Genomic DNA, 72,089 nt, shown 5'->3' on the forward strand with positions numbered 1-72,089 from the left:
CACCACTCTTACCCCCTGGCTACTACCACTCCATGGACACAACCTCCATGACTTGATCTCACTTCCCTTTAAACTCTGTTCTAGTTCTAGTCTTCACAGCCTCCTGCAGCAAGGAGTTCCACAGGTTGACTCTTTGCTTTGTGAAGAACAACTTTCTGTTACTAGTTTGAAGCCTGCTACCCATTCCTTTTCTTTGGTGTCCTCTAGTCCTTCTTTATGGGACCTAATGAAGAACTTTTCTGTATGCACCCTCTCCACTCAACTCCTGCTTTTAGAGACGTCTATCCTGTCCCCCCTCCGTCTCCTCTTTTCTAAGCTGAGAAGTCCCAGTCTCTTTAGCCTCTCTTCATATGGGACCTGTTCCCAACCCCTGATCATTTTAGTTGCCCTCCCCTCTCCCAGCCTCTCTCTTACCCTCTCCCACCTCCTTTTTCCAGTCTTCCCCAGTTTTGTTCAAAAAAGACAGATTCCATTTTTTAACACAATTGTCCTTTATTTTGTACATCAAGAAGAGGGGCTAGGGAAGGGTAAGTGGAAGGAGGTGAGGGAGGAATGGGGCACGAGCCCCTGATGGGGAGGGCTGGGCTGGCTCTGCGGGCTTCTGGGGGTGGAAGCTCTCCTGCAGCCCCCCAATTGCCCCCTCTCCCCAGATGGCAGCCTGCGGCAAGTGCAGCCGGGCTGATGGCCGAGTGGTGTGATGTGCCCAGTGTGGGCACTCCGGGCACTCCAAGCCAGGACTGGTTTTCAAGCGGGGCACCCCTGAGAACTGTCTGTCCGGGGTGGGGGTCGGGTCCCTTTAAGCACAGCCCTCGGCTAGCCTGAAACAGCATCTCCACGCTCTAAGTCCTCCTCTGATGCCCTGCCGGCACTGCTTCCGGCCATCCTTAAGCCCTGTTCAGGGTCCACTTAATGTGGACATGCTAGTTCGAATTAGCAAAATGCTAATTCGAACCAGTTTTTAGTTCTAGACGCGTTAGTTCGAATTAGCTTAGTTCGAATGAACTAAGTTAGTTCGAATTAGCTGTAGTGTAGACGTACCCTTGGAGTCTCCAGCAACAGCTGTGCAGGACCCCTCATCACAGGTTCTTCTCCTCCAGCTATCCCCACAGACTGAGTCTTTTCCCAAGCTTTTATAGTGGAGCTACAGCCCGGGCATGCTCAGTAGGGCTGCAGGGGAGGGGCCTCAGTGGGCCCTGCAGGTTCAGTGTGGGGCTGCCTCGCCCTGTCACACCGAGGCATGACTGTGTCTCCATTTTTGCTGACTCTATCCCTTGTTATTGCCCCCACTTGTGGTAGCCTTTTCCTTTATAAGTTTCTTCTCTCCAGACAGAACAAGGATTTCAGGTATATCTGCTTAGATCTGGCTGAGCCCATGAAAGCTTACTAATATTCTCTCTGCATGATCAGGGGGTGCCCCTTCACATGCCCCATTCCTCAGGTTGGAAGGTGGTTTTGTGGCATCTTACTTCCATTTCCAGTTTGCCAGGGAAAAATTGTCATTGCATTGCACCTTATAATGTGAGGTTGTCACAGAGTGTGGGGGACTGCACCTCCATCCGCAGTCAGATGTGACTCTCTGCCAGCAAGTAGAAGAAAAGGTTTATTCATTGACAGGGACATAGCATAGCACGGACTTGTTGTTACAGGGACCAGGAGCATTCAGTTCAAACCCATGCCTGCCCCCCAAGCCAGTTGAAAAACTAAAATTACACCCTCAGCAACTGGTCCTAGTGATCTAGGCAACCCCGCTTCCTCCATTGTCCTGCTTCCTGGACCCCAGCTGTTATCGACTATCACTGGTTGCATCTTCCCTGTAGGGTCAGATGACAGACTGGTCTGAGCCATTCCCTACGTGCCTTCCCTCAGGAGTTCTGTCCCAAAGATCTCATCCCTTGCTGGGCACCACAGACACACACTCAGGTTATATCTAGACTACATCCCTCTGATGGCAAAGGGATGTAAATGAAGCACTTTGAAAGTGCAAATGAAGCTGGGATTTAAATATCCCATGCTTCGTTTGCATAATCATGTAATGGCGCTCTTTTGAAAAAGTAATGTTTCAAAATTGAAACCACAGTCAAGATGTGGTTCTTTCAAAAACGGGGTGCTTTTTTGAAAGATCCTGTAAACCTCATTTTTTGAGGCTGACAGGATCTTTCGAAAAACTGCCCTGTTTTCAAAAGAACCACGTCTAGACTGTGGTTTCAATTTCGAAATAGCACTTTTTTGAAAGAGTGCCATTACATGATTATGCAAATAAAGCACGGGACATTTAAATCCCAGCTTCATTTGCACTTTCAAAGTGCTTCATTTCCATTTCTCTGCAGACAGAGGGATGTAGTCTAGACACGCCCTCAGAGTCACTACAGAGCAGTACAGGACAGTAGGAATCACATATAGCATAACATAGCAAACAGAGAACACAATCCTCACTACATCACAGAGGTACAACCACATTATTCATATGTTCTGACTTTTCAGAGTTTGGAGCTAGAGCAGGGGACTGCCTAACACCTGAGGGACTCCCTGGCTTACTCAATCACTAGTGCCTCCTTTTTTTAAATAATCAAGTAGGCTTTTTTTACTAGGGAATAACTTCCTTCTCAGTTATAGTATTAGGTGTTCTCTTTCAATGTCCTGTGAGATCATAGCACTGAGGCTGGCATCTGTGGATGTGCAGTATGAATTCACAGGAAAATTTTATCTAAAAAGCATGGATGCCTGGCACAGTCCTGCTTTCAGGTCATTCAAAGCTTCCATGTCTTTCCCATTCCATCTGTTACTGGCATAGAAAATGCTTCATTTGTCTTTTCATCCAGGAAATTGTTCATTCTATTAATACTTGTACCTTATCAACCACCAGTTTCAGAGAGATGCACTCTGTGTGGTACTCAGGTAGATTATTACTTCAGTCATGGCCAGTCTATGCTTTGTGGAGTTAGCTTGTGTCTTGAAAAACACTGCTTGAAAATGCTGCAAGTGGTCTCTTTATATGGGACTGTAAATGACAGTGTCATCTATGTAGGCCACTGCATACAGAAAACGCTTGAGGATCTTCTCCAGGAGCCACTGGAAAGTTGCAGTAGCTTGATGGAATACAAACAGTATAGTTTCAAACTAGAAATCCCCAAAGTGGGTTGAAAAAATAGTTTTCTCCTCTGAAGATGGGAATGAAAGGATCTACCAATAATTCTTCCTCAGTACGACAGGAAGACTGCAAGAGTTTTAAAAGAGCCGGCAGATAAGCTCACTGAACCATTAATGTTGACTTTTAATAAATCTTGGAGCAGTTGGGATATTTCAGAAGACTGGAGAAAAGCTTACGTGACATTTTTCAAAGTAAACCTGAGCCATGTAATTATAGGCTTGTCAGCTTCACATCAATTCCAAGGAAGACAATGGAGTGGCTAGTATAACTCTTAATTAGTAAAGAAATATAGGAGATTAATATAATTAATTCAAATCAAAATAGGTTTATGGAAAATAGATCTTGTCAAACTATCTGTATAGCTCTTTTAGTGGAGATTACAAGATTGGCTGATGTAATACCACATAACATTTTATCTAGAAAACTAAAATATAAAATTAACATGGCATGCATTACATGGATTAAAAATTGGCTAACTGATAGTTCTCAAAATACATGTAAATGGAGAATCATAATCAAATGGAAGTTTCCAGGGGAGTCCCACAGGTATCACTTCCTGGGCCTAAGCTATTTAACATTTTAATAATGATCTTGAAAAAAAGTCCTGCAAATTATACAAATTGGAGGAGGCGGGGGGAATGGCATATAATGAAAAGGATAGGTCACTGATTAAAGTGATTTGGATTTCTTGTGAAACTAAGCTCAAGCAAACAATACATGTTTTAAATATGTCTAATTGCAAATATATACATCTAGGAATGAAGAAATGTAAGCCATACTTACAAAAGCGGTGGAGTGGGGGGATTCTGCCCTCAGAAGAAGAGACTCTGAAAATGAATGGGGGTCATGGAGACCACACAAGCTCCCACTGAGACCAAAAGAGCTAATGAAATCCTGGAAAGCATGCACAGGAGCACTCTGAGTAGTTTACCTCTGTGATATTGCTTCAAGAAAACTATGTGTAGTTATGAGGCCCACAACTCAGGAAAGAGGCTGATAAATTAGCAAGGGTTCAAAAAAGAGACAGAAAAAGATGAAAGAATTAGAAAACATGCCTTGTAATAGACTCAAAAAGCTTGATCTATTTAACTTAACAAAGAGAAAGTTAAGGGCTGATTTGATTACATTCTATCAGTATGTATACGGGGAACAAATATTTAATAACAGGCTCTTCAGTTATTCCAAGAAAGCTCTAGGAATTATTCTGGGGAAGCTCTATGGCCTATGGTAGACAGAAGGGTCATACTAAATTATCACAATGATTCTTTATATGTTTGGAATCTATCAGTCATAATTTCTATACATAGTCTTCTCTGGAATGTTCCTTTGGCATTGTTCATGGTGTATAAATGGATCAGAAACTCCTTTCTCATGTCTTTCTAGGGATACGATCATGGGTGTAGAGCTGACAAAGTTGCCTCCTATGCTTCCCTTCCTGTGGGCTTTAACAGTTACACCTGGGGAGGGAGGTTGTGGTGCTTCATTCTTCATTTTTTGATAGTGTCTGAGCTACCACAGAAATTTGGAAGCTACACAAACGTGTGTTGGGGCCTGAACAGAGGCATAAAATTAATAAGCCATAACTAGATCTCTAACTAACTGTGTTCAACAGAAGCCAGAAGCAGCAGAGAATCTTTTTCATTAATGTTTGCTCTAGTAGCCAAATGCTTTCCAATATTACTGCTTAATGGCACATCTCTTCTTCCCCGTGCAACATGGCTTAAGCTGTAGGAGTTCATAAAATAACCCTCAAATACAAGCAGTCTACTATTATGTGAAATTCCAGTGGTTTATGGAGGATTAAGAAGGAGAAATATTCATATTAAAAGAAAAAAATGAAGGCTAAGAAATATAGGAACAAATATATTTTAAATCCTATTCTAACTGAATACCCATTGACTGGGATTTTGTTTTTATTATAATAACATAGAAGAGGAAATATGTGTATTGTTCTAGATTCATTTGAGTAACTGCATAGGTCTGCACTTTTGGTTTTATGTCCACCTGAAACTGAAAATGAAATGTTTTAGAAGCACCACATTAGGAAACCAGGATGGATGGCACTTTGAGATATAATCCTTTCCTGTTTAATGCAACCCAAACCAATCTACGTTCTAAAAGTCATTTGATTTTTCTTCTCAGTGTAGTACTATCAGATAGCAACCGTCTCTCTGGGGATTCCATTCATGCTGAGATTGCACCAACTAGTGATTGCACTGCTGAATCAGTCTGTAATCAATCTTACATCCTACAGATCTCCTTTGGTATTTTATCTTTGATCACTGCCTAATGGAAAACACAGCACGTTAAATAATAATGAAGTTTCATCTAATTGTATCTATGCTGAAGAGCCTCCAGGCACCCTTTTGTTGCCTCTAATGAAATGGTTCATAATAGTCAGTGTTTATGTGAACATCATAGATTAATGCTATATGGTTAATATGATTTCTTTTGAACAAAAATAATAGAGACTCATTTTCAATACTTTATTTAATTCTCCATCCAGCAGCTTTTCCCATAATGCCATTTTTGGGGTATTCTTAATTCTCTAGTTTCCCTCTTGATTTAAAATTTCTCATTGACAATAACTCCATCAGGACTTTTATTTCTCTGGGAGGATCTTCTTGTTGTGCTTGCATCAATGCTGTTTAGTGAATCAGCCAGCTAAATTCATCTTCAGAGTATGTTCATTATGCAATTAACATAAAAATGCCTTCCAAAATACATTATGATTTGTAAACCTAAATGATACTAAAATTGTGTCTCTGAGTTTCCTGAATTACATAGTACTAGCTTAGTACTGCATTACGAGCCTGATCCAAAACCCACTGAACTCAATAGGAATCTTTTCAATAGCATTTTTGGGCTTTAGATCTTTTGGGGTTTTTTTTAAACCACTCACCTTTGTTGTCATGCGAGATTATATTATATAGTTTGTGGTTCTAGTAAAGGAAAACTGAAATTAAAACAAATGTTTTCAAGTAACTGTCCCTAATAACAATGCCAAAAGTTATGTCCTCACTCCTCTAGAAATCCTCACATTTGAACTGAAATAGTAGTTTAATGCATTAATGCAAGCATTGCTCAGTCAACACAAGAAGAATAGTATAGCCACCCAGAACAATGAAAATAGAAATAATAAAATTTTATATTTGCATATGTATTAGTACATAGGTGAGGATACAATAAAAAATAGTATTCTTTTTTATTTAGAGGACCTCATAATCTGAGTCCCTAAATTGTAGCTTACTTAGCTTGTGCATAAATCTGGCATTGGTGGACACATAAAAGTGATTTCATTATTTTGTCAGTGTAACTTAGTGTGATTTAATTTTGTAATGTAGAATTCTTCTACATCTTATGTGGCTTTCATCAGCAAGGGTCAGAAGGATTAAATCAAGGATGAATCTGATCTTTTGAAAAAGATACAGTTTTTCCCATTAAACAATTATTCTTTTTTTTCTGCACTGATTACTGCAAGTTCTTACAGTGAGTACAGAACTGCAAACCTCTGCCGATGTCTTGTTCATTTTCTGGCTGACATGACTTTCTCAGTATAAGCAGAGAAGAAGAGGTAGTTTTCAGAAATCAGACACATGGGTAAATGAGATCTCACACTTGCTCTGAAACATGAATCATTAAAAGTGAAGAGGTCTCATGTTAAAGTGCAATCTTTTGTACTGTTTGGGTACGTCTACACAGTGGCACTCTTTTGGGATAATGTCTGGTATCCCAAAATAGCGTGTGAGCATCTTAACAGCACACCCATTATTTCAAAATAGATTTGAAATAATGGGTGTCTTATTCTGACTTCCTGTAAACCTTGTTGCACAAAGAATATGGAAGACACTAGACTAGTGCTCTATTTCAAAATTTGGTGCTGTGTAGACAGTGTCAAATTTCGAAATTGGTTATCTCAAAATAAGCTACACAATTTACATAGCTCAGATTGCGTAGTTTATTTTGAGCACTGTGCAACTGTGTAGATGTACCCTTTCACAGCCAAAAAAACCTCTTCCTTTGACTTCCCTTACTCCTCATAAAATGAGGTTTACAGAAGTAAGAGTAAGAAGTCCTCCCTCTCAACATTATTTTGAAATAATGGCTTGCTGTGTAGATGCGCATTTTATTATTTTGAAATAATGTCACTTAATCCAAAATTACACTGCTGTGTAGATGTACCATACCATGCCTGTTATTTTGCAATAATAAGTCTTGCTTGTGTTGAGGAATAAGCTTATTTTGAAACAGTCATTTCAGGACTTATTTCAAAATAACTTATTTCAAAATAACCTGGTAGTGTAGACATAGCCCAAGAATGCTCAAACTTTACCTAACCAAAGAAGCCTCAATTGCTGCTTCATTTTATATTCATTCATCTGTCCTAGGTGTGGCATCCATATAACAGTATGTTGGGGGGCATATTGTCTAGTTTAATGGAGCTACCCCAGTTTATTCTGGGTAAGAATCTGTCCCATTATGATTTCCTCCAAATCAACACAAAAAGGATCTCCTTTCTTCAGTTCAGTGAGAGATCCTTCAAAATTACATTTATGAGCTAATTTGCACTCACATCATTCTCAGATATTTGTGAATGATAAGAGTTTTCATGTTCATTATTCACCAACCAGAGGCAGCTGGGTAAAGGCTGTGACTGTGAACTCCACCTATTTAATTCCTTATCTCTAACTGACTGTTGTTATATCTCCTGGAATTTTGAATGTGTGTAGGTCTCCTCTTGTGATGGGAAGGAGAAAGGGAGGGAAGAAGAAAGAGGTACTTAGATCTCTTACTTTAGAATAAGTACAACACCACTCAGTTCTGTTCTTTCTTTGGCAAGAAAAACTTTAAAATAACACAGTTAATTTTTTCCTAAGGTCAGATTTTTGGAGAATTCTTTGTTTTGTTTTCATACACTGCCTGGGTAGGTTTTATTAGATTCTATATATTTCAAGAGTTCTGCTATCTAAAAACTTTGCCACCTTTGTTGTCTTCAAGCTTCCCTGTCCTTCCATACATCACCCTTACTCTCTCTGTCCTAATATTTCTCTGCTTTAATTCATCTATCTCTCTTCTTTTCCCGCTTGTTCCAACTCCTCTTCTTTGCCAGTGGCCTATCTCCTTAATCATTCATTCCCATTTCCATTTAAATTATTCTCTTCTCTTTCAAAACTTCTTATATTTTATCATTTAAAAGGAAGAAAAAGACTTGGGATAGTCTTCTGGGAAGATAGATAGCATGTTAAGAAGAGAGATTAAAGGAAAGATAGAATTTGCTCAATCAGCAATAACAGAAAACTTCAAATGACCCCCAAAAACTTAGGGTACATCTAGACTACAAGCCTCTTTCGAAAGAGGCTTTTTCGAAAGATACTTTTGAAAAAGCCTCTTTTGAAAGAGAGCGTCTAGACAGCAGCCTCTTTTTTAGAAAACGCAAGCCGCTTTTTCGAAAGAGCGTACCCAGGCAGTCTGGATGCTTTCTTTCGAAAAACCACAGTTTGCATTACATAGTGCCTTTTTTCAAAAGAGAAGTTTTGAAAAAAGGCATTATTTCTCATAAAATGAGGTTTTCCGTGGTTGAACAAACTGCTGTGTTCTTTCGATTTACTTTCGAAAGAACACGGCAGCAGTCTAGATGCAGGGGAATTTTTCTTTTTTTTAAAAAAGGCCACTTTAAAAAAAAAAAAAAACTGGAGTCTAGACACACCTCTAAGGAACTACCATATTTTCCGGCGTATAGGACGACTGGGCGTATAAGACGACCCCCTATCTTTTTAATTAAAAGATAGGGTTTCATCTTATACCCCAGCGCCCCTCCGCCTCCTTTGCTCCCGGTGTCCCTGGTCTGCTGGAGATGGTCTCCAGCAGACCAGAGGCACCGGGAGCAAAGCCGCCAGGAGCGCCAGGGCTTGACTCCCCCCCCCCCCCCGCCGGAGCCCCTCCGCGGCTTTGAAAGCCTCGGGGGAAGCCGGCGGGGGGGCATCCCAGGCGCGCATGGGCTGCCCCCCCGCCGGAGCCCCTCCGCGGCTTTGAAAGCCTCGGGGGAAGCCGGCGGGGGGGCATCCCAGGCGCGCATGGGCTGCCCCCCCGCCGGAGCCCCTCCGTGGCTTTGAAAGCCTCGGGGGAAGCCGGCGGCGGGGCATCCCAGGCGCGCATGGGCTGCCCCCCCGCCGGAGCCCCTCCGCGGCTTTGAAAGCCTCGGGGGAAGCCGGCGGCGGGGCATCCCAGGCGCGCATGGGCTGCCCCCCCGCCGGAGCCCCTCCGCGGCTTTGAAAGCCTCGGGGGAAGCCGGCGGGGGGGCAGCCCATGCGCGCCTGGGATGCCCCGCCGCCGGCTTCCCCCGAGGCTTTCAAAGCCGCGGAGGGGCTCCGGCGGCGGGGCATCCGGCGTACAAGACGACCCCCGATTTTTGGGGGATGTTTTTTAACTTCAGAGGTCGTCTTGTACGCCGGAATATACGGTATGTATTGACTCAAACTTAGAGGAAAGGAGGTGAGCACTTCCTGTGAATACATACAAATCCTATTGAGGTCAATACCAATTAAGAAACATGATATGATAGGATTACACTCTTAATTCCCTTTTCTGAGGGTGTGTCTACATAGCAGGGCTTAACTCGAAATAAGCTACACAAATTGAGCTACCTCAATTGCATAGCTTATTTCAAAATAGCTTATTTGGAAATTGGGAGAGTCTACATAGCACTTATTTCAAAATAGGGCACTCTTCCTCTGACTTCCCTTACTCCTCGCACAATGAAGATTACAGGAGTGCAAGTAAGAATTCCTCCATCATGACAGTATTTTAACATTATTTTGAAATAACTGCCTGCTGTGTAGACATGGACTAAGTATTTCAAAATAACTAGCATTATTTCTAAATAATGTTGCTGTGTAGATATACCCTACCTGCTTTATTTCTTTTGGGCAAGAAAACCCAAAACAAATTGATTTACACTTATTTTTCTGCCTGTCTTGAAAAAAAGCCAGAATCTATAATGTGAAATTCAGTTTCACAATACATAATCTAAGCAGGTTCTTTTTGGCCTGCTATTTTAAAGGGTATATAGTATTCAATGTGAGGAAAGTGGACAGAACACAAATATGATAAAATGCTTTGCTTTAATATGTCCATGCTTCCAGTGCTCAGCTCTGTAAGAATCACTAGAGAAGGCTCACAACATTTTTTCCTACATAGTATTTGTTTATTGAATTAATTATTATTATAGGTATATACTATTATTTTCTTGACTCTGTGCTTGGCATTGTACAAGATAAACATGAAGTCAGCCCTTTTAATGAAACAGAATGCAGTCTCTCAGATACATTCAAGAGGATGTTATATCGTGGGATGTCAGACAGAGGATTAAAGTTGAGAATTGTAGTGGGTTTTGTGGTTTCTTGTAGGTATCAAGAAAGAACTTATGATGCCACATTTGTTCATGTAATAAATTTCTCAGTCAAAGTGTTATCTCTAATCATTAAACTATAGGGTATTAGCCTTTTAACCATTGTGTAATTATGAAGAAATATTAATGATATTAAGGAACATTTTAATATCCTTATTTCCACATCCAGCCCACTTAATTAGCCTCATTAACACTTATAATTTACAGGTACTACTTTTGCTGTTATATATATCTTGGTTTCTGTTATTTCCACTCAAATTTATCTGATAAAGGGGGTTTTACCCATGAAAGCCCATGAGTCTATATATTTTTGTTAGTCTGTAAAGTACAGGACTATTCAGAAACTATGTGCATTTTTACTCATTGCTCTTTCCAGCTCCAAAAACTTCCATGTATATTAGGCTGATTTATCTAGCTCTGGGATTTGTTGGTCTTCTATTTCAGTAATTTCTCACTATCTAGTAGTGTTCCATTTTTTTTCTGGCTTTAGTACAGTTATTATCTCCTGCCCTGTGATGTTCCATTTGATGTACATATCTTCTGCCCTCGTTTCTATTCTTAGAGACAACAATATAGCCTGACCTACCCTCCTGATGTTCATTCCTTGTGTCAGAGATAGTCTTAGAATATCTAACCCTAACATTAAACATAGAATATTAGTTTTACAGATTTTAAGGCTAGAATAAGACATTATGGTCTGACCTCCAACATAACACAGACTATACATTTCAACTAGTGATTTATGCCAAGATATTTAATAAATACTTATTATTGATGTAATTTAAAAATACATTCTTCTTTTACTAACATTGATGCAATAACTGCACATTGTGCAAAGTGCCTATGAGTCCATTAGTATGAAAAATAGCAAATTCCTGTAGAGTAGATATACATTGATTTCAACATTTCACACCGTGTGATCAAAGTTCTTTTATGCATCGCAAATGGTTTTAGATGCATGATCAATTAAGGAGATGAAGGAAGAATATATCTAGAATTTAATATTGTACATTACCTAGCAATAAATTGCAGACATACAAATGAACATTGGTGAAAAATAGAATAATGCAGTTTCTGGTGTTAATGATTCTTATGCATTTATGCAAAGTATCACTAATTTGTCTCTGATAGGCAAGAATTCTGGGAAAATCTATTTTAGTGTATTTTAATTAATTGCTACCTATAAATATTATTCCTTGTTAAATAAAATACTGATATATCTACTTAACTCTACATTCATGAGTGTTTGTTCTAATCCACTGTTTTTTTAAAGGTTCTGTTAAAAATAAATTGTTTGATTAATTTTGATTAGAATTACCCTTTTATATTCAATTTTGTTTTAGCATAAGGGCTCTGTGCTGCACTAGACATACTGAGTCTATTATCTCGAGCTTTGGCTTCAGCATACAGAGGTTATGAAGCCACTTCTTCAAGTGCTAGTTGAAAAGATCAAGAGGAAATGCTTGTATTGTTTAATGAAGACACTGCTGTTTTCAAAACAGCTCGAGTGTGTCATCCACAATAATAGTGGGACTGTTAGGGAAGAAACGGACTCATTTCATCAAATAAAAAATAGCATGAAAAAGCTAATTTCATGTTCCATTACCATTTGCATTCTTTTCATAAGGAAGTGCCTGCACATAATGGTCCGTATCCTACTTTCTGCTAGATGGGTGTACTAGAGAGGAAAGAGTAGTGGGGAACCTCTTTTCCACCTTCTTTACTGCTGCAGAATTCCAAATCTAGTACAGGCAAGTAATAGATATCTGCACAAGCAGGCATTCCATGTGGACAGAATGGCTTGGAAGACATGTTTGAGTTACATGCTGTATAGTAGACATGATACACATTGCTGCTTTTGAGACATTAGTCTGCTTTCCCAAGAAAACCTGCCCTGCAACAACAGAATGGGTCAGACGTTCTAAAAGCATGATTAACACCAGTCCTTTCCTCCTGGTGGCTAAATATATTAATGGAAAATTTTGCCTAAGGCACTTTGGGTCAATTCTCCTACTCTTTATTTACATATACATGAAAAAGTTTAAAATAACTCATGGATGCAGGGGTAAGTTATTCAAAGTTTAATGCAAGGAAATTGTACCTATTTAAGTACATACGCCTGCTTTTGCGCAAAAACTGCCAACTGTCTACACTGGCGCTTGAATTTGCGCAAGAGCTCTGATTTTGTACATTTCTTGCGCAAATATTTTGACACTTCTGCTTGGGAAAAAGCCCTCTTTTGCAAGAATACTTGTGCAAGAGGGCCAGTTTAGACAGGGAAGAACTGTTTTGCACAAAAAAGCTCCAATGGCAAAAATGGCCACCGGAGCTTCCTTGCGCAAAATCGCGTTTAGACTGGCCACAGATGCTTTTGCGCAAAAGCACTTTTTGCGCAAAAGCATCCATGCCAATCTAGACGCGCTTTTGCGCACATGCTTTTAACGGAAAAACTTTTCTGTTAAAAGCATTTGCACAAAATCATGCCAGTCTAGATGCAGCCTATATGTACAGTTATGAGCATAAACTCAGATTATGACTGTTATGTGTTCATCAAGAAAATCTGAGGACTGAGTAAACCTATTCCTCAAAGACAAAGGACAAGTTGATGTCTCTAGCCAGGTGTCATCAAAGTTGATGGGCAACAACCTGTCAAATGGCTGTTCCTTGACAATGGAGGGATACCAAAACAGATTGATCTCCATTTAGCAAACAATAGCATGGAACCTCTTTTACCAGAGACTCCAAGCTCACAGCAGGAATGAACTCTCTCTAAGGGTAATCCTCAGTGAAATAGATTTGAAAGGGTGACTGGACTATAAAGGTGAGGGCCTCAAACACCTTAGTATTCTTTCTTTTTTCTGTCTCTTTCAATTACCTAAGAAGAAAAAGGACTTGTGTTTTGGACTTTGGGAGATATTATGACCTGGGAATTTGGTCAACCTTACTGGAAAAATTGTAGTAAGGATCTTATCTTGAACCTAGCCTCATCCGTTAAATTTCAGTTATTAGAAATAGTTTTATTATTTCTCTTGAATACATTTCTGACTTTGATGCCTTCCACTTTTATTCACTTAAAATCTGTCATTGTAATTACATAAACTTTTATTTTTAAGTCAAAATGAATTAGGTGTTTGTTTAAACAGATTATTTAGTAGCTTCAGTTAGAGTAAAAAGCAGTTGTATATTGTCCCTTTACAGAGGCAACCGACCTCTAAAATTTGAACCATCCATGATAGGGCTTGGCAGTGCAGAACACATATTTTCTTGGAAAATTTGTGTCTGGGGTATTGCTGGAAGGTTGCAGCTATACATAAACACTCAGGGTGCATCTACATAGCAGCATTAACTCAAAATAAACTTCTCAATTTGAGCTACTAATATTATGTAGCTTATTTTAAGACAGTCTATTTCAAAATGTGGTCTTGTCACCATGCCTGCAGCTACCTCACAAGCCCCTGATCAGGGATGAAAGAGGGCACTATCCAGGACTGGTGCAGAGATTCTGGATCTCATTGAGGTCCGGGGTGAGAAGATGAACATCCAGGATCTCTGCATCAAGAGACAAAATGCCAATGTCTAGCCTACTCCAGAAGGGGCACAGCCGTACCCTGGACCAGGTACGAATGAAAATAAAAACTCTGGCAGGGAGGAAAGAACAGAGGCTAGGGAGGAAGTTCCCACCCTGGGTCAGCACCGCACATGCCACTACTATGTGCAGTTGGATGCCATCCTGGGAGGGGAGCCAATCACTTCCCCCAACCTCCATCATCGACTCTGAATAGGACATTCCTGTCATCAGCCTCCATAAGGGGTGGTGTGGTTGTGGAAGAGGACTGCAATGATAATGAGCAGGAGAAGGAGAATTAGGCCAGTCTGTACACAATGCCCATCAGCCAGGTAGTCATCATCTGCCAAGAGCAGGTTCCTTCCTCCTAGGATATCTCCCAGGGCTAAGATGAACCTGGGGAAAGCAGTTCAGGTGAGTTCCACGACTTTCCTTTATTCACACTTGGGGTAGGAAGTGGTCAGCAAAGATCTGCACCCTCCTCACCCCACCTTCTTGGTCTAGGGCTCTCACAACAGCTTGTGCACATGGAGCACCAGTGCAGACAGCTCCATGAGGCTCTCACATAGGAACCGCTCGTTCCTTCTCACAAGGTTCCTGCATAGTCCTGACTTATTCCCAACTCCGTGGTGGGACACCTTCCCATGACAAGCCACCACTAAGAAGGATGGAGTCATTGAAATACACATCAGTGCCACCCATAGCACAAGCTCGTGCCTACACTCTGAGGTAGCATCCACTCCTAGTCAAGTGCAGCGATTTGGACAAGACAGATTACCGTCATGGGAATCAGCTACCAGCTACCAGGGGGATGTGCAGGAGGGGACCTCAGTAATACTCTCTCCAGGAAGCGGTGTCTGCTGCTCGCACACACATCCCCAAGCTCCCTCCCCCCACTGCAGCAGGCAAAGATAGAAGTTCTCTTTCTGTGGGATGTAGTCATTGCCAGACCTGACCTGTGTGGGACACAATGGGAAGTCAAGCTGCCCTGCACCCTCCTCCCACTCGCAGGCTCCTGTCCTTGCCAGTACCTTCCCATGCCTGCTTGTCCCCAGCACATGGGGGTAGTACATGGGGGTAGTGAGGCTACCCTGTGATGTCTATGCCCCCTGCAAGAAAGTGCCTTCTCTCTAGGCAACAGATTGCCTTGCTCAAAGCACATCACCATCATCTGAACCGAGACCTCAGTCTTGGCTCAGAGATTAGGGCTAGGCTTCATTCACACTATTTCCTGAGATGACTGCCTTTGTCACTTGTCTTCACAGCTAGGCCAGGTGCAAACATGGCACATCCACCACCTCTTGCTCCATCTTACTTACCCATCAAGATCCACAAGCAGAGGCAAACTTTTAAGGACCTTTTAATAAAGGAGATTGCCTATCTCCTAGGACTGGAAGGATCCTTGAAAAGTCATTGAGTCCAGTCGCCTGCCTTCACAGCAGGACCAAGTACCATCCCTGGCAAATTTTTGCCCCAAATGGCCTCCGCAAGGATTGAACTCACAATCATGGGTTTAGCAGGCTAAGGCTCAAACCACTAAGCTATCCCTCCCCCCCTAATAGGGGAGCACTTGGACTGCCTCTGTTCTCTTAGGGTATGTCTACACTACAATGTTAGTTCGAACTAACAGACGTTAGTTCGAACTAACTTTCATAGGCGCTACACTAGCGCTCCGCTAGTTCGAATTTAAATCGAACTAGCGGAGCGCTTAGTTCGAAATAGGAAAACCTCATTTTACGAGGATTAAGCCTAGTTCGAACTAGCTAGTTCGAATTAAGGGGTGTGTAGCCCCTTAATTCAAACTAGTGGGAGGCTAGCCCTCCCCAGCTTTCCCTGGTGGCCACTCTGGCCAACACCAGGGAAACTCTATTGCCCCCCTCCTGGCCCCGGAGCCCTTAAAGGGGCACGGGCTGGCTACGGTGCCCGTGCCAGGTGTAAGCCTGCCAGCACCCAGCCAGCAGACCCTGCACCTGGCACGGCACAGAGCCACCCACCCGATGTCCCCCAGCCCACCCCCTCTTCCCGGGACCAGGCTGGCGGCTCCTGGGAGCTTGCCCGGGACCGCAAGAGGCGGGCACCTTCCTGGGCTAGTGCAGACATCGTGGACCTCATCCACGATCTCCGCACTAGGCACAGGAAAGTGGCCATCTAGGGCAGGAGAGCTGCAAGCCTGGCCACCCAGGAGCAGGTGTGCATGAAAATCAAGGGGGTCCACTGAGACCCCCAACCCTGAGCCCTGAGCTTACAATGGCCGTATTGGGTCAGACCAAAGGTCCATCTAGCCCAGTAGCCTGTCTGCCGACAGCGGCCAACCCTAGGGACCCTAGAGGGGATGGACCGAAGACAGTGACCAAGCCATTTGTCTCGTGCCATCCCTCTCCAGCCTTCCACAAACTTTGGGCAGGGACACCACTCCTACCCCCTGGCTAAGACTACTCCATGGATCCAACCTCCATGACTTGATCTCACTTCCCTTTAAACTCTGTTCTAGTTGTAGCCTTCACAGCCTCCTGCAGCAAGGAGTTCCACAGGTTAACTATTTGCTTTGTCAAGAACAACAACTTTCTCTTACTAGTTTCAAGCCTGCTACCCATTCCTTTCCTTTGGTGTCCTCTAGTCCTTCTTTATGGGAACTCAGGAAGAACTTTTTTGAATGCACCCTCTCCACCCAACCCCTGCTTTTAGAGACCTCTATCCTGTCCCCGTTCCATCTCCTCTTTTCTAAGCTGAACAGTCCCAGTCTCTGTAGTCTCCCTTCATCTGGGACCTGTTCCCAACCCCTGATCATGTTAGTTGCCCTCCCCTCTCCCAGCCTTTCTCTTCCCCTCTCCCAACTCATTTTCCCAGTCTCCCCCAGTTTTGTTCAATAAGGACAGATTCCATTTTTGAAAACAATTGTCCTTTATTTTGTACATCAGGAAGGGGGCTAGGGAAGGGTAAGTGGAAGGAGGTGAGGGAGGAATGGGGTACGAGCCCCCAATGGGGAGGACTGGGCTGGCTCTGTGGGCTTCTGGGGGTGGAAGCTCTTCTGCAGCCTCCCAATTGTCCTCTCTCCCCAGATTGCAGCCTGCGGCAAGTGCAGCCGGGCTGATGGCCGAGTGGTGTGATGTGCCCAGTGTGGGTAGTCCGGGTACTCCAAGCCAGGACTGCTTTGCAAGCGGGGCACCCCTGAGAACTGTCTGTCCGGGGTGGGGTTCGGGACCCTTTCAGTGCAGCCCTTGGCTATCCTGAGACAGCAGCTCCACACTCTAAGTCCTCCTCTGATGCCCTGCCGTCACTGCTTCCGGCCATCCTTAAGCCCGGTTCAGGGTCCACTTAATGTGGACATGCTAGTTCGAATTAGCAAAATGCTAATTCGAACTAGTTTTTAGTTCTAGAAGCGTTAGTTCGAATTAGCTTAGTTCGAATTAACTAATTCGAACTAAGTTAGTTCGAATTAGTGCTGTAGTGTAGACATACCCTTAGAGGGCTTCAAGGAGGACTGCCAAGAGCACTGGGCTGACAGCAAGCTGAGGAAGACAATATGGGAGCAGATGTTGTACCAGCGCAAGGCCATATGCTCCTCTGTAACATCCACCATGGAGTGCAAGGTCAAATGTATGGAGCAGTCACTGAGTGCAACTCCATGCCCAAAGCAAAACCAACCCCAACTAAACAATCCTACCCAGGGATTTTGTGAAGCCAAGTCTTGAGAACCTCTAAGGATGGAGATTCTACCACCTCCCTCGGGAACCCATTCCAGTGCGTCACCACCCTCCTACTTAAAATAGTAAAATAGACAAACCTGCATGAGCATGACCCTGATCATGGATCTCCCCATGCTGAACTGGTTCCTAATGGAGCAGTGGCTGTCTGGAGTGGCAAATGCCCAGAGTACAATTGTGAAGCATTTCTGCAAGAGGATGGCAGGTCACAGATGTGTTCTGTCACCTGAGGGCAAGAGTGAACCATCCACAAAGTTCCAGGAAGGTGGTCTTCTGCTTGTGGAAGTTCTGGAGCCTCTGCTGGTTTTCCAGCAATGCAGTCCCACCAGATAGAACTGGTCTTCCACTACCAGAAGTGGTGTTGCTCGGTATGTAGAGGATGGATGGGAATTTCGTGCATCAGGAGCTCCAGGGCCTGCATGAAGGGGTCTCCCAGTCCAGGCTGGTTGTCATTGTTCTGAAGCACTGTGTGGACAGTGTGGATAAATTGTGCCATGAAGCTCAGGGGGAGGCTGTGACGGACCGGGCCGTGTCTGGGCACAGCTGAGGGCATCCGCTCAGGGCGAATTGCTCAAATCCGGGGCTCCTTACAGCCCCCAGACTGGTGACCTCTCCAAACAGGCCACAAACCAGTCCCACAGAGTGCTTCAGCTGCCTGCCTGAAGCCTCGCGAGCAAAACCCCTCTGACACTCCAGCAATATCCGTGCCCCAGATGGCCCCAGACCTCATACACAGGTGGGGGGTCCTAGCACCCAATCCCACCTACCCCGAACAAGTTCTGTCCGGTTCCAAGAAACCCGCCACAGATCCCTGGTCAATTTACCCTCTGGACCTTACCCACAAATCACTCTGGGCCAATCCTTTAGAATCTATATCTAAAGGTTTATTATTACAAGAAAGAAAAGCCTGAGAGTAAGGTTATTAAAGTACAGTACGTTACATGCACCAAATCTCCCTGTCCTCGATGTAGGCTCTAGCAGAGATGTTGCAGCTGCTGGTTTAAAAGTTCTTATTGCACATCCTAAGATCAGGATGGGTCCACAGGTCTTCCGGGCTCTTCAATCCCTGCAGTGCTGCCTCTGGGATGAAGTGTTGAGCTGAGAACAAAATGGCATTGAGCACATGGCCTCTTTATACCCCCTTCCTGGCCTCTTCTGGTCTCAGACGGTCACCTGGTCCTCAGCCTCTCTCTGCTGGCAGCTCTTGGGTCTCTGCCCTCCTGCTTTAAGTGTGTCCTTGGACCATCAAGTGCCATTGTTCGCTACTCAGCCTGTCCATAGCAATGCTTAACCACATTCAGAGAAATATTCAGCTTCCACACAGATTACAGATTCCTATCTACTCACACAGACATTATACACTCACATAAATAGCGTACAAAGGATCAGCAAACAACAAGATCCCATTCAATACCCCACATGGCTCCCTTTTATACCAATTTCTGGGGCCAACACCCCCACCTAGGGGTGCAGCAGCGATCTGGCTGCTTCCCTCCAATTCGGTAATGTCCCTCGAGGGGGTAGGCCATGGAGAAGTGGCATGTGAGACATGGATGTAGAGAGGAGCCCCTTTAAGCATGAGTTTCAACTAGCCCCACGAAGCAGCTCTAGGAAGTGACTGCTATCCTGACTCCCTCCTTGGAGTGCTTCCAGGTGCTTTAAATGAGATTCAGGCTCCAATGAGTGTGGACGCACTATTCTGAAATAATTCTGTGCTATTTCCATGGTGCCTTTTAATGTAGATGTGCTATTTTGAAATATATATGTGGATTTATTATTTCAAAATAACTTATTTTGAAATAATTTGCCAGCATAGACATACCCAAAGTATGCTTTCAAGTTGCTCTGAGAAAAATAGGTATAGTTTTATTTTAAATTGTATATTGGTTGAAATTCCTCTTTTTAATAATGTATTGTTCAGTCTCTAAAACGGGTTGGCTTTGTATATTTCTTGACTGACTTTTGTCAATTGTTTTCAAAAGAAAAGAAAGAAACTGCATTGGTCAATTAATAAAGAGGGTCAAAAGGATGAAGAGAACTTGGAGGTTAAATAGTTTTCAACGGGTGCATCTACACTACAAGCTTACCTTGCAAAAAGCTACACGATCTGTGCTATGCAAATTACATAGCTTATTTTGATCTAATTTCAAAATAGCTTATTTTGAAATTTGGTGGTGTCTACACAGTGCCAATTTTTTAAATAAACTGCTATTCCAAAATATCCTTTAACCCTTGTGGAATGAGGGTTACAGGGAAGCCAGAATAGCACAACCATTATTTCAAAGTCTATTTTGAAATAGCGGGCATGCTCAAAAAATGTGGAATAGCTATTTTAGGATACTTCCGGTATCCCAAAATAGTGCCACAGTTTAAATATAGCCATAGTTCAGAGCATCACAAAACTAGTTAGGTTTTTTTAACATATTTTTCCTTATTTTATTTCCTGAGTAATTTGAATTAAAATACATGTTCTTCTAGATAAAAAGAAGAATGTTTCTGAGTGAGCAATGTTCTTTGTTATTCTGAAGATTAGATTTGATAGTCATAATGGTTCCTTTTGGCATTAGTGTCTAAGAACCTAGTAAGGCCCCCAAATGAAGACTATACAAAGAGTGCCCTATGTATGTTACAGTAAATGTGAAGACTGATTTTTCACATATGCATATGCAATGGCGCCCTAACTTGCACATGCAGCTATAAAAATTGTGTGTGTCAGAATGGAAAACTGAAACAGTATAAAATAAAGAAGAGAATGACCAGAATAAAAATAATATGACTTGTTTATAGAATTATCTGGCTTCACCCCTTTTCTGTTCTCTCTTCCATAGTCTCTTTTATGTCAAATTTGAACCACATAATATTAAATTATCAGAGGGGTAGCCGTGTTAGTCTGAATCTGCAAAAGCGACGAGGAGTCCTGTGGCACCTTATAGACTAACTGAAGTGTAGGAGCATAAGCTTTCGTGCATAAGCATGCATCTGACGATGTGGGTCTTTGTCCACGAAAGCTTATGCTCCTACACTTCAGTTAGTCTATAAGGTGCCACAGGACTCCTCGTCGCTTTTGCATAATATTAAATTGTAAGTCACAATTTCAAACCTCTAAAGTTTTAGTGTATTCACCTATTAAAGGTATTAGATTCACCTGGAAAAGACCTTTTCTGTGTCTCAAACAGTGTTTCAGAGATGAGAATTTGAATACATCTATTAACCATCCTGTAAACTTACATCACTTAAAGGTTTATTTTCTTTCCAGTGTCAATGAATCTTGGTAAATTAATCAGGAAAGTGTATCAGAGATTCTCTTGGCTAGAGCTCAAGATGTTGCTGCTTCAGATCTGTTACGAAACATTCACTTTGAAAGCTGGAGGTGGCTTTTTTCACAGCAGTGCCTTGTCTCAGTAATTAATTTTATGAGATATGTCTGTAGTACATTAAGCATATCTTTGATGGACTCTGCAGCCTTCATGATGTCCCAGAAAATGTCATGTACTGTAGTGGTACAAACAAATACAGTAGCTGTAATCATTATAATCAATTTGTATGAATAGTGACATTGTGGAAATATTTTTCATCTGCCCCCATGGATTATTTTACAGTGATGTTTTATAAATGATTATATGGGCATATCTGAAATGACTGGCAAGTTTACTCCTATAAATGTTCTTACAGATCGTGTGGAAGCAGAAGAGGATATATAGCATGCTCACCTACCAGGGAAATACTGACTTTAAAAATTGTTTCTTTGGGATGTTTGTTGTCCATGGTAACAAATCAACATAAAATGAAATATGAAGCTAACCCTATATCAAGTCTATCTTTCTGTGTACACTGAACACAATGAAGTAGATTACAAAGAGTATTATTTAAGGCACAACAAATATGGATGAGGGACAAAGAAACAATTGTTAGCAAAATGGATTGCTAAAAATGTCCACACCATTTAGGAATTTTTAAATTAAAAAAACCTAATTGAAGTAACAAACCACCTGCCATTGTAGCCCACACTTAATTGAATTTAGGTCAAATTAATTAATTTCCAGGTATTTTAACTAGAATATTTTGAGAGGCAGAAAAGTAAAATTTCTTAGCACTTATATCCTAGTCCATCCAGCATAATGTCTGGCCAAAGGAAGCTCATTGAGCCACTCAGGTGACAAGTGCAGAGACTGCTCCTTTTCTGATGGTGTTGTACATGCTTACTATGCTATTATACTACTACCAATAGCTTCTTCCTTCAAAGAAATAGAGGAGAAGTCTTGGATCTGTGGGAATTACTTTGAGGAATGCACTGAGTCCTATTCAAGAGCTTAAACAAGAAAGGAAGAAAGGAAACTCATCAGACCAAGATTGTCTTCTTAGACTCAAAGGAGGAAATCTTCACCTTGCAAAGATCTGTTGACTTCTATGCATATCTCAGACCATAGGGAGAATAGTGTCAGAGGGGTAGCTGTGTTAGTCTGTAACATTAAAACCAGCAAGGAGACCCATGGCACCTTAGAGACTAACAAATATGAGTTTTCATGGGTAAAACCCTCTTCATCATAGAATCATAAGGTCAGAAGAGACCTCAGGAGGTCAATGACTCCAACTCCTTGCCCAAAGTAGGACCAACCCCACTAAATCATCCCAGTCAGGGCTTTATCAAGCCAGGATTTACAAGATGAGCTGCATTGAATATTACAGAATCTAGAGTATATATAACAGCAAAAGCAGTTACCTGTCAATTGTAGGGCCAGTATTAATGCCACAAGCTGGATGTGTCCCATTCTTAGCTTTTAATATATATTCATGTGAATAACAAAGACAGGGGAAATAAGGGAGAATAGAGCACCCAGTTTTCAAGGAATTTTTAAAAAAATCTCTTCATTTAATGTGGTCGTCTCTCTCTTCATTGAACCATGCAAGGTTACATCTGTCACCTCAGAGGCAGTCTGATAATGTCCAGAGTGCTGTTAACTGTGAATGTGATATGATTAAATATACACAAATACATGTGCAATACTGGCACACTGGATGCCAGCTCATGGTAAGGTCCCCTAGTCTCATTAAACATTGACAAATTGATAGATGGAAACCAATCTGGTTCACTTGTGTGTTAGTATTGTTAACATTTATATTAGAGTTAAAAACGTGTTAATCTTATTATAAATACTGTATCTCATTTATAAAGTGTTATTTTAGTATATGTCCTAAAATTGCAAACCCTTCCCAGTCATAAAAATAGCATTACAAAGTATGAAATACTTGTTTACCACAAGAGGTGTCATCTCTCTCCAACATAAGAATGTCTATAGATATCAGAAGGGTCATAGTGGAACATCAGTGGACAAAAGATATACACAAACCCTTGTCCCATCATCTTGAGCTTTGACGGATAGGAATAAAAATCCCTAGCAGGAAAAAATTGTTATCCCCATACTACATGGACTTCAGAGAGAGGGCAAAACTTCTAAGCATAGGCAAAGGATCCTCAGATGTTTAACTTGAGTCAACTCTAAGAAACATAGAGCTTGCACATTACCACTGCTTGTACTACTTTTTGAAATCCAAGGCTTCCCTTGTCGACCGTGCTGCGTCTAGACTGCTGCTCTGTGCCAGATCAGCTGACTGTCGGCACAGCGTGGCAGCCATTTTTATTTTAATGAAGCGGGGATTATTTAAATCCCCGCTTCATTGACTATGTTGAGTAAACTACTTTACATGGCTTCATTGATGGAGCCATATAGTCTAGACACTCCCCAGGAGCGGTTTCATTAGGGGACTGTTCAACAAGTAAAAAAAAAGTATTGGGCTCAGACAAGCAGCAGCTCTGAGCAGGCATAGTGGGTAAGGAACGGAGTGCAATTTAGATCCCTGTGAATGGTTACAGTTTGGTGTGGTAATTGTTTGAGCTAGTAAAAGTGACATTTTGAAGGATGATCAGGTAAGTAAGGCAGAAAAAGAGTAACAAGTTAACTCTGCAGAGTCTGAAGGGAATTGAGCAGTTAAAATGTTGTAAAAATGTTAAAAGGAAAAGTGTTATAGGTAAGAAACTTCTTGGTTTCTTTGCAGCCTTTCTGAGGAAAAATATAGGCCCTTTTCCTAAGGAATATCTATAAATAATTCAGGCAAAGAGACAATCTAATTTAAACATTTGACTATAGACACTTTAGATAAATTTGCTAGAAGAGCATAAGAGGTTTCAACTGAAACTTAACTGCCCAAATGTATAAAAGGAAATGCAATCTAGGCAGAACTGTGTAAAAGTAATTAGTGCCAGAGATGTTAAGTAAAAGAGAATGTATGTAGGTATGCATCTTTGCGTGTGTGTATACATCTATGTTGTGTAAATATGAGAGGTATTTAAAGATCTGATTGACTCTCCTGTTTTGTAGATTTGTGAATCTCTGTTTTGTAGGCTTAACATAAATTGGTTTTGTTTTGTTTTTAATAAGGCCATTTCATTCAGAATTGCAAAATTGGCAAGACACTTTTGCTAGACTCAGGTAACTAGTGTTACTTGGCTTTTGGTATTTAACATTTAATCCTTAGTCTTAGGCTATGTCTAGACTGCAAACTTCTTTTGGAAGAAGCTTTTCCAGAACACATCTTCCAGGAAAAACTTTTTCAAAAGAGAGCATCCACACAGAAAAAGCGCAATGAAAAACCAAAGTGCTTTTTCAAAAGATAGCATCCACATTTACTGGACGCTATCTCGCATTTAAGTTGTGGTTAGTATGGATAGAGTGGCCACCAGGGCACCTGTGTTATTTCCTTGAGGTCTCTTCTTTCAAAAGAAAACCCTCTTCTGCGTCTGCACGTGACTTTTTCCAAAAAAGCTTTTTCGGAAAAAGGCTTCTTCCTCATAGAAAGAAGTTTACTGCTGTTGGAAAACCCCCTCCATTCTTCTGACTTTCTGTTGAAAGAACACATTAGCAGTGTGAATGTAAACAAGTTTTTCCAGAAAAATGGCATTTTTCCAAAAAAAAAAAAAATACTGCAGTGTAGACATACCTTTAAGGTAAGCACAATGCTTTATATTTTTATCGACCAAGTTGTGGCTGTTACAAGAGGCAACCTGAACCAGGAAAAATGGCAAAGGATTCTGGATTTATTATTTATTCAAAAAATAATAGCTGTAGTTTAAAAAAAATGCTGTGTCAGGCACACTGAGCCTCCTTAAGGTGGCTCTGAGGAACCAGACCATCACTTTCATAGGAATACATGAAAATGCTGTGAGCACAAAAGAAACAGTTACACTTTATGTAAAAAATGATATGGCTAATGTAATGTGATAGAAGTTAAACAATGGAAGAAATGTTCATTTTCCTATGATGTGTAATGTCTCTTATAAAAAGGGGTACTGTGTGTTGCAGAAGCAGGACTTTAAGGGTACATCTACACTTGCTCCCTAGTTTAAGCTAGGAATGCAAATGTAGCCGACCGAAATTGCTAATGATGTGGGGATTTAAATATCCCGTGCTTCTTTAACATGATCTCGCTGGCGTGTTACTCCGCTCAACAGCTGATTCAAACCAGGAAGTGTGCTCCGGGACGTGTTAGTTTGAATCAAACCCCTTGGTTCAAACTAACGTTACTCCTCATTTTTTGGGGTAGTTGGAAACACACCTGGGCTGCAGCAGAAGGAGGAAACTGAAGGACTCTACCTCATCAATGTAATGATTGAACAGTGGAATAGTTTACCCTAAACCCTTAAAGTGAAGAAGCCATTGATACCTGGCTTGCTTATAGAACAAAAGTATAGGTAAGTATTGGAGTAACTGCAGGCAAATAAAGGAATCAGTAAGGGTATGTCTACACTACAAAGTTGATTTGAAATAACAGCAGTTTAATAGTGTCTACACAGGCAAACCGATATTTCGAAATAAATTTGAAATAGTGGAGCCCTTATTTCAAATTTGGTAAACCTCATTCTACGAGGAGTAACACCAAATTCAAAATAGCTATTTCAAATTAAGTGCTGTGTAGACACTTAATTCGAAATAGGAGGCCTCTAGCCCTTCCCAGAGAGCCCTGGTGGCCACTCTGGGCACAACCAGGAAAACTTACTCTCCTCTCCCCTAGCCCCGGAGCCATTAAAGGGGTAGACTCTGGCCATAGTGCCTGTGCCAACTCTAAGCCTGCCAGCCCAGAGCCAGCAGTGGCTACCGGGGCCCCTGACCCAATGGCCCCAAAACATGAGCCAACAAGCCACTGGCAGCCAGCCCTCCACCACTCCCCAGGAGCAGTCTGCCAGCTCCCAAGAGCCTGACAGGGGCTGGAGAAGGCGGGTGCCTTCCTGGTCCAGGGTGGAGATCATGGACCTTTTTTAGGTTTGGGGGTGTCGAAGCAAAAACACGCTCCTCTGTGTTTAGGCAGCTAACAAACAGCTTTGTTAATTAATAAAGCACAGCATGAGCCAAACATGGTCACAGCAGAGCCGGGCCCAGTAAGGCTGCTAATACAATCAATCCTAGTATCTTTATACCCTTAGCCAAACAGTCTGACGTCAGGGCATCCAATTACAGAAATCCTCAATTAAATTTGGAAAAACAAAGCCCTATCAACAAGATGGCAGACAGGTACGAGGGAGTACATCTCCTGTCCCAACCATCCCAATTAACACATACCAATAGCCCATCCTGTAGGCCTCTTCTCATGGGGTGACAGAAAGTTCACTCTGGTCTACGTGCTTGAGAGAAAAGCTGAAATGGTTTCTGATATACAAGATGGCTTCTAGCTAAACATGAAAATGGTTTCTACAGCTTCTACAGGGGGGATGCCCCCAACATCCATGATCTCCGCACTAAACGGAGGAATGATGACGTCTATGGCAGGAGAGCTGTCAGCCTGGCCACCAAAGGCCATATGCGAACCCAGGAGCAGGTTAGCATGAAAGTCAAGTTGGTCTGGCAAGACCCCCAACCCTGAGCCCTGAGATTCCCCTCCCCCTTCTTTTCCTTGCTTCCCCCTTCCAGCTCCCTCCTCCCAGGTTTTCCCCTCCCCTCTTCCACCCTCTCTCTTCTCCTCTCCCACCTCCTTTTCCCTGTCTCCCCAGAGGTTCATCTCCCCCCCCCAGTTTTGTTCAATAAACCCAGTTTCTATTTTTGAACATACGTGTCTTTTATTTGACATCAGGAGGGGGAGCTAGGGAGGGGTAAGTGGAAGGACGTCAGGGAAGAATGGGGCATGAGCCCCCGGTGGGGAGGACCGGGGAGGCTCTGAGGGCTCTGAGCCCTCAGGGCCTCCAGGATCTTGACAGTCCCCCAATAGACCCACCGGATGACAGCCTGCAGCAAGTGCAGCTGGGCTGATGGCAACGACCCCACGAGATGCGCCAGTGTGCCCAGGGGCAGCTCTGGCTCCATGTGGCTGAGCGCAGTTGTGTTCCGAGTTCGTGCACTCAGGGCACTCCAAGACAGGACTGTTTTGCTGTCCCTCATCGAAGTAGACAAGCAAACAGGGAACCCTGAGAACCGTCTGTCCGGGTGGGGGTAGGGTCTCTTTAAGCACGGAGTTCAGTTAGCCTCTGGCAGCATCCCCACACACTGAGTCCTAACCTGATACTCTGCCGGCACTGTTTCTGGCCAGCCTTAACTTTGGTTCAGGGTCCATTCAGTGTTGACATGCTATTTCAAAATAGCAAAATGCTATTTCAAAATAGTTTTTGTGTATAAATGCGTTATTTTGAATTAGCTTAATTCGAATTAACTATTTTGAATTAAGTTAATTCGAAATAGTGCTGTAGTATAGACATACCCTAAGAATACTTATAAAGGAAAGGAGCATTTTAAGATATAATGTGCCATCCAAAATGGAGGTAGGAAAATGTTCTTTTTGTCTTCCAGAACATCAGAAAGAGCTGGTGCCATCTGAAGAGCAACCATACATAACATGGATCTATTGTTGCAACTAAGATTGTGTTTGTCCTGTGATGTTTGTCTCAATGCTAGCATTGTTGTATATTGTCTTTGGGAAAAGAGAGGATAGTGCAGTAAGCAGGGAAAATCAAAGAGTCTCTAATCAGAATTCTTCCTCTCCCTACCCCTCCACTTCTTTCCAAATTGCCAGTTACGCTCCCATATCCATGGTGATCCATCAACTTAGTAATAAATATGTGGTAATCCAAGGAGTGAATGGAACAATATGTTAAACTTCCCTAGGGGTAGTAGAATGAAGTAATGGCAATTGTAGCCCATCTCCCATACATGAGCATGGAGACGGGGTTACTGCTATATGTGTGGGAAATATGGTGGTGCCCAGTTGGACACAGCATGTGATAGGAGATAAAAATATTGTCCGCTCCAAGTTGGGAGGAGGTAAAGGTGGACCTTCAGTAGAACAGCATTGGATCAGATCTAAATCAGTTTGTGCACATGCTATACATACTGGAAAATTCAGAAATTGTTGCAGCTATTGAAATAGTGGCATGGATAGGCAGAATTACACCTTCCACTTTTGGATGGTCACTGTGATTTGGGTGACCAAAGGGCAGGAAATGTTGTGCAAAGCCTCTGTCCAGTGCAGTATAATGTAAATGTAACTTTCAGTATAATGTGAATGTAAGTTTTGTAACCTTTTGAGCTCTGTAATATTCCATGACGTGAGAAAGAGATCAGAAGAATTCTTGTGATTCAGTATGATCACACTGTAGCTCTTAGAAGTAATTAGAATATAGCTTGTGTTATAAAGAAAATATGATGAATGATTCTTTGTATTGAAATAGATTGATACCTTTTGTATGTATAATTGTATCCCTTTTCCCATGTGTGAAATGATTGTGTAGTTCTTGAGGAGGGGGAGTGAATGAGTTTGGAATGTGAGAGTTTGGAAGACTTAGAGGCATCAAGGTACCACAAATTGAGGCCCAAAACAAAGTAGACTGATAAAGGACATTATGGACAGACATGGAGTGTTAAAAGCAATCATCCCTTAACAAACAAGACAGCCTTGAAATAACACTGTGAAGGAACCACCAACATACTGATGTCAGAGTAAAGAATAACTCCCAGATAAACAGATGTTAAACAGCATGGATGGTGATTGATTAAGAACTGAGGTAGCAAAATGTATAAACGTGAATGGGAGAAAAGTCCTCTAAAAGATTCTTGCATGAATCTCTGTGTCTCATCTTGTCAAGATCGGAGCATTGGCCCAGTCTGAGAGAAGCCCCTTCTGCTCCCCCTCGCATTTAACCTGCCTAGCAAGTGAGTTAATGTGAGCGACAGACCAGAAACTTTAAACAAAAGCAAGACGGGATTTGGTTGTTTGTATATTAGTGTATGGATGTATGTGGGTGATCAGGTTCAATCCCTTTGCCATTTAATTCAACAGTGGCATTTAATAAAAGCAATATATTTGTAACCTTGGGTTGATCTTTAGTGAAACTAAGGTAACAATATATTGAAGTAAGTTTCTTGTTTATGAAAATATTTAAATTAAATTACTTAAGATATGTCTTTTTTTTCTTTTTTCAAAAGAGTGAGTTTGATTTTGAAAAAGCAATCTCTCTTTTTAAAAGAGCCAGTTTTGTGTCTGTTGTGAGAGAATAAGTAAACAGATGCAAATTATTTTCTCTGAGTTAATGTATCATAGCAAAAGCTTGTTGAAGAAGTCTGACCTTTATGTGACATTGTGTATATGCCTGTGTGTAAATGTAGGAGTGTTCAGCTACGTGGCTCTCTCTTCACTTCTCTCATGTCATTCAAGCTAATACTGCAGCAGGATGAATCACTTGTTTTTGTTTTGCTTTAAAGGAAAAAAAGCCCTCTGAGTTTTGAAAGGACATTGTTTATATATCCATAGGGATGTGCACGTTGTCTCAAGATGGATGTACAGAGCATGTCCATGTGCAGTCAAGTGATTAAATGTTATCTTGGGAAGCAAAGGCTATATCATTTCAGTAGAGACTCTCTTCCAGAAAACAGAGTCCCTCTTAAGAACAAAACCTATGAAACACAAACTTGCTGAATCGCTCTGCAATTGTTGTAGGCTCTTCAGGGATTTGCATTCACTAACTTCCATGGAGCCTAGATACTGATTGGTTCTAGCATACCATATTGCTATTTAGTGTCCTTTTTGCCATTTAAGTGGCAACCAGCATGAGGACACATTTATGCTGGTACAGCTATTCCACTATACTTCTTAAGTGAAGATGTTACAAGGCCAAAGGCAGAGCTTCTACCATTAATATAATTAATTCATCTCTGTGAGAGTCAATAGCTTTTTCAATGAGAAAAGCCATCCCACCCACATTTCTCTCTTTGCACCAAAGAAGTCAGTATACAGGCAGTCCCCGGGTTACATACAAGATAGGGACTGTAGGTTTGTTCTTAAGTTGAATTTGTATGTAAGTCGGAACTGGTACATATTGTAGGGGAAACTCTAGCCAAACATTTCTCCAGAGCTCAGTTTTATTCTCCCACACCTCACTTCCCTCAGTCCTTTATTCTCCCAAACCTCACTTCCCTCAGTCAAACTGAGGTGTCTGCTGAGAAAAGCCGCTCCACGTCTCCCTGGTCTGCTGGGGGGGGGGGGGGGTGTTGCTAGCTTCGTGTCTCCCTGGTCTGCTGGGGGGAAGCAGCTAGTGCGGGGTTGCCTCACCCCGTTTGTAAGTAGGGATCCGATGTAAGTCGGATCCATGTAACCCGGGGACTGCCTGTAATTGCATTGTTCTGGGGTGTGCATTTTTCACACCCCTGAGCCACGTAGTTATACCACTGAAAGCCTGTAGGGTAGAGCATCAATGCATCAATGACAACAGCAACTGTATTTAAGGCAGTAGTAGCAATGCACCCTTCTTTCATCTCCCAGTTCAGCAAGCAGGAGCAAAATGAAGCACAATAATTAGCAAATTGCTCGTATACAAATTGCTCGTATGCTTGTACAACCCTGGCTTACAATGGTGAACACTAATTCTTGGGGGCATTCCCATTACAGTCACCAAACTACCCGCTATGCGTCTTATATGAGTAAGGTTTGTATAATCAAGGCCTGTCTGTTTTCCAAACCATCTGTTCTGGCCGTGCAGGGGAGCTAGTAGAGACTGTCCTACTAGTAGTCATATAAACAGGAATGTTCAAAGTCAATTTAATTGGGAATGATTAATAAAGAGGCAATGGGTATGTCTACGCAGCAACATTATTTCAAAATAATTTAGCCTGGGTTTGCCCAGCAGGCAATTATTTCAAAATAATGTTGAAATACTGTCATGCTAGAGAACTTCTTACTCCAACTCCTGTAACCCTCATTGTACAAGGAATGAGGGAAGTTGGAAGAAGAGTGCTCTATTTTGAAATAAGTGCTGTGTAGATGCTCCCAATTTCGAAATAAGCTATTGCAAAATAAGCTACTCAATTGCCATAGCTCAATTTGTGCAGCTTATTTTGAGTTTAGACCTTCTGTGTAGATGCACCCAATATGGGCCCAACCAAGATATTGGAGGCTAGAGACTCAAATGGTGTAAATTGGCACTGCACAATAATGAAGCTATGAGGGAAGACTGAAAAAACTGGTGTTGTTTAGAAAGAGAAGACTGAGAGGGGACATGAGAGCAGTTTTCAAGAATCTAAGGGTATGTCTACACTAGGCCCCTAGTTTGAACTAGGGAAGCTAATGTAGGCATTCGAAGTTGCAAATGAAGCCCGGGATTTACATATCCCGAGCTTGATTTGCATCTTCCCCGCCGGTTGCCATTTTTGAAATTTACAAGTCCAGACTAACTGCCCACGTCTACACGCGGCAGGGACCCGGTATTTTGAATTAAAGCTCCTAAATCGAACTACCTGTTAAACCTCCTTGCAGGAGGAATAACAGGTAGTTCGATGTAGGGCTTTAATTTGAAATCCCGGGTCCCTGCTGCATGTAGATGCGGGCAGTTAGTCCAGACTTGTAAATTTCAAAAATGGCGACCGGCCGGGAAGATGCAAATCAAGAACAGGTGTGACGGGGCACTCGCGCCCCGCACTGATAGCGCGCCGGGAGGCGCCGGGCGGCGCGACGGGGCACTCGCGCCCCGCACTGAGAACGCGCCGGGAGGCGCCGGGCGGCCACACCGGGGGGCGGGGAACGCAGCCCAGCCCGCCGCGGCGGGCTGCAGTAATACGCCGGCAGCCGGTGCAGGGGGCGTAGGGAGACAGCTGGCGCCGGCTGGCAGGGCCCGAGAGGGAGGGGCCGGCGAGGCGCAGGGGGATGATGTCACGAGGGAAGGGTGGCTGGGAGGCGTCGCAGGGGGAGTGACGTGGAGGGGGAATGGAGCCGGCGGGGGATTTAAACCCGGGGCCGGCACGGTGCAGGGGAGCGCGGTGGACCGAGCTGGAGGAGGGGAGAAGGAAGGAGAGGTGAGGCCAGCGGGGTCAAGGGAGACGGGCCGGGAGGCCTGGTGGAGTAGGAAGCGGCCCAGGGCGGGGTCGTGGAGCCCGTGAGCGGGTGTGTTTTGGGGCGTTCCCCCATCCGCGAGGGAGGGACCACGGGTCCCTGCCTTTAGGGCCCTGGGCCGGGGTTCGGAGAGGGGGCGGGCCCGAACCCCCCTACTCCGCCGGCAGGCCGACCCGGCTCGGGTGTCACGCGAATGTGCGTAATAAAAGGGCCACCGGCCTTAGTGGTAACTGCTTAGGTTGGTCTCTCGGTACCACAATTAGCTCATAGTGGACGCTGAGGGTCGAACCAGTTTACACGTGGTGGAGAATGTGGGTATGGGTCCCTGGGCCCCGGGAGTGAGAAGGGGCCCCAGGAAGTAGAGTAACTCAAAAAAAAAAAAAAAAAAAAAAAAAAAAATGGTGGTGGGCATAAAACAAGGGAGTTAGGGTGAGTGATCCGTTTGGGTGTTTTGTTTGAAAAGAACTAGGTGGTGACCACCTGCTTCTTACAGTTGACCCCCTCCCGAGCGCATAATGGAGGTCAACAAGATCATAGAATGGCTGGTAGACAACCAGAAGCAGCAACAGCAGCATCAGAATCAGGTGTTGCGGGACATGATGACCCAATTCCAGGACCAGCAGCGGCAAATGCTGAAAGAAATCAGAGAAGGGACGACTGCCCGAGGAACCGCGCCTGGAGCAGAGCCGGGCTCCCCAGGAGATGGAGAGGGTGGCGCCATCCCGGGCGCCCAGCTGCCGCTGCGATTGACGAAGCTGGGACCCGAAGATGATCCAGAAGCGTTTTTGGTCACCTTTGAGCGGGTGGCCACCGCCGCGAAGTGGCCACAGGAGCACTGGGCCACCTTGCTAGCCCCCTTCCTAACGGGTCCGGCCCAATTGGCCTATAGAAGTATGGCAGACAAGGATGCTTTGTGTTATTACAAAGTTAAAGAAGCCGTGTTGGACCAGCTGGGCATATCGCCGGAGACGTACCGCCAGCGATTCCGAGATACCCGATATGACCCGAAGGAGCGCCCACGGGCGCTGGGGCAGCGGGTCAGGGAAGCAGGCATGCGATGGCTGGAACCTGCCAACAAGACCGGGCTGCAGGTAGCGGAGCAGGTGGTGTTAGAACAGTACCTCCGGATCCTGCCTGCCGAGGGGCAGAAGTGGGTTCGCCGCCACTGGCCAGAGTCGCTGGAGGAGGCGATCACGCTGATGGAGCGCTTTTCAGCAGCGGAGGAAACGGGGGGTAGACACCCCCCTCCCGCTCCCTCGGGGCCTCGACGGAGCCCGGCCGGTAGCGGAGGAGCAGACACCTCACACCGGGCAGACCCACCGGCCCGCAGACCATCATGGGGCCCGGGGGTAGAGCGAAAACTGGCCCCAGTCTGGAACCCGCCGAGGAGGACCGAGAACCAACCGGGAGCGAGCGGGGACCCCGGGACACCCAGCCCAAGGGCAGACCCTAGCCCGAGGGGAGCCTGCTTCCAGTGTGGCGAGGAGGGGCACTTCAAAAAAGATTGCCCCTTGATGGATTGTACCTTCGGGCAGAGACGGCGGGACGGGGCGGCCGGGACCACTTCGTCAAGAGCCCAGGTAACCAGGTGGATAAGCCTGAATGGGAAGCGGGTAAGGGCGGTGGTGGACTCGGGGTGCGGCCAAACCATGGTGCGGGAGGATCTAGTCCCCGATTCCCAGGCCCGGGGGCCCCAGATCTGGATGAGGTGCGTGCACGGGGACGTACATCCGTACTTTACCGCCCACGTATGGATCGATGATGGGCAGATCCGGGCGCGTTGCCAGGCCGCTATATCCCCCAAACTCCCCTACCCAGCGCTGCTAGGGAGGAACTGGCCCGGGCTGGCCGCCCTGCTAAAGGAATGGGGGACGGGTCACGAGGGCCCGGGGCCGGGACAAGAGAAACCCGTTCTGGCAGCCCAAGGGGAAGAAGTCCCCACCTCAGGGGAACCCGAGGCCGGGGGGCCGAACCCCCCGCTACGCCTGGAGGTGGAAGAGGGGGACTTCCTGACACACCAGAGGGAAGACCCGACGCTCCAGTCAGCATGGACCCAGGTGCGGGCAGAAGCAGAGGAAGCTCCAGAGGGGGACGGACGGCAGCAGCTGGGACCACGATTTGAGGTACGGGGAGAGCGACTCTACCGAGTGGCGGTGGGGGCGGACGGACAGGAAAACCCACAATTACTAGTGCCACGCCCATACCGATGGAAGGTACTGGAGCTAGCGCACAATCACCCTTGGGCGGGACACCTGGGCAGCGAGAAGACCCAGCAGCGAATCTTGCAGCGGTTTTATTGGCCCGGGGTATACCAAGAGGTCAAGAATTTCTGCATGTCTTGTCCCCAATGCCAAAGGACCTCTAGCAAGAAAGTGGCCCCCGCCCCGCTGGTTCCCCTACCCATCGTGGGCGTCCCATTCGAACGTATAGCCATGGATTTGGTGGGGCCCTTGGATAAGTCGGGGAGAGGGCATGTCTACATCTTGGTAATCGTGGACTACGCGACCCGCTACCCCGAGGCTATCCCGCTGCGGAAGGCCACCGCTAACGTGATAGCGGAGGAACTGGTTAAGGTGTTTTCAAGGGTAGGCCTGCCGAAAGAGCTACTGACAGACCAAGGCACTAACCTGACGGCGAGGGTGATGACTGAGCTGTGCAAATTCCTACGAATCCGCAAGATCCGCACCTCCGTCTACCACCCCCAAACCGATGGCCTCGTCGAGAGGTTCAATAGGACATTGAAAGGTATGCTTAGGAAATTCGTACAGGAGGAACCCCGGGGGTGGGATAAGCTACTCCCTGCTCTGATGTTCGCCATCCGGGAGGTGCCACAGGCCTCGGTGGGTTACTCGCCGTTCGAACTGCTTTATGGGCGGAAGCCCCGGGGGGTCCTCGACTTAGTGAGGGAAGGGTGGCTAGCAAGGTGGCCCAGTGCTCCTGTGGCCCACTTTGCATCGTTAGCCACCCCGCTAACGGACTTGACCCGCAAAGGGAAGCCCCAGAGAGTCCAGTGGACGGAGCAGTGTCAGAAGGCCTTTCAGGCTCTAAAAGAGAGACTGACTCAGGCGCCGGTGCTCGCCCAGCCGGACTTTTCAAAACCCTTTATCCTCCAAACGGACGCATCGGAAACTGGGTTAGGGGCGGTATTAACGCAGGAGATGGGGGGGGCCGAGCACCCGGTACTGTATCTAAGCCGGAAACTGTTTGACAGAGAGAAGGGATACGCCACTATTGAGAAAGAGGCACTAGCCATTAAGTGGGCGGTAGATGCTCTACGATACTTTCTTGCAGGGGCCTGCTTTACCCTGGTAACGGACCACGCCCCTCTGAAATGGCTCAATACCATGAAGGATACCAACCCAAGAATACTCCGGTGGTACCTAAGTCTGCAGCCATACAAGTTCGAAATCGTGCATCGACCGGGGAGTGCCCACCAGAACGCGGACTGCCTATCGAGAAGGTCGGAGGGAGCCGCAGGGGAGGGGGAGAGTATAAGTAACGAAACGAGGGGGGAGTGGTGTGACGGGGCACTCGCGCCCCGCACTGATAGCGCGCCGGGAGGCGCCGGGCGGCGCGACGGGGCACTCGCGCCCCGCACTGAGAACGCGCCGGGAGGCGCCGGGCGGCCACACCGGGGGGCGGGGAACGCAGCCCAGCCCGCCGCGGCGGGCTGCAGTAATACGCCGGCAGCCGGTGCAGGGGGCGTAGGGAGACAGCTGGCGCCGGCTGGCAGGGCCCGAGAGGGAGGGGCTGGCGAGGCGCAGGGGGATGATGTCACGAGGGAAGGGTGGCTGGGAGGCGTCGCAGGGGGAGTGACGTGGAGGGGGAATGGAGCCGGCGGGGGATTTAAACCCGGGGCCGGCACGGTGCAGGGGAGCGCGGTGGACCGAGCTGGAGGAGGGGAGAAGGAAGGAGAGGTGAGGCCAGCGGGGTCAAGGGAGACGGGCCGGGAGGCCTGGTGGAGTAGGAAGCGGCCCAGGGCGGGGTCGTGGAGCCCGTGAGCGGGTGTGTTTTGGGGCGTTCCCCCATCCGCGAGGGAGGGACCACGGGTCCCTGCCTTTAGGGCCCTGGGCCGGGGTTCGGAGAGGGGGCGGGCCCGAACCCCCCTACTCCGCCGGCAGGCCGACCCGGCTCGGGTGTCACGCGAATGTGCGTAATAAAAGGGCCACCGGCCTTAGTGGTAACTGCTTAGGTTGGTCTCTCGGTACCACAATTAGCTCATAGTGGACGCTGAGGGTCGAACCAGTTTACAACAGGATATTTAAATCCCGGGCTTGATTTGCAACTTCGAATGCCTACATGATTTTTTCTTCCAAAATTCTGTGAAGTTTTGTAGTAAGAAATGCAGAAAAGCAATCCCAGCTATAAATGGGCAATCATTCAAAGACTGCAATTATGAGTGTGTGACTATTTCATGTCTACTCAGAAATTGAGAGATGGCTCTTAAGCATACTGAGTAACTACAATAATTTGTAGGCAGTTCTCAAGCATTTGCTGCCAGACAGGTAGCTGATAATGATAATACCTGCTGATGCAAACTTTGCAATACTATAAACATTTTAATTATTAATTCTTGCTCATAAAAATCTCCCTAATTGTTGATTTCCTGCTTACCTACAAGAATAAGGATAGCTAAAAATAATAACATTTTTTCCTGTTCCAATCACATATGAGTATGTCTACACTTCAGCTTCTTTCAGAATAAGCTATTTCATAATAGAAACTCTGAAATAGCTTATTTTGAAATAGCACGTCTACACAGCAAATGCCCATCATACTAACACAGAGCTATTTTGAAATAGAGTGTCCATACCAACTGGACACCTAATCACACTTAAGGTTATCTGGAAGAACTTCAGCCTCAGCATCAGGACAGAACTCTCTTCCTCAAGCTTCTGCCTGATGCTATCTGAGGCCCAAGCTTAAAGGGACCTCCCCACCATACAGCTGTGTCTCAGGCTCCTCTCCTTTACCTACCACCAAGAAGGACAACAAAACCTTTTCATTGCCTGCTCTGGTTACCATGCACCACCACTTCTGGAGACGGGACACCAATTCTGACTGGTGGGATCAGATCATCATGGAGTGATGGGATGACCAGCAATGACTTCAGAATTTCAGGACACCTTCATAGAGCTGTGTGAGTGGCTCACCCTTGTGCTCATGCAACAGGACACCCATATCTGACCCACTATCCCCCTCCAGCAGCAGGTTGCCCTCCCTATCTGGAAGCTTGACATGCCAGACAGCTACTGCTTCATCAGGAATGAATTTGGCATGGGAGATCGACCGGGGTTGTGGTAATGCAGGTATGACTCTCATGCAATTATCCCAGGAGCATAGTGAACTGCAGGAATGGGGTTCCCTAAGGAAGGGGGAAGGAAGTGGTGGAGGCTGCCTTCCTGGAATGATTTTCAGCCCTGCCTTCACAAAGCTCTGGTGAGGGATGGGATTGGTTCTGCGTGTCCGTGGGGAAAGAGTTGGACTTGAGAACCTCCTGAGGGACCTGGCATCCCTATGATTCTCTGACTCCTTCTACAAGTCATGAGGGCCATCAACTCCATCCTGCTGCCAGGCCTAGCCAAAGGGTTTGTGGGGCCCAAGGTAGCACACTGTGGTTGGCTGAGCCACACAGTAATGCAGCTGTGCCCCCTCTAGACCAGACTGTTGGTCGTGTGGCCATATACTTTGGCATTTCACCATCTGATGTGGAGATCCTGGCTGTTGGACTGCTCCTGCCAGTTCTCAATGAGATCCAGGATCTCTGCATCAGTCCATGATGGTGCTGTCCTCTTTCAGCCCTAGGCAGAGGCTTGGGAGTGGGCTCCAGATGGGCTGGTAGCCATGGAGGCCTCAGATGGCATGGTGAGATCTGCTATGGCAGAGGTAGGGCAGAGCAGAGCAGAGTGCTGCTGTGTGGCACAGTAATTGCAGGACCTATCCCCTGTAGCTACAGCTTTAAGGGCTGCAGAGGAAGGGGGACTGTAGAGTTCTGATGAATGCAGACAGAGTGGCCTTATTTTGAAATAACTACAACTGCGCTGTCTACACATGTCCTATTTTGAAATAACTGTTTTGGAATAGGTATTATTCCTCGTAAAATGAGGGTTACAGATTTTTAAATATGGAACTAATTATTTTGAAATTATTTCTAAATAACGGGCTTGTTCTGTAGACATTCACTTTGTTATTTCGAAATAACACAAGTTATTTTGAAATAACATTGCTGTGTAGATGTGTGCATATAGACAGCTTCTGAATAAAGTTTGGCTTTCATCAAGATAGCCATTAAGATCATGGCTGCAATATTTTTTCAGGTTTTTAGGAAAACAATCATGACTGTTTACATTTGAGGATTTTGTTAGCAGCTGGGGAATAAATTGAACAAAGTATGTGGAGAGTCATGATAATTGCAAAGGTAAACTCCAGGGCTATGTCTAGACTGGCATGATTTTCCGGAAATGCTTTTAACGGAAAAGTTTTCCGTTAAAAGCATTTTCAGAACAGAGCATCTAGATTGGCACGGACGCTTTTCCGCAAAAGCACAAAAGCACGTTTTTCCAGAAAAGTGGCTGATTTTCCGGAAAAACTGGCCAGTCTAGACACAGCCTAGGTGATGTGACAGACTATCAAAGCTATTATAGGGTGACCTAAAGCACTAAGATGCTACATCAAAAGTGCCAGATTTCCAAGAGATCAGGCACAGATTTTTATGGATTGTGGTCAGAGTTCAGACCCAGATGCTCAAACGTATTTAGAACCTAAATAATCAATTAGTCTCACTGAGTATTTCTTTTCCCTTTTTTTCCTTCTCTTCACCCCTCCCACCATTCCCTATTTATTTAGAAACTGGACCTTTAATAACTCGATTCATCTGAAGAAGTGGGTTGTGCCCACAAACGCTCATGACACCATTTGCATGTTTTGTTAGTCTTTAAGGCTCTGCAAGACTATTCATTGTTTTTTTAAGTTTTTCCAGTTACAGACTAACTCAGCTACTCCTCTAAAACTTTTGAACATGCAAGGCACTACATTTTTAAGAGTTTGACACTAGGGTTACCAGGTGTCCGGTATTGACCCAAACAGTCCAGTATTTTCTCCTCCTGTCCGGTAAAAAAAATCAGAAAATACCAGACACCTAAAATGTCCGGTATTTTCTGATTTTTTTCCTGCCAGAGGTGAAAGTACCGGACACCAGGAACCCCTACAATTCACTCAGCAACCAGGCCCAGCCCCAGGACTCTCCACCAGCCCCTCTCCCTCTCCCGGAAGTCCCTCCACCACCCAAGCTTACCTGGTTCCGCAGGGGCTTCTCTTGTGGCTGAAAAGAATATCAAAATGGACACTGGCAAAAAAGCCTCTTCTTAAAGGGGCCATGCTGATTTTTAATTTTTTAATTTTTAAACTTGTTTTTGCTTAATAACTGCTGCTGGAGTCCTTTTCTCTCTCTCTTTCTCTTAACAGCTTTGGTCTCCCCCTTTTTTTCCTCAACAGAATTTTTTTCCCAGTGTTTTTTTTTTTTGGTGGGGGGGGGGAGGTGTTCAGTATTTTTGGTTCAACCATCTGGCAACCCTATTTGTCACCCAGGAACTTATGACCAGATGGCCACATTTTCTAAATAGACCAGCAGCCAATTATGCTGAGTTCTTCTAAAAATTTTGGCTTTGGTTGTGGGTGATGAGCATATTATAAAAGCACATTTGACCTCGTTATCTCTGGCCTTCCTCTTGATTGGTACCCCCTTTCTTTTCATTTGCCTATATATTTATACCTGCCTCTGGAATTTCCACTACATGCATCTGACAAAGTAGATTTAATCCACAAATTCAATTCACATGCTAATGGACTCAATAGTGATATGGGCTGGTGGGGACTCTACCTACTTAATAACCACTGAAGGTGCTAACAGCTCTCTGAGTGGTATCCTTCATGTTTTAGGAATCTATCTATTGACTTTGATTTTTATCTGCTTAGTACCCATTCTCAAGATACTTAATGATGCTCTGTCTCCCACCCTCTTCTTTTTTCTTTCTCTCCCCCCTCCTGTTCCCCTCTCCTATTTATTTTGAGTTTTCATATCCCCAACTCATAACTCCGGTCATCTGAAGAAGTGGGCTGTGCCGACAAAAGCTCATGTTACCATCTACATGTTTCGTTAGTCTATAAAGTGCTACCAGACCATTTGTTGTTTTTTTCTAATAAATCTTTTACTCTACAAGGTGCCACTGGTCTTCTCATTGTCTAAAAATCTAGCTTCAAGTGCTGAGGAGTTCTGAGTGGTCAGTATCTCATAACTGGTGACTAGTAAGTCTCAGAATCAGCATTCAGTGTGGAAGCATGCATAGAGGGATAGTTAATTTTTGTGGGTACAGTTAGGAGGTGGGAGAGATCCTATACTGACTGCAGCCTTACAAACTCCTGTCTTCATGGTGTGGTACTTTTACTCTTCTTGTTGTAATGCTTATTTTGTTAGCACGTGTTCTATATTTTCTGGCAGCAGGTGAAGCTATGATGGGGCATGTCTGGATGTGTGATGTGATATGTGACCATCACAAAGTTCATGCATAATTTATGATATGAGGGGAAACTTTAATGTATACTGTGTTGTGCAGAAGTGAAACTCTAAACAGAGAGGCAAGCTTTTCTGCCCTCAGTCAATACGCCTTAACAGACCATTCAGCAGGGAGTAAGATTATTTTCTTATGGTAAATCACAATTGCATATTTTGGTTCAATTTTAGTAATCAATAAATGGTTAAAATCCATTTGGTCCCTCTCATAATTAACATAATTGCTCTAGGGAAAAAGGCAGTTTGTAACAGTATTGAAACACTGTCCATATTACAATACCCCCATTGATTTCAATTAACAGCACAACCATTTTTATCTTAAGCATCTGCTGCCATTTTCAGCTCAATGTGTATACACTACAGATGTAAGCAACAGTCGACTAGTAAACTATCTGATAAGGATATGTTTATCAGATAGCCGAGTAGAGACTGACTAGTCACTCCCCCCCACCCTTTGCTGCTTCCATCAGAGAGAGGAAATAAGGGGGGACCAGGAGCCGGTACTGGGGAGATACGGCTTAAAAGCCGGTTCCCCACGACACCATCTCCATAGGATGTAGGGGAGGCAGAGGCCTAGCGGGGGGTCTGGGCATGAGCAGTGAATCATCTGATTCCCAGCTCATGCCCGGTTCCAAACACTGCACCTCTGCTTTTTAAATATATTACGAGCCTGGCAGCTTTTTATACATTTGAGAAGCGAGGCACAGCATCTGGGACTGGGTGTGAACTAGGACAGCTGATTCCTGGCTTGCTCCTGGTCCCCCTGCTACACCTCTGCCTTTTAAATGTATTATGAGCCTGTTGGCTCTTAATACATTTTAAAGACAGAGCCGCAGTGGGCTTAGCTCCAGAGGCCGGTAGCTAGCCCCCCTGCCACTCTGCAGCTTCCCCCCTTATTAACACCCTTATCAACTACTCAATTAGCTGATAAAACACAATTTAACATCCCTAGTATACACAGTGGCATTCTCTAAAGAAACAGACTCCATGGACATCAGAATGAATCATCAGAGATGGCACATATTGCTATTGTTGTTATTAAATGAAAGTACATTTTGCCCAATATATTATACATATCAAATAGCATGAAGCAGTTTATTTGTTCGTTTAAAGTGTTGTACTGTTGTATTTATTATGGCCTGGATCCTTTCATGTAAGCTCTGCCTTGAGAAGTATTCACAGAGAACCGTGCCTTGTGCTGTGGCTTCCATTTGTATTGATAGTCTTTTTATGACCCAGCTTTGCGTCTATGGAATGCCCTTCTGGATGTCATTGTGAGTTTGCCGAGCCTCTTTAGGTTTAAATCTAAAATCTGGGATTATCTCAGTCTGAGTTTAGACTGTTGATTGATGAACATAATTTAAAATTCTCTTTTTAATTGAAGCATTTTGGCATCTGTTGTGTTTGCACTTTAACTTATAATTTAAAATAAGTAATTTAAGTCTTTGATATGTTTATAGTCCATTTAAATTTAGAATTTAAAAAAATTAAATGTCTTCATATTAGTACATACATTATTGAAATGTCTCTTTGGAGGAACAGAATAAATAAATAAACAAACAAACAGTATTAGTACTTGCACCAGAATTAAATTTAGGATAGCACTTACATCAGTGCCACCCCTGTGGATTTGGGAGGAGAGTCAGTATTAGTGAGGAGATGAAATTTAATAATGTACATTATTTGTTTTTTGTTTTTAGAACAGCTCATTGTCTGATTTTTTTTGCAATGTTCTAATCTATCAGACACAGCATTTTAAAGTGGTGAGTAGGAGGAAATGACTTAATTTTAAAAATGAAAACTGACATCACAACATTCTATAGTCAATGATCTAGATTTTTGTAGTATCTTGAAAATCAATTGAAATAGATGAGATATTTCTTCTTGAAAGTTATCTGAGCATTGCCTATGGGTCTCAAAACATTTTCATCGGGTCTATGAAATGTGTGATTGTCATTTCAGAAGACATACCAGTAATAGCTTGGGTCTAGCTAATATGACTAAAGCTTGCAGTGAACATCTGGTGGTACAGGCTTTAGTGCAGGCTAGCAACATGAGTGTTTAATTTGTGGTGGGGCTCTCTGGGTCTAAGGCCTGGCATTGCTGGGCTTGACAGTTTGTAGACCTACCCCTTCTGGGCTCCCCCAGCAGCCATCACTCCCTGGCTGCCCAGCTCTAAAGGCAATGCTGCCACCAGAAGCACCATAGAAATAAAGATGACAATATATCATATCATGCCACTTTTACTTCTGTGCTGCTGTTGGTGACACTGCCTTCAGAGCTGGGTGCTCAGCCAGTAGCTCTGAGTCTCTGGCCAACCAACATGTGCCACTGCCTTCTTTCATGACAAATTAAGCACTGGTACATATCCAAGGTAAAGGGTGGGTGTACGTAGCCTATGCTGAAGTCTATGCCATTATGTCTAACTGCAAAAAAAGCTTCGGAGTCTGAGTCAACTGACTTGGATTTATGCTATGACACTGTAATGACACTGTAAACATTCTTTCTGATGCTGGAGCCCAAGGTGTGAAACTCTATACTGAAATTTTAGCCCCAAAGTACAAGCCTGAGTTAGTTGACCCAGGATCTGAGACTCACTGTCTTGTGGTTTTCTTTTAAGCCTTCATTGATGTTTTTAACCATGATAGCTGGATTGAAGTTATCCTACTGAGATGCAAACAGGGATTGAATTGCAGTGTTGACATAGCCACACTTCCCCAAATTTCTTTCCAAAGCTCCATTCAATATTCTTCATTCTCAGGCAAAACTCTTCTGGGAAAAATACTCTGGGATTGCTGCCTCGGGGTCAGATGAAGAAGAAAGAAGAAAGAAATCCTTAACCCAGCATTTATTTCCTTACTGGGGCTACGTCTAGACTACAGGCTTCTTTCAGAACAAGTTTTTCCAAAAGAGATCTTTGGGAAAAACTTCTTCCAAAAGAGTGTGTTCATACAGGAAAAGCGCATCAAAAAAGCGATCTGCTAAACTGTATTTTTGCAAAGCCTATTCTTATAACAAAGCAAGACTTGGTTCCTGACACCCATAATTGCCACATTTCATACTGACTATAGGTGGTTCCCTATTCTACAAACTATTACTATGCTGGCTTTTTACTTGATCTCATCTGTCCGGCTGTGTCTAGACTGCACCCCTTTTGCGGAAAAGGGATGCAGATTAGCCACAGCGCAATTGCAAATGAAGCGGGGATTTAAATCTTCCCCACTTCATTGCATAAACATGGCTGCCGCTTTTTTCCGTCTCGGGGCTTTGCCGGAGAAAAGCGCCAGTCTAAATGGGGATCTTTCGGAAAATAAAGCCTTTTCCTCTTAAAATCAGGAATAAGGGATCTTTCGGAAAAGGCTTTATTTTCCAAAAGATCCCCGTCTAGACTGGCGCTTTTCTCCGGCAAAGCCCTGAGCTGGAAAAAAGTGGCAGCCATGTTTATGCAAATGAAGTGGGGAAGATTTAAATCCCCGCTTCATTTGCAATTGCACTGTGGCTAATCTGCATCCCTTTTCCACAAAAGGGCTACGTCTACATTGGCCCCTTTTCCGGAAGGGGCATGCTAATTTTTCAGATCGTAATAGGGAAATCCGCGGGGGATTTAAATGTCCCCCGCGACATTTAAATAAAAATGTCCGCCGCTTTTTTCCGGCTTTTAGAAAAGCCGGAAAAGAGCGTCTACACTGGCCCCGATCCGGCCCGATCCTCCGGAAAAAAGCCCTTTTCCGGAGGAGCTCTTATTCCTACTTTGAAGTAGGAATAAGAGATCCTCCAGAAAAGGGCTTTTTTACGGAGGATCGGGCCGGATCGGGGCCAGTGTAGACGCGCTTTTCCGGCTTTTTTAAAAGCCGGAAAAAAGCGGCGGACATTTTTATTTAAATGCTGCGGGGGATATTTAAATCCCCCGCAGATTTCCCTATTACGATCTGAAAAATTAGCATGCCCCTTCCGGAAAAGGGGCCAATGTAGACGTAGCCAAGGGGTGTAGTCTCGACACAGCCTAACAGTTATCCTAAATTCTTTAACCATTTGTGGTAGGCATTTCTGATAAATGCAAGGTGTGTCTGTTATTTTGTTCAATGTTCCTGCAAGCTTTTGGAAAATCCAGGAAAGTTTTCACCACACTTGTTATTTATGATTACACTTAGCAGTTTCAGCATTTGCTCATTACTGATGTTTTATTCTTTATTGTTTTCTGGTCAGCTATTTCAATTTAACTTGACTCCTTCTATGGCCTTCTAAAGACGAAACTGATTAGTTCTACCATGTTTTAGGTAAAAAGTGAAAATAGCTTAAAAGGGACCAGTTTTGTTTAAGCCAAGTAGCACACACTTGGGCTACGTCTACACTGGCCCCAAATTCCGGAAAAGTGATGCAAAGCAGGTTAAGTCAGAATAGGGAAATCCGCGGGGGATTTCTTTCAGGTAGGAATAAGAGATCCTCCGGAAAAGGGCTTTATTCCGGAGGATCGTGCCAGTTTAGACGCTTCTTTCTGGCTTTTCCCCAAGCCGGAAAAAAGGCGGCGGACATGTTTATTTAAATCCGCGGGGGATATTTAAATCCCCCACGGATTTCCCTATTCTGACTTACCTGCTTTGCATCACTTTTCCGGAATTTGGGGCCAGTGTAGATGTAGCCTAGGTATTATGAAGCTATGCTGAACTATATATATTTCTTTGTTAACAGGAACTATTTTACAGAAAAAATATTAACAACAATGGGTGATTTCATTAAATACAAAATAATGCAGTTACATAGTGCATGAATAACAGCAATACTGCCAACATATCTAAGCATAAATCATTTGTCTTTATATTCCTGGAGCAAAGTTTCAGTTATTTTGTATTCTAAGTGAAAATGTTTCTTCCCCAAGCAAATAAAATGAATTTTCATGTGAAGTTTACATGTGCATAATCTATTAAAAACATTAGAGCATTAATATTAACCAAATTTGATTCTTTAAAGTATCTTCATGTTTAACTAGTCCAAGAATGACCTTCTCTTGTTTTCATACTTCCTTATAGGTATCTTCTAGCCTTTTTATTAGGTTCATGGCGACACAACATGGTCTCTGTTGACATAAGAATTCTATGTTCAATATGCTTTAGGTACCTATGAAATTTTAACTGGGCTGCAATGCAAGCTTCGATATTTTCTTACTAAATGTTAACAGATCATAAATTACATTTTGCATGGCAGATTGATATTTGGATTGTAAAAAAGGATTTATGTGTGGTTTCAAGAAGATAGTATAAAAAAGTTGATGGAGAATGGGCATGTGGTTTAATAAAATAAAAAGTGAATGGAATTAGGATCACAGAAATCTACATTACAGTCAAGTGAAAAAAGTGAAACTTTTCAATGTTATTCCAAATGCAAAAGAAGAAATTTTAAAATTGTTATTTATCAAGTTCTAATCCCTAATACATTTTAATAACTCTTAAGCTCCACCAGTGGATTTTAAGATGTTTTATTTAATATAGTATAGGGTTTTTTTAAGTTCCATTTGAACATCTAGGAATAATATGTACAGGAAAAAATTACCCTATCCAATAAATCTGGAAACATGGCAGCTATGGTTGTACATAGCTAGGTTTTTAAGAGAGAAAGTAAGGAATATTGTTAGCTATCTGAAACTAAAGGAGAAATTTAGGTAGGGAAATTGAATTACCAGAATTATATAATTTCCAGAATATTAGGAATGACTATCTCTATTTTTGTGCAAATTGACAAGAGGTTCCCAAGCAATAAATGATGCGGTTTGATCTGGAGCTATTCAAATGATAACATAGAATCATAGAATACTAGGACTGGAAGGGACCTCGAGAGGTCATAGAGTCCAGTCCCCTGCTCTCATAGCAGGACCAAATACTGTCGAGACCATCCCTGATAGACATTTATCTAACCTACTCTTAAATATCTCCACAGATGGGGATTCCACAACCTCTCTGGGCAATTTATTCCAGTGTTTGACTACCCTGACAGTTAGGAACTTTTTCCTAATGTCCAGCCTAAACCTTCCTTGCTGCAGTTTAAGCCCATTGCTTCTTGTTCTATCTTCAGAAGCCAAGATGAACAAGTTTTCTCCCTCCTCCTTATGACACCCTTTTAGATATCTGAAAACTGCTATCATGTTCCCCCTCAATCTTCTCTTTTCTAAACTAAACAAATCCAGTTCCTTCAGTCTTCCCTCATAGGTCATGCTCTCGAGACCTTTAATCATTCTTGTTGCTCTTCTCTGGACCCTCTCCAGTTTTCTCCACATCTTTTTTGAAATGTGGTGCCCAGAACTGGACACAATACTCCAACTGAGGCCTAACCAGTGCAGAGTAGAGTGGAAGAATGATTCTCGTGTCTTGCTCTCAACACACCTGTTAATGCATCCTAGAATCATGTTTGCTTTCTTTGCAACAGCATCACACTGCTGACTCATATTCAGCTTGTGGTCCACTTTGACCCCTAGATCCCTTTCTGCTGTATTCCTTCCTAGACAGTTGTTTCCCATCTCTAGGGGTACGTCTACACAGCAACATTATTTCAAAATAACTAGTGTTATTTCAAATTTACTTAGTCCACGTCTACACAACAGGCAGTTATTTCAAAATAATGTCAAAATACTGTCAAGCTGGAGGACTTCCTACTGCAACTCCTGTAACCCTCACTGTACGAGGAGTAAGGGAAGTCAGAGGAAGAGCGCTCTATTTCGAAATAAGGGATGTGTAGATGCTATGCAATTGGTATAGCTCAGTTTGCATAGCTTATTTCGAGTTAAGCCCTACATTGTAGACACTCCCTAAACAAGAGAGCTAATGAACAGGGGTAGCTACCAGGGAAGTTTTGTGAGGGGGTTCTCCTAGTGAAGGAGGAGCCTTTATGTGACCGTTGGGATAAATGGTTGTCTGTAGTATGTGCTTGTTATGCACATGCTGCTTGAATGAAAGATAACATGTGCTGAAATGGTTTGTCTGGAGGACTCTGTTCTGAGGATGGCAGCCTGCTATGTAAGGCCTAGAACTTCTAAAGGAGGCTTTGATATCTAATGGCTTTAACATCCATCAATCCTTAACTATGGGTACAGATACTTAGGAAGGCCAGGAATTTAAAAAACAAGCACCTAAATGATCAGAGGAGCTTGCAAATAGGAGCAACTAAGAGGGGAATTTTGTGAGGGAGTTCTGAGTGGGATTATATGTGTGAGGGGATATATACATTTAACAGTCATTAAACTTCTTTAAGCTAAAACCAAAACAATCTGATTAAAATAAAACAAGAAAGGAACAAACTCCAGGAGTAAAAAGAGAATGCAGACAGCAGCCCAGCAACAAATGTGTGGGCTATCCAATTCATCATGTTTGATTACCTACCCTGTGAGCAGGTAGCATATGTGTGCATGCAGTGCAAGAGCTCCTGCCATTCAAAGACCTTTTTCAAGCTTTGGAGACCTGAGTGGATGGACTGGAAGAGCTAAGGGAGAAAGAGAGGTACATAGATGAGACTTTCTGGGACCCAGTAGAATGGTCTCTCTAGCAGTCAGACAGCTTCCATGAAGTTGAGGAGGATGAAAGTCTCAGGGATGTAGAACATTCACCTGGAATGGAGGGAAACAATCCCCTATTTGGGACCCTACTTCCAGTTGAAATCATGACACTCTCTATCACTGAGGATACCCCTGGAGGGGAAGGGAACCCAGTTATTGGAAAGTGACAGGTGTTAGTAATAGGGATCTCCCTAATTAGAAATATAGACAGCTGGGTTTGTGATGACCAGGAGAACTGCATGGTGACTTGCCTGCCTGCTGTGAAGGTTGTGGATCTCTCGAGGCATCTAGATATACTTATATGTAGTATTATGGAGGAGGTGATGGTCGCGGTACATGTAAGTACCAATGATATAGAGAAAGGAGAGGAGAGGTCCTGGAGACCAAATTTAGGCTGCTGGGTAAAAGAGTGAAAACCCAGGAGCTTCATGGTAGCATTCTGTGAAGTGCTTCCAGTTCCATGCACATGGCCAGGTAGACAGGCAGAACTGTTGGGTCTAATGCATGGATAGGACAATGGTGTATGGAGGAATGGTTTAGATTTATTAGGAACTGGGAAAACTTTTAGGTAAGGGGGAACCTATTTAGGAAAGATGGGCTCTACCTAAACCAAAATGGAACCAGATTGCTGGAATTTAAAATTAAAAGGGCTGTAGAACAGTTTTTAAACTAAAGGCTGAGGGAAAGCTGACAGGTTTGGAGGAGTACATAGATTGGACAGATATATTCCATGAAGGATGAGTCCAACTAATGGAGTTTTTCTATGTACTAGTAAAGTCGAGAGACTGGAACATGATAAAATATGTGCGAGGCCTGGTGAAAAACAATCAAATGAAAGAGTCCCATTCAGTCACATCATGTAATGGCAGACAGATAAAAAGTGACAAGTTTTAAATTGCTTATATACAAATATGCAAGGTTTTGAGGTATTATGCTCAAAAGAGTGGTGTGGATAGTATGGCTCATATCCTGAGGCCAAGGCTACAATATACATAAGTCCTACGTCCCATTGGGCATGTTTACACTAGGAAATAATTTCAAAATAAGTAAAATCAAAATAATAACTCCAGAAATAACAAAATTGAAATAGCACACCCATACATCAAGGCAGCATCAAAATAGCTCAGAATTATTTCAAAATAGCATGTCCACACTGATTGGAACCTGCTTCACACTTAGAGCCCCTGGAGGGTGGACACTTCCTGTGGCTGCTTGGTCAGGTGAGCTGAGACATGTGTTTTCAGGGGCTCCTCTCTATGGTCTCATACACCACTCCTACACTCCTACCCCTCATGGGACACCAAACTGATGAAGGTGATCTGGTTGCCCTTGCAGATGCCACAGCACTCACTTCATGGAGCCAGAGCTGCTGCAAAGCAATACCACGGGCCTCGTGCTTCACCTCATAGCACAGTTAATCCACACGACCTGCATGCTGCTCCAGCAGGACAATGACCAGCCCTGACCGGAGGACTCCTTCAACCAGGTCCTGGTGCTCCTGCTGCTGTCAATGCCCCCTAAACCCACTGGACACCATCGAACACTGCTTCTGGTGGAGGGAGACCAGTTCTGCTTGGTGGGACCTTATTACCCTAAAGCAGTGGGATGACCAGCAGTGGCTCTGGAACTTCTGCATGTGGAAGGCCACCTTCCTGGGTGTCTGCGAGTGGCTTGTCCCTGACTTCAGGTCCTGGGACACCCACATTTGACCCCACGATCCCCCTGCAGAAGCACATCACCATCGCACTGTGCAAGCTCGCCACACCAGACAATTACCACTTGGTCGGGAACCAATTTGGTGTGGGGAAATGCACAGTTGGGGCCATGCTCCTAGAGGTAGCGAAGGCCATCAACAACATCCTGCTATGGAAGGTCGTCATTTTGGGCAATATCAACATCATCATCAATGGTTTTGCTCCCATGGCCTTCCCCTATACTGCCCCTGACCACCATGCCTCAGACTATGAAAACAGGAAAGGATACTTATTGATGGTGCTGCAGGTGGACCACAAGGACCAGCTCTCAAACATCAGTGTTGGGTGGTTGGCGAAGGTGCATGTCCACATATTCTGGAACGCAAACATGTTCTAGAAAATGCATGCCAGTACTTTTTTCCCTGACTACACCGTCAAGGTTGGCGACATAGGTCTGCTTACCCCTTGCTCCCCTGGCTGATGAAGCACTAGATGGGCAGCCTCGACCCCACCAATGAGAACTTCAATGCCAGGCTCAGCAGGTGTCACATGGTTGTGGAATGTGTGTTTGGCTGCTTCAAGGGGAGGTCTGGGAGTCTCCTCACCCATCTGGACCTCAGCAATCAGAACATGTCCTACATGGTGGTGGCCTGCTGTGTGCTCCACAACCTTTGTTAGACCAAGAGGGATATTTTTCTGCCAGGGTGAGGGGGCAGAGGCTGAACAGCTGGCCATGGTTTATGAGCAACCAGACACCAGTGCCATCAGGAGAGAACATCAGGGGGCTGTACTAATCCAGGAGGCCTGGAAGGAGAGTTTCAGACATTCTCTCTGTGAGTCTCTTCCCCCTCTCCACAAGGGACCCCTTCATTGTCCCTGTGTGCTTTTCTTCACCCACGCCTCCTCTGTCCTCCCTTCCCACCTCCCCAACACCTTTGAGAGCAATTGAAAAAGCCTCTCTTTTTTTGAACAAACAACTCTGTTTGTTTGGGGGATATAAAACAGGGGAGAGACTTGGGAAAGAACCTGGAATGGGGGAAGGTACAAGAGGCCTCAGGAGGGGCTGCAGGCTCAGTGATGAGGCTAGAAGTAGTGCCTGCCTCAGTCATCTCTGGAGGTCTCAATGTCCCATGTTTGAGGGCTAGGAGGAGAAGCCAGGGTTGGTGGCTGGTGACCAGCTCCATGCACAAGGTCATGTGCTCCATCACCGAGGTGAGGGAGAAGCATGTGGCCTCATGCTGGCTTGACTGCTGGTCCCAGGCAGCCTTCCACTGCTCCCAGTACGCCTGGTGTTCCTCCCGGTCAGTGGCCCACTCCTGGCACTCGTCATTAAGCCCCTGGAAGAAGGATTGGAGGCAGGCCATCTTCTCCTACAGCAGATCCTCGTGGGTTCTCTTTCTCTGTCGGATCCTGTGGAGTTGGTAGGATGGCATGGGAAGTGGTTGACATGCCATACTCGCAGCTGGCCCAGTTAGGAAGAAAAGTTATAAGGATGGGCATTCCTGGGGACACTGTGCATGAATCCTAGTCCTAATCTCTTAGCCAATACCAAAAGTCTCAGTTCAGACAATGGTGATGTGTTTTGAGCAAAGCCATCTGCTGCCTACACAGTAGGTACTTTTCTGCAGGGGCACAGTCATCTCAGGGGAGCATCACAACATCCAAAGCTCAGGGATAAGTAGACCTGGGAAGGTGATAACCAGGCCAGAAGCCTGCAGGTGGGAAGGGAGGACGAGGTGGGCAGGTGGGAGGGGAGGACGAGGTCCAGAACACACTGGGTCTGACACTGGCAGTATCCCACAGAACTTCCATCCCTGACTGCTGGGAGAGAGGGGAATGTTGGAGGAGGTGCGTGTGAGCAGTAAAGGCTGCTTGCCAGAAATAATGCTACTGGAGTTTCCTCTTCTTCCTTCCCCAGGCAGGTTGCCATGCATGAGATCGGTCTTCTCTGCATCTCCACACTTGACCTGAAGCAAATGCTGCCTGAGTCTAGGCATGAGCCTGTGCCATGTGTGGCATTACTGTGTGTTTCCGTGACCCCAGACTTCTGAGTGGTGGCTTGTCATGGGAGGGTGTCCCACCACAGAGTCTGAAGCAAGGCAGGGTCTCTCCAGGAACCTTGTGAGAAGGATCGAGGGGTTCCTATGTGAGAACATCATGAAGCTGAGTACTCCGGATTGGTGCTCCATATGCACCCACATGCACAGGCCGTTTTGTGACCCTCTTTTTCCCCAGCCAAGTAGGCCAAGAGATGAGCACACAGCCCCTCATGTCCCACCGCCTGCATGTGTGTAAAGAAAGTTAGGGAACTCACCTGTAGTGCCTTCCCTGGGTTCGTCTAATGCCTGGGCGACATCCGGGAGGGGGAAAAGGGGAGGGGATCCAGGCTGAGGAGCAGCTTCTGGTTTGCAGACATAGTTGACTGACTGGCCTGCTCCTGCTCCAACTCCTCCTCCTCCTCCCCAACCCTATCCTCTTGGAGGCTGACTCTGGACATGTCCTGGCCAGACTGAATGATGACAGGGGTGGAGGAGGTGATTGCCCCCCCCCCCCCCAGAATGGCATTGAGCTGGTCATAGTAACAGTGTGTGTGCAGGGCTGCCCTAGAGCATCCTCTGTGATCCCAGGCCTTATTGTAGGCCTTCCTGAGATTTTTAATTTTCATGCAGACATGGCTGAGGGTTTGTGTTTGTCCCTCCTTGGCCAGGCTGGGGTCCATCTGGCCGTAGACATCGATGTTGTGCCTTTTGGTGAGGAGATGCTAGAGACTGATCTCCTCATCCCAGACCTCAGTGAGATCCAGGATCTCCATACTGACCCAGGCCAGTGCTCTTCTGCATTCCTGGCCAGGGGCAGCCGAGGGTTCTGCTGGAGTACTGGCAGCTATGAGGGTTCAGAAAGAGCACTGGGATCTGCCCTGGCAACTGTGCTGCTGCGGAGTGGCACGGGGCTGGCAGAGGTCTGCACATGCCACAAGCCCTTTTCCTATAGCCTGTTGCTTTAAAGTTTCTGAAGGAGAAGGGAAGCAATGGAGACGTCAGGTGTGGCGAGAGTAGCCAAAAATGCAGCTGTGAGAGGCCTCTGGAGGCCAATTATTTCGAAGTAGCAGTATCCACAATCAGGGTATGTCTACGCTGCATTCTTCTTTCAAGAGAGGAATGCAAATGCAGCTGAGTGAAATTGCAAATGAAGCGTGATTTGAATTTCCCCTGCTTCATTTGCATAATTGCATCCAGGCGCTATTTCGAAATACCCTATTTCGAAAAAAGAAATGCTGCCTGTACGCAATTATTTCGAAAGAAAAACCTTTTTTCGAAATTACCCTTAAACCTCATTGTATAAGGAATAAAGGTAATTTCAAAAGAAGGATTTTCTTTTGAAATAACCGCCTTTAGATACCGTTTCTTTTTTTGAAATAGGGTATTTCGAAATAGTGCCCGGATGCGATTATGCGAATGAAGCAAGGGAAATTCAAATCCGCACTTCATTTGAAATTTCGCTCAGCTGCATTTGCATTCCTCTCTCAAAAGAGTAATGCAGTGTAGACATACACTCACACTATTTTGAAATAATAATTCTAAAATAAGCATTATTTCTCATGACAAGCATGAGTTATTATTCTTAAATAACCAGCCCATTATTTTAAAATAATGGGCTTGGTAGTGTGGATTCTCCGCTTGTTATTTCAAAATAAGGGGAGTTATTTTGAAATAACTCCCTAGTGTAGACCGGGGCTTTGTGTAGTTGAGTGATACTTATTGGAGATCCTAGGGTAAACCAAAGCATGCCAACTTTCCTGCTCTGTTGCAGAGAAACCTCCAACCTCATGGGAACTTAAGTACATACTTAAAGGGAAGTGGTTGGTTGAATTGGGTCTATAGTAAATTGAGTTTTATTCATTCCTTCTTATTTTTGGAATGCGTTAATTAATACAAATATCACATAAATGTAAAGCATTACAGAATGTATAATTTATTTGCAATTTTGAAATACATAAAACCACCTTAAAACTGACAACCTTTAATATATTTTACTACCAATGGAGAAAAATATAATCTGTGCTTGGTTCTTTTTATTCCGAGTGTATACATTATGCAATATAATATCAATAACTAGTAGCATATATAACATCTTTATTCATATTACGATTCTTGAACAACCTTTTGAAATTAGCTCACCACAGCCTTTGAAAATCCACTGAAGTGTATTCCACTTTCATTAAATAGAGTAACCTTTTTTCTAAATCTAACAAATGTTATACTGAAGTTTGAACATGATAAATCTTCAAAGACACAAAAACCACCAACCCAGGGTCAATTTTTTCACCACTTTAATCTATGAAGAACGGGTAAGAGGAGGAAATGTGTGGTTCGTACTGCATCTCATTAAAAATATAGGTGAAATACTTTGACCATTGTATTAGATAAACGAATGTATTATTATTCCAGCTATACTTTGGATTGAAAAAAAAAACAAATGTAAAAATTGATGAGGTAGGATTTTCAACCAATTAAAGCTTTTTTCACTCATTAAAAAAGTGGATATTGTTATCTCGCAGTAAATTTTAACCCTTTAAAATGTTGCTACATTCTGGTGAATTAGCATACAAAAATTGTACCGTCCATCTTTAGAGAACTTCTGAATCATATTTAAATGGAGTAACCAGAAATAAGCATTTGCCACTTTTCACTCTTGCTCACTTCTTAGAGTCAAAATAGTGATCTGAATTCAGATCACTAAAAATCGTGATAGTGATCTGAATTCAGTTTTTATATGTACATGAACAGAACTTTTTACTGAGGATATTTCAAAACATTTACTGCTATAGTGGCACAGCTGCTGTACTTGCAGCTGAACCATTATAGCTCTTGGGGTAGATACTACCAATGCCAGCTGGAGGGGTTCTCCCACTAGCATAAGAAATCCACGTCCCCAAGGTCCCTTGATTTCTCACTGTCTGCACTGAGGGTTAGGCTAGTAGTTCTATATCTCTGAGAGGTGTGAATTTTTACACACATGAGACAGCTATGCAGAAGTAAGTTCCCAATATAAGTGGGCACAGATATAGTTCCAGTATTTTATACCTCTGCAAAACCAGGGAAGGCAATATGATTACATAAATTTTAGTTTTGGTATAATTGAAGACAGTGTGGCTTTATTGGTGAGGATGACATCAAGAGGGAAGGAATTCATTTTGACTTTCAGAGCTTACCCGCAGGGCTGGATTACCCAATAGGCAGACTAAGCACGTGCTTAGGGCACCAGCAAATCAGGGGCACCAAAAAAAAAAGAGTTTTATGGTATAGTATTGATTTTATTTTGAATTACATATGGGGGGGGGCACCATAATCTTTTCAGTTCTTAGGGCCTCTAAAGGTCTTAATCCAGCCCTGGGTACCGCAGACCTTTTCTCATCCCTCGAAGCTCCTGCAGGCTCCCAGATGATCTTGGCTGGTCAGACAAGTCAAATTCTGAGTGAACCCTTTTGAGGGTATTAAAGAATTCAAAAGATAGGTCTCACTAGGCTCTTCAGCCCCGGATATAGGCCCTTAAAAATCATCCTTTGTTCAGATTCTCAACACCAGCTTGTCTCCTTGAGGTTTACACCACTTTACCTGTGTCTGTTAAGGAACCAAGGTCCACACACTACTCTGGGTTCCAGCCCAGGTATCCTATAAACAACAGCTACACTCAATTCAGTTGATTTTGTTGCTGATTATTCCCTAGTCCTCCTTTATTTGTTCCCTTTTGTTTCACCCTCATTTCAGGTTTAAGTTTCTTAAGTCCTTTTTCTCTCTTCCTGCAAATCCAGATAAGCAAAATGAAGCCAGACAACAAGCTCTGGCTACTCCTCAATTTTCTTTGGCCAGAGTGAAGCACCCTTCCTTGCTCGTCTAGTCACAGCCAGGAACTGAAACTGCTAGGCTCCAACTCCTTTTATCTGTTAGACTCTTTCAACTTCTATCTAGCATTGAAATACTGTTGTGGGGGGAGGGTTATAAATCACAATTGTTACAACCTTGGCATGTTCCAGCATGAGCCAGTGGCTGCCCATCTCTGCTTGTGGCTCAGCCACCTAGAGTCATATCCTCAAAAATCACTAGATTATTCTACAAATTATGAGATCTGAAAATAATCAAACAATGTTTTGACTTTTAACTCTGTTTTATATCTCTGGCTCTTTGTATCTCATAGCTTCAGGTTGAAAAAAACCCCAAACAAACCTTTAATGAATACCAAATGGCTGATAAAATGGAGACTCCACTTATCCTTTCTTCAACCTTAATATAGGCAATACATGTATGTTTTTCCTAATGTCTTGGCTTCCCCACTCAGCTCGTTGTTCTCTGGTGCTCAATGCCTTTCCTGGAGCTGGCAGCACCAGCTCTCTCACTCCCCCCATCTCCTGCCTCCTCCAGATCCTGGGGTTTCCCCCTCATCTGATGCTGCAGCAGAACCAACTCCTCAGTTCCCTCATCACCAGCTGCTCAGCTCCTCTGCTTCTCTTCTGCCCAGAATTCAAGAGGAGAAGACCTAAGACAGGAAAAGGAAGGAAGGGTCACTGTTGGTTCTGGGGTGTGAGCTTTTCATGCTAGCATCAAAATCCAAAGACTCATGATCAGTTTGTGAGCATTGTCAATATCACTTGCCTCCTGCTGCTTTTTGGGGACTCCCCTTCCCTGCCATAGCTCTCAGGCTCGGGGAGCTACATATCCCATCACTAGTTTATGCACTTCAGTTATTCTCTTTCTATCCCATGTCACCCTGCACTTCATTCACCATTCATACAACACTCCTAGATTGCTGCCTGCTCCATTCAGGCAAAATGTGTAAAGCTGACAGTCTTTTATCATGTTTTCACGTCAAGTAAAATAATACCCCTAAAATGCTACAGGCATGATAAAATCACAAGCCCTGGCAATACTATAATCCCATCCTTCCAGGGTAAAAGTAATTCAAACAAAGGTCTCTCCGATCCATCCTTAGTCCCCGGGATCCTTACATACTTTGCTCAAGGGTTTCAGTTTTTTTGAGTCACCTGCCACCTTTTCTCTTGGTAAGGGATTCTGGGCCATCCCACTACACTGGGTTCCTGTCCAGAAAGCCTATAAGAGCCAAGGTCTGCTCCCTCAGACTCCTTGCTGCTGTCACTGTCACAATCTGTGATGGTGATGGTCAGGACTAGTAATCAGAGCTGCAGAAATCATGCATAGTTGTTAGAACTGGAGCAGTCAACCTAGTGGGCAGAGCCAGAATCAGGAGTCCAGGGAGGAGTTGGAGCAAGGTTGGAACAGGAATTGAAGCAGAGCAAAGGCAAGGGCAAGAGCAAGTCTGGAGCAGGTGAAGGCTTTAGGAGTTTGTTGCTACTCTCAGGCAGGAGTGAGTTCTAAGCCCTGGAGAGATGTGAGCAGACTGAGCTGCTGTTCCTTCTGCACAGCTTATATATTGGTCTGGGAGTAACATAACCTGTTCCTGATTTGTAGATCACTGGAGCATAGCACATGAGTGACTGATCGCCTTACAGCCTCCCTGGACTTATAGTCAGAGTCTCTTTTCAGGTCTTCTCCCTGTGATAGTGTTTTATTCATCAGAGTGGTGCCTCCTGCTATCTGTCTTTGTGACTAGCTCTCTCAGCCTACTCACCTTATCCTGGTGGAGCCTCTTCCATTCTTGCCTCTGCTTGCAGAGTTATCTCAGACCCACAACCACAGTATCCTTTGCATACCTTGGCCCTGTGACCAGATCACAATCTGTTTTTCTGCCTGCTTGCATGAAGGTATCTCAGTCTAATTCCTGTCACTTCTTCAAAGGTATGGGGGGCAGGAACTCTGGGTCACAGCTTGGGGACTATGTGAATAGCAGACTTCTGTGCCTCTTTAATTTCTGTTTCTGCTACTTCCCTGTGTCCTCAGCACCTTCTTGACACTCTTCTCAGGGCAACTATCCAGACAGTTTGAGCAGCCATGCAGGAGCTCCCTCTTGCCTTTCCAGTTCCTGCTAGCAGTTGCTATGTCCAAAGTGCTTCCTGTTCTTTCAGAGAAACAGTACTTACTCCCTGAGCATCCAGCAGCCACTGATCCTGCCTTTCTCTGGAGTTCCCTTTTACGTGAGCACACTGGGAGCTCAGGGGATGCTTCCTTTTCAGCCTCCCTAAGCTGTTTCAAGGTCTCACTTTCCACTGCTCTTCTCAGGGACAGGATATGGCCAGCCCATGAGGCCTCCATTAAGCCCTTTCTCTCTCTTATCCCCAGCACAGTCTTCCAACCCCTTTCTCATTAGTCATTTGCATGTTGTGTATTGTATGCCTCACTGCAGGTCTAGTTACATACTGAAACACATGCAAAAGAAGAGAGAGAAGAAAAACTGTCAGAGAGGAAATTCACAGGACAACAAAACAAACAACAGCCAGTATCCTGTTAATGTATAATGACCCAGGACAGATATACGATAAGAGTTTTCAAAAGTCACAGTGATCAGGTAAGGTCCTAGATGACTGGAAAAAAGTAAAATTAGGGTTCCCTTTAAAAAAATGGAAGAAAGAGAATTTTCAGGTTCTTAAGGTATCCATTTTGAAACACATGTGATGAATAATCACTTCTCTGGATCTACTGGCAATGGTCCTCCTAATGCATCCTAATATAACATTAGCCCTCTTGACTATAAGGGCACACTTGACTCATATCCGGCTTCTCATCCACTGTAATCCCCAGGTCCTTTTCTGCAGAGCTGCTACTTAGCCAGTCAGTCCCCAGCCTGTAACAATGCTTGGGATTCTTCCGTCCCAAGTGAAGGACTCTACACTTGTCCTTGTTGAACCTCATCAGATTTATTTTAGCCAAATCCTCTAATCTGTCCAGGTCACTCTGGAACCTATTCCTTCCCTCCAATTTATCTACCTCTCCCCCTAGCTTAGTGTTATGTGCAAACTTGCTGAGGGTGCAATACATCCCCTCATCCAGGCATTAATAAAGATGTTGAACAAAACTGGTCCTAGAACCGATCCTTGGGGCACTCTGCTTGAAACCAACTGCCAACCTGACATCGAGCCATTGATCACTATCCATTGGGCCTGAAAGTCTAGCCAGCTTTCTATGTATTTTACAGTCCATTTATCCAATCCATACTCCCTTAACTTGCTGGCAAGTATATTGTGGGAGACCGTATCAAAAGCTTTGCTAAAGTCAAGATATATCACATCCATTGACTTTCCCATATCCACAGAGCCAGTTACCTCATCATAGAAGCTAATCAGATTGGTCAGGCATGACTTGCCCTTGGTGAATCCATGTTGACTCTTCCTGATCACTTTCCCCTCTTCCACGTGCTTCAAAACAGATTCCTTGAGGATCCCATCCATGATTTTTCTGGGGACTGAGGTAGGACTGACTGGTCTGTAGTTCCCTGGATTCTCCCTCTTCCCTTTTTTAAAGATGAGCACTACATTTGCCTTTTTCCAGTCATCCAGGATCTCTCCCGATCTTCACGAGTTTTCAAAGATAATGTCCAAAGGCTCCACAATGACATTTGCCAACTCCCTCAGTACCATCACATGCATTAAATCCGGGTCCATAGCTTTGTGTATGTTTGGCTTTTCTAAATAGTTCCTAACTTATTCTTTCCCCACCAAGGTCTGTCCACTTCCTTCCCCTCATCCATTGCCTAGTGCATTTGTCTAGGAACTGACTTTGTTTGTGAAGACAGAAGAAAAGAAAGCATCGAGTACTTCAGCTTTTCCCACATCATCTGTCACTAGGTTACCTCCCTCACCCAGTAAGGGCCCCACGCTCTCTCTGATCACCCTCTGATTGCTAAGATGCCAGTAGAAACCTTTCTTGTTATCCTTCACATCCCTTGCTAGCTGCAATTCCGATTGTGCTTTCGCCTTCCTGATAACTCCCCTGCATTCTCGAGCAATATATTTATACTCCTCCCTAGTCATCAGTTCAAGTTTCCACTTCTTGTAAGCTTCCTTTTTGTTTTTAAGCTAACCAAGGATGTCCCCAGTAAGCCAATCTGTTTGCCTACCATATGTGCTTTTCTTGCTGCGCATCGGGATGGTTTCTTCCTGTGCCTTTAATAAGGCTTCTTTAAAATACTGCCAGCTCTCTTCTCAAGTTCTGTACACTAAGCAGAGCAGTGATCTGAGGTGGAAATGGTGAGATAAAGGTGTACTTAAAAAAAAGAAGAAGCAATTCCGTGAATACTGAGTGTCCAGTGAGCAGAACTGGAGACTCCAAGGAGAAACTCAAAAGGTTCAAGGGTAGGAGTGTGCCTATCACTAACCTGTAGAAAAAATATTAAGGCCTTAGTAGAGTTTTGGTGTTGCTAATGGAATGTGGAATTGGGGATCTGACTCTTGGAAGGCACAGACAAGGCTTCTGCACAGTAAAGATATGTCTACACTGCCACCCTAATTCAAACTAGGGTGGCAGTGTAGACATACCCTAACGGTGTATGTTAGGGAAGTGCCTCACAATCCTGCATTTCCCTAGGAAGCATCACACCCAGGCTGTACAAAAGAGAGGAAACAAGGAACAGGATGGGAGTGGGGATCCTTTATTCACATGGTTCTAGACTGGTGCCACAGTAGCACGTGTGTAGGCTTCTCAAAGCACTTTGAGCCCAGTTGTATTGCCACATGACTTATTTGTGGGCATCTCTCATGAATCAGATTTTATTTTTCAGGTGAGACTATCTGCACATTGATAAGAGAGAAACTATCACAGAGGAATGGGGTTTAGATGAAAGCACAAATGGTACATTACTTTTCTGGCAATTTTAACAGCATGGAAATTGATGCTTTTTATTCTTCTGTCCCACTCTACCATATTAGTTAGCCTTCCTGGGGAAAATCAAAATGAATGATATTTTTCCTTGACCTATGCACTGAATAATTATAAAAGATGTGTCCACCCAGAGGCTTATATACTGTTAAATTCTAGGAGTCACAGGGATCAAAACAAATTAATTTTCAGTGATATATGATTTCTATTTACAGCATACATTGAATTATGTTGAAATATATACACTAAAGTAGGTGTTTATTTCCTTTTGTTATATTCCCTGTTTTAACTTAATTTTCAAAATGTTAATACCAGAACCCTAATGAATATACTAAATAGCAGAGCTAGCATCTTAAGATTAATTTTGTTTTATTTTGGGCCTGATATTGTAGTCCTTGTTCATTCATTAATTTCAACAGCAGTTTTGTGGGCAAATAAATGTTACTTTTAGTGAAATGATGACTTAAATATAATCAGAAGCAAAAAAATCATTATTTTCTGTTCCTCAGCTTTCAAATGTGATGGAAATCAGTGTTTCTGTTGTCTTCATTTTTATTTAATGTGAAGAACTAGTTAATATAAAATAAGAAGCTTCTTTAGGATAAAGTCTTCTTTCAAATAATATGGACAGATGTTCAAATTGCCTAGTACAAAAACATCAGGTTGTATATCTTACAAAATACTAATTACAGCCCAGAGGATTATTTCCTTAAAATCTGACCTCATAATTTTTGCTTAAGGGTTGAAAACTAACAATCCTTTGTAGTTTCTGATTGAACATATTGCATAAATGAATAATAATATAAGGGTTACATTTTGAGGCTTATTAACATTACTATACATGAAGATAAATCTCCCACATTATTAGTTCCTTTTTTCTATTGATATAGGGAGAAAAGTTAGAATACACATTTTTTGTTGCAATGTTTTGGATGTGTTTCAAACTCATTCACACCTGCTAATATGGAAATATTTTTTTAAGAATAACACATAACATTTAGGGCCCACTCCTGCATTCCTTCCTGCTCCAAGACTCCTTTTGACTTTACAAACTGATATTTCACTTTTAAAAAGGAAAAATTTATGAAGTAATACAACCTTATAAAGTCTTTCTGTTATATGTAAGGTTTACTTATTCTATTAGAAAACCTGAGCTCACCCAAGAGAAACAGACTGTTACTAATGAGGTCTTTTATATGTAGCATAGTCAGCAGCTCCTGTATCAGGAAACAAAACATGAAATGAAGAAACTTCTCACATCAAACAATTTTCACTGAAACGTGCCATTTCTGAAAGAGAGAGAAAAATGTGGCTGACAGGCATTTGAAAATGGCGTAGTTTTCTATAATACCTACAATAAGCAATGATGCATAGATAATAGAAAAAATTGGTTCACCCCAATTCATAAGATCAAAACTAAGTCTTTATGAAGATTAAGTCTGTACTGGAATGGTGGCCAGTCAGATATGAAAGGAAGATTACATATATCTGTGGTATTCCATGAATGAAGTTTCCATTCATGGCATGTAGGAGAATCAGATACATATAACTCAACTGCACTTAGCAATTGTGTTCAGCATGATTTTTGTCATCAATGTAGGATTGGCCTAAAGAAAGAAATAACATTTAAGGTGGGTTTTAAGGACAGGTAAAGCACAGATCTGGCATGAGGCGTGACAGGTCGGTTCTCTGCACATGGCCCCATATTTTATTATTTGCCCAGCCTCCCCAGGCAGCACATCCCATTTGAGACATGTCCCAAAGCTGTTGTATGCACAAGGCAGTGGCAGCCCCAGACCATGGGAGAAGAGGAGGAGGTTGCCATGAGTGACAGTGGTGAGGGCACCCTGGGTGGCTTGGTACCTCTTTGCATCACCGGGGGAGCAGCCACGACCACCTCTTGTGGGCAGAGCTGGAGCTCTGGGCCGTGTGTGCAGCCATCAGTGGCCCAGTCTACAGTACCCCATTCAAATTAGGCCCTGCAAGTAATCACACCAGCCCCGATTCAGCAGTATTTAATATTAGATTCCGGTTGAGATGAACCAAACAATAAGACTAAATGTATCAATAGTAAACATAGGATGAGAAGCTTTCCTTAGTAATAGAAATGTAGCCGTGTTAGTCTGGTGTAGCTGAAGCAAAATACAGGACTATGTAACACTTTAAAGACTAACAAGATGGTTTATTAGATGATGAGCTTTCGTGGGCCAGACCCACTTTCTCAGATCAAATAGTGGAAGAAAATAGTCACAACCATATATACCAAAGGATACAATTTAAAAAAATGAACACATATGAAAAGGACCAATCAAATTTCAGAACAGAAGGTGAGGGCACCCTGGGGCATGGGGGGGGAGGGGGGGAAGGTGAATGTCTGTGGGCTAATGATATTAGAGGTGATAATTAGGGAAGCTATCTTTGTAATGGGTAAGATAACCAGATCCTTTGTTTAGACTCAGATGTAAAGTGTCGAATTTTAGCATGAATGACAGTTCAGAGGATTCCCTTCCAAGTGCAGATTTAAAAGGTCTTTGTAGCAGGATGCAGGTAGTTAAGTCATTGAGACAGTGTCCTTTCTGGTTAAAATGGCAAGAAACTGTTTTTTCTTTGTGATCCTGTCTAATGTCTGTTTTGTGGGCATTGACCCTTTGGCGAAGCGTCTGAGACGTTTGTCCAATGTACATAGCAGACGGACACTTTCGGCACATGATTGCATAAATTATATTTCTGGATGCGCAGGAATATGTGTTCTTGATCTTATAACTCACCTGGTTAGGTCCAATAATGGTATCAGAGGAGTGAATATGTGGACAAAGCTGGCAACGGGGTTTGTTGCAAAGAAAGGTACCAGGGTTGGTATTAATGTGGTATGTCCTGTGGTTGTTGGTAAGAATCATCTTGAGGTTAGGTGGTTGTCTATAGGAGACTATGGGTCTGTCTCCCAGAGCCTCTTGGAGTTTGGTATCCTGTTCCAGTATAAGCTGTAGTTTATTGATAATGTGTTGGACAGGCTTAAGTTGGGGGTTGTAACACCACTTGTCATCACCTACAACCCCCAACTTAAACCTGTCCCAGGGTATGTCTACACTACAAAGTGTAGACATACTAACAGTCGTTAGTTCGAATTAACTTTAATAGGCGCTACACATACAAACCGCTAGTTCGAATTTAAATCGAACTAGCGGAGCGCTTAATTCAAACTAGGTAAACCTCATTCTACGAGGATTTATGCCTAGTTTGAATTAAGTAGTTCAAATTAAGGGCTGTGTAGCCAATTAATTCGAACTAGTGGGAGACTAGCCCTTCCCAGCTTTCCCTGGTGGCCACTCTGGGCCAAACCAGGGAAACTCTTCTGCCCCTCTCTCGGCTCCGGAGCCCTTAAAGGGGCATGGTCTGGCTATGGTGCTTGTGCCAGGTGCAAGCCTGCCAGCACCTAGCCAGCAGACCCTGCACCTGGCACGGCATGAGCCACCACCCGCTGCCACCCAGCCCTCCGCCTCTTCCTGAGACCAGGCTGGTGGCTCCCAGGAGTCTGCAGGGGGCCGCAAGAGGCGAACGCCCGCCTGGTCTAGTGCGGAGATTGTGGACCTCATCGAGGTTTGGGGGGAGGCCTCCAACGTCCACGACCTCCGCACTAGACACAGGAAAGTGGCCGTCTAGGGCAGGATAGCTGCCAGCCTGGCCACCAAAGGCAACATGCGAACCCAGGAGCAGGTTTACATAAAAATCAAGGTGGTCCAGTGAGACCCCTGACCCTGAACCCAGAGCTTAGAATATAAGAACATAAGAACGGCCATACTGGGTCAGACCAAAGGTCCATCTAGCCCAGTAGCCTGTCTGCCGACAGCGGCCAACACCAGCTACCCAGGAGGGGATGGACCGAAGACAATGACCAAGCCATTTGTCTTGTGCCATCCATTTCCAGCCTTCATCAAACAGAGGCCAGGGACACCGTTCGTACCCCCTGGCTAATATCACTCTATGGATCCAATCTGCATAACTCTATCTAGATTCTCTTTAAACTTTGTTATAGTTCTAGCCTTCACAGCCTCCTGTGACGAGGAGTTCCGCAGGTTGACTATTTGCTTTGTGAAGAAGAACTTTCGATTATTAGTTTGAAGCCTGTTGTCCATTCATTTCATTTGGTGTCCTCTAGTCCTTCTATTATGGGAACTAATAAAGAACTTTTCTTTATGCACCCTCTCTACACCACTCATGATTTTATAGACCTCTATCATATCCCCCCTTAGTCTCCTCTTTTCTAAACTGAAAAGTCCCAGTCTCTTTAGCCTCTCTTCATATGGGACCTGTTCCAAACCCCTAATATTTCAGTTGCTCTTTTCTGAACCCTTTCCAAGGCCAAAACATCTCTTTTGAGGTGAGGAGACCACATCTGTACACAGTACTGAAGACATGATGTACCTTAGTTTTATACTTCCTCTCCTTTTTCTTCCCTGGCTTCCCCGTTCCAGCTCCCTCCTCCCAGGTTTCCCCCTCCCCTCTCCCACCCTCTCTCTTCCCCTCTCCCACCTCCTTTTCCCAGTCTCCCCAGAGGTTAATCCCCCCTCCCAGTTTTGTTAAATAAAGAGAGTTTCTATTTTTGAACACAGGTGTCCTTTATTTTGTACATCAAGAAGGGGGGCTAGGGAGGGGTAAATGGAAGGAGGTGAGCAAAGAATGGGGCACGAGCCCCCGATGGGGAGGACTGGGGGTGGCTCTGCGGGCTCCTCAGGGTAGAAGCTCTCCTGCAGGGCCTCCTGGATCCTGACAGCCCCCCTATTGACCCGCCCCCAGATGACAGCCTGCAGCAAGTGCAGCCGGGCTGATGGCTGAGTGCTGTGATGTGCCGAGTGTGGGCACTCAGGGCACTCCAAGTCAGGACTGCTTTGCTGTCCCTCATCAAGTTAGACAAGCAAGCAGGGAACCCTGAGAACTGTCTGTCCGGGGTGCGGGGTCGGGTCCCTTTAAGCACAGTCCTCAGCTAGCCTGAGACAGCAGCTCCACACTCTAAGCCCTAACCTGATGCCCTGCCGGCACTTCTTCCTGCCAGCCTTAACTTCGGTTCAGGGTCCACTCAATGTGGACATGCTATTTTGAATTAGCAAAACGCTAATTCGAATTAGTTTTTAGGTCTAGATGCACTAGTTCGAATTAGCTTAGTTCGAATTAACTAATTCGAATTAAGTTAGTTCAAATTAGTGCTGTAGTGTTGACATACCCCCACACATTATCAATAAACTACAGCCCATACTGGAACAGGATACCAAACTCCAAAAGGCTCTGGGAGACAGACCCATAGTCTCCTATAGACATTTTTTTAAAATTGTATCCTTTGGTATATATGGTTGTGACTATTTTCTTCCACTATTTGATCTGAGGAAGTGGGTCTGGCCCATGAAAGCTCATCATCTAATAATCCATCTTGTTAGTTTTAAAGTGCTACATAGTCGAAGATTTCCTTAAGCGTTTTTAGAATGTCATACATTTGATGCTAGAATCAGATTTTGACAGGGAACAGAATAGTTGGCATTTAGTCTTCTCTGTAACAGTAGGTGCAGAGTCACTAATGTAGGAATGACTATGCAAGTCAGATGAGTTAATGTTGATATGGGAGTGAGTGTTTTAACACATCTGTGTTAAGCCCCTGATCATGCCAAATGTTTTTGAGCAAAGCATGTGTGTAGTTATAGAAGTGCAGCATTTTCTCTCCTTATAAATCTAATTCTTGAGTTCTTATTATCTGTTACTTTTAAAAAAAATTGAGTGTCTTGATCTTAGTATTCCTTATATTTCTCCTCTGAAGTACCTCTTCCCTCTATTGCAGGGCTACTCAAAACACTGCCCATGGGCCGCATGCGGCCTGTGTCCTGTTTGTTTGTGGCCCACAATGCACAAGGGTTTATGCAAGGTTCAACATGTGGCCTGTGGGTGGGATCCTTTGAACATGGCCTCCACTGGGATCATGCTCTATAATGGCAAGTCAATATAATGGTCTTCTGTTGAACTGAAGTCAAACAGGAAGGGAGGGAAGGAAATTGGAATCATGTTGAGGTGAAATGGAACAGAGAATATGGAATGGGGAACAGAGATATAGGCAAGACTCTGCAGTGTCAGAGCTGGGAAGGGATAAATATGCTAGAGCATCAGGGCTGGGAAGCAGTACACAAGGTAAATGCTCTGCAGCATCAGAACATTGCATTTCATTGATTATACTGCATTTGATACTGCATACACAGCATGCTGAAGAACCAGAGGGGAAAGTGCAGAACAGGGAAAAAAATTGGCAGAATGTGACCTCCAGGAGAAGAAAGACAACTCAGGTTTCTCTAATCCGGATACAGATAAGTAATTGGTTTTAGACTCCCTGCACAGGTACTAGAGTAGTGAATACTTTGGAAGAGACCTCCGAAGTCCATTCTTTCACTATACTGCAAAACTATTTCGAAATAACTAGCACTATTCCAAAATAACTTAGGGTACGTCTACACTGCATCCCTAGTTCGAACTAGGGATGCAAATGGAGACAACCGAAATAGTGAAGCGGGGATTTAAATATCCCGCGCTCAATTAACATGATCTCGCCGGCACGCTAGTTTGAATCACAGCTGATTCGAACCAGGAAGTGCACGCCGGGACGCATTAGTTCGGACTAAAGCCCTTAATCCGAACTAATGTTACTCCTCAAAAAAATAAGGGCTTTAGTCTGAACTAACGTGTCCTGGCGCGCACTTCCTGGTTCGAATCAGCTGTGATTCGAACTAGCGCGCCGGCGAGATCATGTTAATGGAGCGCGGGATATTTAAATCCCCGCTTCATTAACTACTTCGGTTGTCTCCATTTGCATCCCTAGTTCGAACTAGGGATGCAGTGTAGACGTACCCTTAGGCTATGTCTACACTACATAGAAAAAGTCAGAAAAATATACGTAAATTGTGAACTGCAATTCGCGTATCTTTTTCTGCTTTTCTTTTGACAGAAGTTTTTCCAAAATTTGGCCCGTCTACATGGGGTCAAATTTCAAAAAAACCTCCTCTTTTGACACATACAATGAGGATTACAGGGATGGCAAAAGAATACAAATTGTTCCAAAAGAGTGGACGCATTCCTTGGATGCAGCATAGCTTTTTCGGGATACCTCTGCAGTCTAGACATAACCGTCATCCGCGTCTACATAGCAGGCATTTATTTCAAAATAGTATTGAAATTCTATAAAGCTGGAGGACTTCGTACTCCAACTCCTGTAACCCTCTTGTACAAGAAGTAAGGGAAGTTGGAGGAAGAGTAATTTATTTCGAAATAAGCGCCGTGTAGAAGCTCCCTATTTCAAAATAAGTTATTTCAAAATAAGATACACAATTGACGTAGCTCAGTTTGCATAACTTATTTCAAGTTAAGTCCTGCAGTGTAGATGCACAGTTTGAAATAACTATTTCAAAATTATTTTTATTCCTCAAGGAAAAAAAGAGTACATATTTTGAAATAAGCGGCCTGTTATTCCAAAATAACAGGCTTGGTAGTATGGATGTTCTGCTTTAGAAATTTGATGTTAGGGAAGTTATTTCGAATTTTAGAAGTAATTGCATGATTGTGCAGGTGGTGGTGTTGGAGAGAAAGCTTTGGACTCTTCGACCATGGGATGCTGCTCCCCAGATAAAGATTGCTAGGAAGATGTGGTATCTACTTAACAAAGAGAGGGAAGAGTATTTTCATAGTCAGGCTTGCAACTTTAGTGAGGAGGGCTTTAAACTATATTCATCAGGGGATGGTGACCTAAGCCCTGAGGTAAGTGCAGAAATGAAATACCAGGAAGAAACTCAAGGAGCAATGAGAGTGATGTTGTAGTGGGTGTCTGCTTGTCAGCCGACGGTCAGGGCAGTGTGTGTGTGTGTGTGTGTGTGTGTGTGTGTGTGTGTGTGTGTGTTACCGAGAAAAGGTTTAACATCTGTGCTTTTACCGCTAAGACTGGGGTCCTGTCGCGGAGGGCAGCCAACAGGCTGACAGATGCCCCAGAGTTTATAGGAAGAGCTTATTACATCTCAGATTTCAGCTGCTAGGATACAGGATCCCTTCGCAGCGGGAAGTCTAGGGAAAATTGAGAGATGCCCCAACGGATCTGTCACCTGGGAGTGACACGATCCAAAATACCAAAGCTCTTCCTACACCTGTCCCTTATGACTGGCTGAAGTTCTTTTAAATTGTGCTTGGTTCTGTTACAGCAACTGAAGGAGTCAGGTTAAAGCTTAAACAGTTACAGGTTTATTAGAAAAAAGCTTATAAATCATATGGTTACAATGGCTATTGCTCTATTTCTTAACTGCTAGCAAATGTAGATCTTAAAAATGGTTACAAAGAAAATAAAGATAGAAAATAGAAATAATGGTACCAAGTGACAGCTTAATCTTTAAAGAGCTCTAAGTCTATGTGTACACTTAAGACAAAGGACCACATCCAGGTACAATTTTTACCCCCTTCTGTGCCTCTCGACTCCAGCGGTTCAAGCCTGGGCCGGTCCCTCAATTCCTAGGAAAGATGAATACGAGGGGGGCATCCCCGTGGAACATTGGGAGGTCAAACACCTAACCCGACCAGCAGATAGATGGTAGATTGACACTCAGAGTAAATGTGCTGCTGGACCCATCTTTATACCCACAGGGGCCTGTATTTCTCTTTCTTATCTAAGATGCCAAATTGTACTGGTCGGTTTCTGTGGCGCCAGTTCCTACAAGCAAGTTTCAACTTAATTTACACTTGCAAGAGAGATAACTAAATTGTGAGTACTAGATATTTTTTTACTGGACGAGAGATTCCTCCCCCCGCTGACGGCTGTGTGTTCGTATCAATATGGGTTTTAGTCAAGGGCACTTCTCGGCAGCCTCTTGGTCAGCAATTGGCGTATCTCTGTTTACAGCCATTCATGGTCACTGAGCCTGCCATATCCTGAGCCTCCTGCTCCAAGGCTTTTACTGCTCTGTGTGCCCTGTATGCTCCAGGCAAGCAAAGATGGATGTTACAGGGGAGTTCCTGTCTGGCTACACTGCTATAGACCACCAGATTGGGTAGATGAGGTAGTCAAGGCTTTCTTCAGACATTTAGCAGAAGTTTTCACATCATAGGCCCTGGTTCTCATAGGGGACTTCAATCACCCTGACTTCTGTTGGAGGACCAATACTGCAGGACACAGAGATCAAGGAAGCTTTTGGATTTCAGCTCCCAGACTACTGCAGTAGGAAGCATAGTATGGGAAGAAGCTCTGCAGCCCTTGGTGGAGAAAAAACAGGTTAAGAATTATTTAGAAAAGCTGAACATACACAAATCCATGGGGACAGATCTTATACATCCAAGGATGCTGAGGATACTCCCACAGTATTTTTCCCAGCAAGTTAAAGAAGTATGGATTGGATAAATGGACTGTAGGGTGGATAGAAAGTTTGTTAGATCGTCGAGCTCAGTGGGTAGTGATGAATGGCTCTATGTCTGGTTGGAAGTTGGTGTCAAGTGGAGTGCCCCAAGGGTTGGTTCTAGAGAATGGTTTTGTTTAACACCTTTATTAATGGCCTGGATGAGAGGTGGATTGCCCCTCAGCAAATTTGCATATGATACCAAGCTAGTGGGAGAGGTAGATACCCTGGAGGTTAGGGATAGCATCCTGAGTGATCTAGATAAATTAGAGGATTGGGCCCAAAAAACTCTTATGAAGTTCAACAAGGACAAGCAGAATTAGAGAATGGATTATTTCCCTTTACTCAACACTGATGAGGCCACATCTGGAGTACTGTGTCCACTTGGCGCCCATTGCAGAAAAAATGTTGGTGCATTGGAGAAAGTATAGCAGAGGACGTTGTTCATTTTTTGGACTTCTGCTTTTTTTGCTCGCTGTCTGCATGAGAAGAACCAGGGAAGTGGGAGACTGGAGGGAAACCCTCTGACACCCACAGTCCTGAGATTAATGTTGCAGAGTTCAGAGTTAAGATTTTTACTCCAGAAAAAGAGAATTTTGATGTATGTTTTGTTTGGTATTAAACCGGAGGTGCACAGTGTGTCTGCATGTGTGGGTTTTCATTTTTTTTTTGCCATACAGATTTATGTGGATTGGTGTTGTACATAAATAATTTTAAGTACGTCTGAAAAGTTTTTCTAGTGGTAATATTATACAACAATTCAGTTTAATAAGAGATATATGTACGTGAAAATTATGACCCAGAGAGACCCTATGTCTACCCTCTTGTTTCATGAGTGTACTTTTGAGAAGAAAAAAAACCCCTTCGTTCTTTGAAAATGACTTCTGTCTATTATCTAATTCAAACTTGCTTTGGTGCAGACAATATAGTACCAATTTTCAGCAATTAAACCAGCTATATTGCAATTCAAATTAGAAAGAGTAGCTACATTATGTGAAGAAGTTTTTTTCCTTCTCAAATAGCATCATATTTCTTTTCTGTGAGCAAGATTATTGAAAACAGATCCTAAATAATCAGGATAAGTTAATTCTTGTTTTGTTTTGTTTTGTTTTGTTTTGTTTTGTTTTGTTTTGTAAGGCCCTTTGTACTGTATTAGAAATTGCACTATATACTGCATTTGTATTGTTCACTGCTGTGTTTGTAAAACCTAACATTTACAATAACTATGATAAAGAAACAGAAGACAAAAAAAGTAATCAACCTCATTTGAACAAATATTCACTATTCTTGGTTTCCTTATTGGGGTGGATGGATCCATGAAAAATTAGCATAAAAAGTGTTATGCATCTAGATGCCTCTGGCAAAGCCGCAAGGATTGTAATTGAATCACATGACCACTTGATTGCCTGCAATGCCTTAACAAAGAATAGTAGGTCAGCATGATCTGTGGGGATGGGATGATAAAAAATTCTCTTCCTTCAAAAAGGAATGTAAATCACAACAAAGAAGAAGCTCTAAGACAGAAAGAAAAATAAGTCTGGGGACTAGTGGGAAAAGAAAAGTGTTCTTCCTTCTCCCTCTCTGAGAACTATGAATGAAGCCTTTAAATGGTTATTGGCTAATTAAGGCCCTTTTAATTTGCTTCTTTAAATTCATGTTTCAAATGGACACAACATGTTTATTTTATTAGCTATAAGTTGAAAATTTCATTTCTATAATACAGAATGCTTTGCCAAGCTGCTGCCACTGCAAATTGATGGTCATTTTCCCTAAACAGGATGTTAAAGTCTACGGGTATGTCTACACATCAGAGTTATTTCAGAATAATTCAAAAGTTTTAGAGTGGTAGCCAAGTTAGTCTGTAACAGGAAAAACTTTTAAAACAACATATAGTCTGGTAGCACCTTAAAGACTAACAAAA

This window comes from Pelodiscus sinensis, chromosome 4, assembly GCF_052426305.1.
Source record: "Pelodiscus sinensis isolate ZL-2025 chromosome 4, ASM5242630v1, whole genome shotgun sequence".
Classification (NCBI taxonomy): Eukaryota; Metazoa; Chordata; order Testudines; family Trionychidae; genus Pelodiscus; species Pelodiscus sinensis.